This window comes from Silene latifolia, chromosome 5 (assembly GCF_048544455.1).
Source record: "Silene latifolia isolate original U9 population chromosome 5, ASM4854445v1, whole genome shotgun sequence".
Lineage (NCBI taxonomy): Eukaryota > Viridiplantae > Streptophyta > Magnoliopsida > Caryophyllales > Caryophyllaceae > Silene > Silene latifolia.
In genome coordinates, this window is record NC_133530.1 from 42,384,242 (window position 1) to 42,456,330 (window position 72,089).

Genomic DNA, 72,089 nt, shown 5'->3' on the forward strand with positions numbered 1-72,089 from the left:
CTAGGAAGACCGAGTTATGAAAACCGACAATTGTCTTGTACAAACTATTCCCTAACCTTGTTCAAGTTTCACCCTTTTGGCTACACGTAAGTGTATTATCCCCAGCGGAGTCGCCAAACTGTGGACAATGGGCCACGGGGGCGCTTGGTGAACAAGCGTTTGCATTTTTGTATGGAGTCGCCACCAATTTTTATGGGAAATTGGAACCGTTCGAATACCTCGTGTCATGTCAAGACACAAAGTAGAGACATGAACACTAAGCAATCGTTACCCTTAGCATTCTATGTCTAGAATGACTCTCGCGGATGCCAATGAACACGGGTGCTCACGGAGATCTGGAGTAAGGGGTGAGGGTACGTAGGGTGAGGGTACGTATTAGGAAGCTCTTTTGATCGAACACCTAATCCCGCTCGCCTCGATAGCGGCCTCTACTAATGATTAGGGAATTTATTCATACTTGATATATCGTCGGCTATATGCATGCAATGCAAGATCCAACGTTTTAATCCTAACATGTGAGAATTAATACTAAGTCGGTGAAACACGTAATTAGCAAACAATTAGGTCGAAGTTGGAATTAAGGTTGATTACATGTGAAAACATACAAACAATAAAAGAAATACAATAATTATGAATTACAATAAAGAAAATTACAATAATTACATTGGAATAGGCGATTTATGTCGAAAATACCTTTAAAACGGATAATTTGAGAAAAAGGAATAAAGGAACAAAATTAACGAACAGGAATTAGCGTGATACTACTGATAATAGTTAGTTAATATGTAGGCTAATTAAACTACGTCAAGGCAGAAACGGAGTTCAGGGACGAACTCGGCCGAAACAGCGCAGCAGAGTCGCGTCCTTTGAATAGCGCAGCAGACGCTGCGTCTGTTCCTTGGCTCAGTTCTGGCTGTGAAGCCGTAATTGCAAGCCGTTAATGTTAATTGGTGAGTTTAATGATTGATTAATGATATTTACTCGGATGAAAGTGATTAACATGTTATTTAACATATGAATGGGTCATGAAAACAGTAAAACATGAATGAGACGGAATTAAACGGATTAATACATTATGGAATAATGACAGAAGTGAAAAATATTAATGAGTCAAACAAATTAATTGAATTAACTAAGTTAAATACGATGGATTAATGACGAATATGCGATGAACACGACAAAAGACAGATGAAAACTATATCAAAGACGAATTCCAGAAACCCAATATTGATGAATTGAATCTCTACAACCCGGAATTGAATTCAATGGCGAAAACCCGCAAATATTGGATTATTTGGGATTTAAGTCGGATTTAATGACGAATTAAATATGTTAATGATAATGATTAAAATATACATGTGAATTATATGCTATCATGATGAAGAATTAACAATCAAACGAAACAAATAAGAGAATTTGAGACGAATAACAGAGGACGAACGAAGAAGAAAGGAAGCAGGAACTGTGGCAGCCTCGCGAAGAGGCGTAGCAGGAACTGCGCTCCTTCGAAGAGGCGCAGCAGTTGCTGCGTCCTTTCTCGACGGTTATCTACTGGAAATCCGTAAAAAGAGGTTTTAAAGCATAGTTTTAGAAATCGGTTTTAATGGTATTTTCGACATAAACCTTACATTTGATTATACAATAAATAAATACAATAAATAAAAGAGATTATACACCCTCAGATTTACATGTTGACGAAACGAGAAGGACTAAGATATCGATTAGTGATGCTCGACGCGAATGCAAAGAAAGTGCCCTCGTAAGAGGAAAACGATTAGATTAATTAAATTGATTATGGTGTAGTTGGTCAAATTGGTCGGTCATGCAACGGGGAGGCTGGTACTCAGAAGGATCCGAGCTTACGTGGTCGAAAGTTCAAGCACGTAGACGCCAAAAAGTAAGAACGAAGTCTAGAATGCAAAGGGAGAAGAGAAGGGCGGACACTCGCGTGAGAAATATGAGGAGCGAAAGCTCCTATTTATACTAATCACGTGAAGGAATTAGGGTTTCAGAGACTCTTTGGAAGTGAATCTCGGAAAGATATGGAAAAGATACGAGAAACATGCAGAAAAGGGCCTGGGAAGAGGCGCAGCGAGCCCACACGCGTCTCTTGGAAGAGGCGCAGCACCTGCTGCGTCTGTTCCCAAGGGGTTTCCTCCTGCGGAAGAAAGATTTTCGTGTTTGAGTTATGGTAGGACGGAAATAATCCGGTTTTCCTTAATATCTTATGTGAATATTACGGGAAATTGCTTACTAAAAGATAAAATTTATGAAATATGGAATAGAAATATCCGGCGCATTTCAGAACATTCTGACTCGGGATTTAACGGGTATCAGAAAATGGAGACGGTTTTAGGCCCGGACTCCGAATGTACTCTAATTACTGTCAAAACGACCGTATCGGGACGTAGATGACATCTAAGAGGTAGACATTAATATTTGAGCAATCACTTGACGATAATCTTACGAATTGTCACAAATCGTTCCGCGTACCAAACATGCGGCCCAATCATCACCGGGTGTTTGGCGGGAGGTGTAGAAACGAGGTGTCTACTTTGACTGAGGCTTGGACAAGGCGAAAGTCAAAGTATAGCCATCAGGTCAATCGAAGATTACAACCTGACGACTATGGCGACGCAAGGCGGCTCAAGGGGTCTGAGCCAAGGACCTGTCGTCGGGAACATTTTAGAGTCTGTCGACTATCGGGGAGGGTCGTTTAAAGTCCATTAGACTACGTAAGGAAGCTCGCCAGCCATAAGAAGAGACCATACCTGAGACTTCTTCCTCGAGATGTTTCCGGAGTTGCATATGAGCTAAGGGTAAGACCTAAATGATATATAAGGATTTATGCTAGGGTGTGGGGCCCTAAAGGAAAGCATCGACGGGAAGGAGGTCAAATATAAGTTCAACCTAAAGGGTAACCAAAGTTTGGGTGTAAGAACTCTAAGAAAAGGTGATCCTAAAGGATGTGATCCTAAAGGAAAAAGGTGATCCTAAGGAATATGATCCTAGGGGTAGAAGTGTATGAACTCTAGGGAGTTTGGGAACCTAAAAGAAGCTAGGTGTATGAACCTGGGTATATGAACCTAAAAGGACGGCTGATATGAGAACTTAAAGGCTTGTGAACCTAAGAGGAATTGGGATTCTAGGGTTAAGTTTAGGAACTTACTGGGTTACTATTTCTTATTTTAAACGCGTGTGTTTAAGCTTTCTAAGGTATGGGAACTCCAAAAGGATTTATGGGTTTATGAACCTAAGGACGTTGGTGTGAGAGCTTAAAGGTTTATGAACCTAAAGGAAGCCATTTTGGGATCTAAGAATCTAGGGGGTAAGAATCCTAACTTTGGTTTATGAACCTAAGGAAGGAGGCTTGGGAACTTCTGGAGAACGCCACCTTTGGCGAACTCTATGAGGAAACAAAAATGTCAAGGGTAGCAGAACGCAAGTGGGAACTGCTGGGGAAGCTGCTTGGGTCGTCTTCAAACAAACTTCAGAATAATGTAGGGTCGATGGTGATCTCTATGTCTCGAGAGGAAGTGACTGTCGGTCATGAACTCTCATTGGGGAACATAATCGGGATTTTATTTCCATGTCTTGAGAGAGATTGTCTATCCGCTTACTCTCGCTTGGGGAAATATAATGAAGGCGTGTCGAAACACCTGTCGGGAAATACTCGCTCGTTGTGACAAGCGAGATCTTGTTAAAGTACTGCTTCTAATACTTACCTGCATGGTTAGTAGCCGCACAAGAATGCAATCTAATATATGCACGTAAGCAATTATCACATGTACCTCGAATGAGGGAATGCATAGGCTTGCAAAAGTCGTTTTTTTTTTTTAAAGTTGTTTAAAACTTGTTCGAAGAAATTTGTCATTTGTAATGCGTTATGCATATTCAATGAGTTTTAGACATAGGACTTGACATGACACAGACCTTACATGGACGCGACGCGAAATGCAGACTTAGGTTGGACTGACGCGACACAGGGATGACTTAGACAGACTTCGTTTAAGTATGCGCAACCCCTAGCCAAGTGTGGGTGACAATGCGTATCAGTTCCAAAGGTATAAGAATTGCAAGAAATATGAGGACATATAAAAGCAAGGCATGAGCCATGGATCAGCTGTCTACTTGGATGTCTTCTGCCGCCGCTTGCTGTAAAAGAGACCCCTCTTGAGGTATGATGACTTGGAGAATTGATCTAAGATCTTTGTCACTGTCTGGACCGAGTAAAAGCTAGACTTAGAGGAATAAAGGAAGGGTGGCATCTTGGAAGAGAAGCCCCTAGGATGAGGAGATGACTCTGGAATTTGGTAAAAAAGAGACTGGGCGAGAAGAAGGAGCCCCCAGAAAAGAGGTGTTGGTTGTGGAAGGGATGTTAATTGAGGTTGGAAGGTTGAAAATTGGGATGGTTGATAATCGAGCTTGAAAGTTGGAAGTGAGGATGGTTGTGTCCTTGAGGACTGCCTACGTATTCACGTGAAGTGAAATCAAACCAGATCGTAGTTCTGAGGTTTGGTTAATTTTGTTTGGATGTTGTGGTTGTATCCTTCTTGGGTAAGAAAGGACTGCCTACGTATCCACCTGAGTACGTGAAATCAAACCAGATCGTAGTTCAGGTGTGTGCCTAAGCTATGTTGTTAGGAGTTTAAAGTGCAGGGTTCAGGAGAGCATATTCCTTTGGTGACTCGAAGAACTGATTTGAGATAACTCCCTTTGATCATAGACCAAAGAGGTGTAACTAATTTTGTAAAAATTTCCTTGTCATGTGAGCACACTTAGTGGACCCTAAGGATGAATATGGGTATGACCCGTCCTAGGTATCAAAGTATTTGAAGACTCCATGTATGGGTCAAGGTGAAACTGGATTGGATATTTGGAATGTGGAGCTTGGACATAAGAGGCTTTGATGAATAAAACTCTGGAGCTTTGATTTTGTGGAGTTAAGGCTTGATGCGGTTATGGCTTGTAATGTGGCTTGGAAATGGAGTCTCTTGGCTTGATGTAGCCTGAGCACATAAAGGTAGGTTAAAATGACGTGGGATCAAGTTTCCATGTCTTGGCCCTAAAGGATGGGTATACTTGACGAGCTTGAGAGGATTCTCAAAATTCCTAACTATCTCCCCGTAACGGTCTCGAGAAGGACTTAGGGTGTGTGATGTGTGAGAGGCTAAGTGAGGGTGCTAGATGACCATCTTCATTGATGTCTTGATTCTATATAGACTTCAGCGGTATTCTATATAGCATTTGATTTCAGGCTTGTTCTTGATTCAAACTCGGATTCTTGGTCTAGAATATATCTCGGCCTTTGCTCAGATTTTTGATTCCGGTTTTTGAAGATAACTTTGACCTTGGGTATTGACTTGACTTGCTTGATTAAACCTTGTTCTTATTTTGACTCTTTCGTGTCGGATATTGATCCTGGTCATTTCTCTCGATTGAGCCTTTGTCTTTGATCATGACTCGTATCGTCCTGGATTTGCTTGTATAACTTCGACCTTGGATTTAGGTCAGACTAGCACCTTTGGTGTGAAACGGGTTGGTCTTTTTTAGTAACACGGGTTGTTTATTGTGGGGAATGGGCTTGCCTTCCATCATGGATCGTTAACAAGGGAGACGGTCTGGATTCGTCCTAGAATCTCTTGAGATAGGCTCGTCCTAAACTAGGGTTATATTGTGGTTTCTATTGCCAGACATGGAATAGGTAAAGAAAGAACACGGAGTTTCAGGTCCTCTACTACTTGGAATGGAACATCATTTAAGTGTACTCACATTGACTTGGCATGTGTTGTTGTTGTCATTTTAAAAAATGTCTCAAACTAATTCTTGTTGTCACAGGAAAAGGGTAGAGGAAGAGATATGATAGAATATGCGGATTGAAAAGTGTGCTTTTATTGAAATGGATAATAAATGTATTTAACATAGATATGAGAAGACACGTGACTCATGGGACAGCCCCCAGGTTGTCACTAGGAATGAAAATGGAGAAAGATACTAGAACAAATATGAGATAGAAAGCCTAAGACTCGGACTCGGACTCGGACCCAGACTTTGACGCGATCTTAGACCTAGACTCGTAATCATCGGCCCATGCTTGAGCATTTTCTCTTCTAGCAACTGGCTTCGGCATCTGACTTTGAGTATTCACCCATTTGAGCACCTCATCTTCGTCATTGGGAACATTGAAAGGGTAATAGTCAAGAAAAGTTTCTTGATAAGTGGTATATCCATGAGGATTGCCTAACCTGCCATGTGAGTTAAGGGTCGAGAGGGACAATTCCCCGCTTTCGATCATATCCTGAATATCGTTTTTTAATTTGTAACATTTCTCTGTATCATGCCCTTTGCCTCTATGGTATTTGCAGTAGGCATTCTCATCCCAGAATTTGGATTTCCTTTCTGGTTCGGGTGTAGGTCCTATAGGCTTCAACATTCGTTGTTTCATGAGTCTGTGAAAGGCATCGGCGTATCTAATACCAATGTTGGTAAATTTCCTAGGAGGTGTGCCCTTATTTTCGGAAGCCTTTGTAAATGACCTTGGAGGGTTGTTAGGTTTCTTTGACGAAGGATCCATGAGGATGCCTTTATTGATTTTGGTTCCTCGATGATAAGAACTAGGAATAGATTGTCCATTTGTTGCTTTCTCCTTAGGACTGTCAAGTTGAGGGTTTGTCTGAACACTTTTCATCTTAAGAAGTTGGGCATCAAGCTTCTTACGCATTTCAGCGAACTGATTTTCTATGTTGGAAAGTCGAGAGTTTAAGCTATCAATAGCTTCCTCTATTTTGGAGAATTTGTTGTCGAAGGCCATGGAAAGCATGAGCATTCCATTTTGGATATCTTCGTCTTCGAGGACATTGATTTCTTTGTTGTCGTAAGGATTAAGGAGATGAGAACAATCTAGAGATGATTCTTCGTCATGTTTAATGATATCAGACCCAAGAGGGTCGGTCTTCTTGGATTTCTTGGCGGAAGGTGGCACAGGAAGCTTGCGATCCTCGATCATATCCTGAATAATATGCTTTAGACAAAAGCATTCCTCCGTATCGTGTCCCCTACCTTGATGGTACTGACAATATGAATCGCCCTTCCATCTAGGGAATATCTTTTTAGGGTCTGGGGTTGGTCCAATTGGATGAAGTTTTCCCTGGGAAACCAGTCTTCGTAGAGCTACTTCATATGTGGTTCCGAGGTCAACGAATTCCCTATAAGCTCGTCCCAGCCTTCTGGGTGGAGTTTCCAAGAGGTTAACTCCCTTGTCTTCATTGGCCTTCTTAGATGGGTTAGTTGTGTTGAAGCTATGCCCTGGCCTTGGGGTATGAGAAGATGGTAAAGGTTTCATCATGCCTATTTTGTTTTCCATATTGATGACACGAGCGCTCAAGTCTTCGATGGTGGCTTGAAGCTTAATGATTGCAGCACCTAGTCCCTCGACGTCGACAGATAAACGCTCTTGAACACTTTCATTGGAAATTGCAGAATTCCTACCGAGAAGAAAATGATGCGCATTACAACTTGATTTGACACGGGATCGCGCATACTAAGGCAACAAACAAAGGACATGCAATGAGACGAGATGGCTAGACTCTTGACTTGTGAATCTAGGGAATGTCGTGAGTGACTTCTCGTGTTTGGATTCACGGTGTTTGACCTTGACCTTTAGACTCGAGTGTTGACTTGGACGGAGTGACCCTAATATGATTGACCTTATTGACGGGACTGATGACACGTGTTGATTCTGGACTCGAGGTTTGCTTATAGGTGTTAAGAAGACTTGTTGTAGTTTAGACTCAAATATGAGGCCCATTGAGACTCGTGTGTTGAGCCTCGAAACGTGTGACTCGATGTGTCGAAAATACTTAGATCCTAACTGAATTGGGGTAGGGGGTCCAAAATGACGGCGTGACGCCTTAGGACTTGACTTAAATTTTGAAAAGACCCAAAATGTAAAGGAAGATGGGTTTACGACTCGACATAGTTCCGACTAGGACATAATCAGTTTGAACTTTGACTCTAACTTAGCCCAATTGAATTTACACGTTTACATGTTTGAAAATCTTTTGATTAAAACATTTTTGTTTTTTTTTTGGACTCTTTTTTACGTTTTTTTTTTTTTTTTTTTTTTTTTCGGACCTTTTTTCTTTTTCGGACTTTTTTTTGACTTTTTTTGTTTTTACACGGATTTTGAAACGGGTTTGAGGCCCGAAGTTTGACTCGATATTTAGACAGAGTTTCGGCTTTGTTTTGCGCTATTTTGAAAATATTTATATTTTTGAAAAGGATTTTATTTTACAAAATGGTTTTGTTTACAAAATGGAGATCACATATGATACAAACATATATACAGGCATTATAACGGTATGCTGAGTGCATTTAGAAAAGGTTTTGGTTTAAAGGGTGGGTTGCCATACCGAACCATCAAACCCGAAGTCTGTGGAAAGGCTCGTGCCAAACAAGAGTAAGGCCGATTCCTAGTCCATTTCCTCAAGTAGTGAAGGCCCTTGATACAAACAAGAGTAAGCATCATGGTATGGATGACGTCAATCGCTATCCATCCTTAGGCCCAAATAAGAATTAGGACCGTTTAGACGGGACGATTGGTCGAAGGGGTTGGGTTGGGCCTAGGAAGGCCGAATAAAACGGTCTAGGAAGACCGAGTTATGAAAAACGACAATTGTCTTGTACAAACTATTCCCTAACCTTGTTCAAGTTTCACCCTTTTGGCTACACGTAAGTGTATTATCCCCAGCGGAGTCGCCAAACTGTGGACAATGGGCCACGGGGGCGCTTGGTGAACAAGCGTTTGCATTTTTGTATGGAGTCGCCACCAATTTTTATGGGAAATTGGAACCGTTCGAATACCTCGTGTCATGTCAAGACACAAAGTAGAGACATGAACACTAAGCAATCGTTACCCTTAGCATTCTATGTCTAGAATGACTCTCGCGGATGCCAATGAACACGGGTGCTCACGGAGATCTGGAGTAAGGGGTGAGGGTACGTATTAGGAAGCTCTTTTGATCGAACACCTAATCCCGCCCGCCTCGATAGCGGCCTCTACTAATGATTAGGGAAGTTATTCATACTTAATATATCGTCGGCTATATGTATGCAATGCAACATCCAACGTTTTAATCCTAACATGTGAGAATTAATACTAAGTCGGTGAAACACGTAATTAGCAAACAATTGGGTCGAAGTTGGAATTAAGGTTGATTACATGTGAAAACATACAAACAATAAAAGAAATACAATAATTATGAATTACAATAAAGAAAATTACAATAATTACATTGGAATAGGCGATTTATGTCGAAAATACCTTTAAAACGGATAATTTGAGAAAAAGGAATAAAGGAACAAAATTAACGAACAAGAATTAGCGTGATACTACTGATAATAGTTAGTTAATATGTAGGCTAATTAAACTACGTCAAGGCAGAAACGGAGTTCGTGGACGAACTCGGCCAGAACAAAGCGCAGCAGAGAGCGCTCGTCCTTTGGAATAGGCGCGCAGACAGACGCCGCCGTTCCTTGGCTCGCCTGGCTGTGAAGCCGTAATTGCAAGCCGTTAATGTTAATTGGTGAGTTTAATGATTGATTAATGATATTTACTCGGATGAAAGTGATTAACATGTTATTTAACATATGAATGGGTCATGAAAACAAGAAACATGAATGAGACTGAATTAAACGGATTAATACATGATGGAATAATGACAGAAGTGAAAAATATTAATGAGTCAAACAAATTAATTGAATTAACTAAGTTAAATACGATGGATTAATGACGAATATGCGATGAACACGACAAAAGACAGATGAAAACTATATCAAAGACGAATTCCAGAAACCCAATATTGATGAATTGAATCTCTACAACCCGGAATTGAATTCAATGGCGAAAACCCGCAAATATTGGATTATTTGGGATTTAAGTCGGATTTAATGACGAATTAAATATGTTAATGATAATGATTAAAATATACATGTGAATTATATGCTATCATGATGAAGAATTAACAATCAAACGAAACAAATAAGAGAATTTGAGACGAATAACGAGAGGATTTAACGAAGAAGAAAGGAAGCGAGAATCTATGCGGCGGCCTCAAAGAGGCGCAGCAGAATCTGCGCTCCTTCAAGAGGCGCAGCAGATTGCTGCGTCCTTTCTCGACTTTATCTCCGGAAATCCGTAAAAAGAGGTTTTAAAGCATAGTTTTAGAAATCGGTTTTAATGGTATTTTCGACATAAACCTTACATTTGATTATACAATAAATAAATACAATAAATAAAAGAGATTATACACCCTCAGACTTACATGTTGACGAAACGAGAAGGACTAAGATATCGATTAGTGATGCTCGACGCGAATGCAAAGAAAGTGCCCTCGTAAGAGGAAAACGATTAGATTAATTAAATTGATTATGATGTAGTTGGTCAAATTGGTCGGTCATGCAACGGGGAGGCTGGTACTCAAAAGGATCCGAGCTTACGTGGTCGAAAGTTCAAGCACGTAGATCCCAAAAAGTAAGAACAAAGTCTAGAATGCAAAGGGAGAAGAGAAGGGCGGACACTCGCGTGAGAAATATGAAGAGCGAAAGCTCCTATTTATACTAATTAATCACGTGAAGGAATTAGGGTTTCGGAGACTCTTTGGAAGTGAATCTCGGAAAGATATGAAAAAGATACGAGAAACATGCAGAAAAGGGCCTGGGAAGAGGCGCAGCAGCCACTGCGTCTCTTGAAAGAGGCGCAGCACCTGCTGCGTCTGTTTCCAAGGGGTTTCCTCCTGCGGAAGAAAGATTTCCGTGTTTGAGTTATGGTAGGACGGAAATAATCCGGTTTTCCTTAATATCTTATGTGAATATTACGGGAAATTGCTTACTAAAAGATAAAATTTATGAAATATGGAATAGAAATATCCGGAGCATTCCAGAACATTCTGACTCGGGATTTAACGGGTATCAGAAAATGGAGACGGTTTTAGGCCCGGACTCCGAATGTACTCTAATTACTGTCAAAACGACCGTATCGGGACGTAGATGACATCTAAGAGGTAGACATTAATATTTGAGCAATCACTTGACGATAATCTTACGAATTGTCACAAATCGTTCCGCGTACCAAACATGCGGCCCAATCATCACCGGGTGTTTGGCGAGAGGTGTAGAAACGAGGTGTCTACACGACCCTATAGCCTTTGGGTGTCACGAAATCTCTGTAGGATAAGACGATTCCTTTGTCTTAAGGCAAAGAGCAAAGAACAAAGAACAATAAGAGAGTTTGTTTTTCTTTATTTTGTCAAATACGAAAATATAAGCAGAATGTTATATTCTATTTCTACCCATTCAATCATTATATATGAGTGCATGATATACGTGCGTACACACATATTTGGATAGAGGATAATGACGTTTCATGTAAACCAATGAAACCAAAGTTTAACTGCCAATTTAATGCTTGTCACGTGTGAAAACAAAGAAGCACACAACCCGTCTCGGGTCCATGACACCCCGATCGGGGACGTACCAGATTCCTTAATTGTCAAATTCCGCTTCTTAATTTTCACTAAACATGTGATATACTTTGATCCCGAGTATATAACCCCGATAGAGGACATAATATACTAGGACAACACTTTTATAGTGTCCTTTATCCATTATACACATGAACTCGATATACGATTATATGAGTATACACTTCGTATTCCCGACTCACATTATATCCATTACGAGCTCAAACCGATTTGACATAAGAAACCCGAATACACTTAAATGTAATGTGATCAAAATCACCAACATGTCGTTCTACTAACGCATGTTTAGTCTAATTCATTTTTGTGCCTCTCGACTTATAAAAGTGAATTAACAAATTAATCAAAGATAATGATCAATTATCAAAGACTAACAATACAATGCAAACATGTGAAAGAAACAATGAAACGATATTATAACATCCTAGTTCAACAATTGCAAGAACTACTTATGCATGATTTCCCTTATTCCCTAGACAAATTAAACTACTCTTGCATAATGTAAACTAAACTAATGACAAATGATAAAGTGATCATAATAACTACGAGTAATTGATAATGGAAATGACAAGGGAGATAATTGAACAATACAAGAAATAAAATTACCTTAATAATTGGAAATGAAACTTGGAATTGAAGAACAAATGTTTGAATGGAAATTGTAATACAATATTGAAATGCTAAAGGAAATGTAAATAACATAAATGAAATCTAACCTACATTTTATTATAATCTAAGGACTGAAATAAGAGTAAGAAAATGATGTAGAAAGTGTGTAAGAAGTGTATATGAAGTATATTTTAGGTCCCGGATCAACACCCTTTATATGGGACCAAGGGAGTAACGGAAATAAGGTGAAACAAGGGACCCTCGATCGGGGCCGTGGCTTTTTCCATTTTCCTCTTAAATCCGTCTTAACTTTGCATTTAATGTTGATGTGGAATCCGATGCTTATGTCTCAATGTGTCCGTCTAAGGTATCTTAGGCATCCTTTGGCATCCAATGCAAGCTTTTATCACGGACTTTCATTTGGTCTTCATTTCTTTACATATCCACCAACTAAGATTGGTTTCCTTTTGCTCGGGTTTTCCAATGTCTTCCCAAAATGCCCCTATGCTTCCCGAAACACCTTTCCATGATCAAGAACTGCTTTCATTAGCCTCGTGAACTTGAGTAATCGCTAATTTGACGAGAAAAAGCTATCAACGGCTTAATTTCCTACAAATTACAATGAATACGAGCAAAAACACCTAGAACACGGAATTAGCTCATTAAATCACTAACATAGTGCAAATGACATGTAAAATAGAGCTAAAATATGGGGTTAAAATGTATATAAAATTGACTTATCATGAATACGCTCATATTTATATTTTAGGTGTTTTTCATTGATTCTTTAATTATTAGTGGTATTATAATTTTTTATATTGAAATTAAAAAGAATAAGGTACGATCAAATGAATCAAAATTGTGACTGGAAATTGAACACGCCACCTGACCCGTACGATCATACCTAACTCAGAATAGCATAAATTGGTTAATGTGGCTAATCACAATGAATCCGTTTGAAATTAAACTGAAACCAAAACTAGTGTTAACCGAAATTAAATCGAACTATATAACCCAATTTAAAACTGACCAAATGCCTCATTTGTCATGTCTAACTTGAAGTCATCAGCCCATAATCTCTATTCCGAACCCGGGAAAAACAATAGTAACATCCGCCCTTTTTCCAACGTGGCGTATGACTACGTGCGAGACACCCTGACAGAGAAATATGGGCAAAAAATATACGAACAAATTGAGAGAATAATTGGACATTTTCAAGATTACACAAAAGGCAACAATTTGGTGTGATCACAATTCACAAGTAAACAAAAAGGAAACCAAAAGTCCACAATTTTTTTGGATAAAAAGGAGTTGGGTTTCTATTAAATTTTGGGATTTAGAATTTGCTGTCTAAAGTCTCAGAAAGAGGGAAATTTCCCAATTTTGTATTCATCTAAACTCATCACACTGTGAATTTCAAAGGAATTACTGTAATTTGTTAGTGGGTGATTTGACTTTTTGTGGGAGGATGAAAAAATGTTGTAGATATATTGAAAGATAAAAACTCTGGGTGATTTTGTATCTGGGTTTTTTCTGGGTTGATCTGATCTTTCTGTCATTTGATGGCAGAAAGCCAGACTAACAAGCTTTATCAAGTTTGGAAGGGCAATAATGTAATTTCCTCTCTTTTTTACTCTTTCGGTCTTAGGTATTTATTTACTTTTTATATTTCAAGTTTATTTGAATTAAAAGGTAAACAAATGATCGGGAGAAGATGAGTATAAGATTTAATTTAGTTGTTCTAGTGTATGTGTTTGATCATGATATGAATTGGGTTGTCCTTTGATATTTGTTTGATTTAGTGTATACTGCTGTAGTTGATATCATTATGTGATTATGATTATGGTGTGTGTTTTTTGTGCAACTACTGTATATTGGAATTTCCCAAGAGGACTTAATTCTTCGGCTTTGTGATACCATCGATAAATAAAGCAAAATGTCTGTAAAATTATTTGCAGTTCTTGTATGGTGAAGTAGCGGCTCAGTGTAATTTTCATTAAGGATCGTCTGAAAAGTGAAAACGTCTCTATATTTTTAAGTTTTAGCATAAGACTTCTCCTTTGAGCCACTGGGGAGTCGTAGTATGATGAGTTTCAGTGATTCTGTTGACGAGATGATGTACAATTTGACTATTCGACTTACCAATAAAATGTGTATGTATCAATTTGCATTGGAGTCTAGCTTGATTGTTGCTTTGATCACGCCTGACTTTTTTTACATGTTGACTTGTTAAGTCATTGTTGATTATGGTTGTGTTTCAACTTTCAATGTTTTGTTGGATGATTAGGGCTTAGTAGTTTGTTGGTTTGTTTATGATAGGACAAGATTAAAAAACGGTTTTTGAGAGTATGGGTTTAATTGCTTCTCGTTTTTCTTGTGGAATAGCAAGACAGGAAGAAGGATAGTTTTTCTGTATGATAGTTGACTTATAAACAGGTTGTGTTGTGCAATATGTGGATAGCGTGTATTCATTCTTCTAGATGACTTATCAATCTCTTAAACATGTTTGGCTGCTTGTATAGTGTAACGAGAGTCACAATGCAGTTTCTAATATATAATTGTATTAGTTATCAAGTTTTGATCATACTATCGTAGAAGGTGTAATATTTATGGCACTTTGGTTAATAGAATCATGTTGTTTCACCGGTGGAGGTGGAGGTTTACTAGTCGCCATATGATACATCCAATCATGTATCTATACAATACCCTATAGTATGGGATTCGTTGCATTCTAATTTAAATTACTTTTCCTAAAACATGCTGTAAATTGTTATGACGATACAAGTTCTCATTTGAATTAGTATGGTTTCATGTGCCAGTTGTTTAAGTCTTACATCTTGACACCATTTAAATGTCTCTTTTTTGTGCTGTTTTCTGTGTTGCTCTAAGAGAAATTGAAGCCGACTTAAATGTGTTTTGTCATACTGGCGTATTAGTTCAATATCTACTAACATTTTCTGATGAAGCCTTTTATTTTGAATTGTTAGAAATTCTTTTGTCAAGGGAGATTAATATTTGGACCTGATGTGGGATCACTTTATCTATCATCATTCTTAATTGCTGGGCCTGCGCTGGCATTCTGTGTGAAGATGTTTCTCAAGGGAAAAGACGATAGTAAGTTTTATACTATAGCCGCAGTGGGATTGGTTCTCACCATTTTGGTAAGTCTTGTCTGACACTATGCCAATCAGCTTAATGAAATAGCTAAACAAACGTTTTCAATGTTTAGTTAGTGAAGCACATAGGTTGTCATATGGTGAGTTGGCTGGATGTCGGCTGAGCTTATTGTTCATATATACTTTAGTTCACATACAATCTCTGTTTTTTTTGTTCATATATACTTATTCACATTTTAAGACATTCACTTAAATCTTTAGTTTATCGCAAAATAGTTGAATAAATATTAAGGATCGTATAATCTTATGAAAGCTTTTTTTTTTTTTTTTTTTTCCGATGAATGTAATGAAACAAGTTTTATAATTTTCTTCAGATTACTCATTACTCTCTCTCTATTTCAGTATGTTCTTTATGCTAATGAAGCATCTAATTTCAGTTCACTTTATATCAGGATATGATCTTTCTGTATATGACATCTGGAAGAGACCCCGGAATAGTTCCTAGAAATTCAAAACCACCCGAACCGGAAGAGGCATTTGATGTTACAAACCCTTCAATGGAGTGGGTCCTAGGAAGGCACCCACAGTTAAAGATACCCAGAGTGAAAAATGTGTATGTAAATGGTTATCCTGTTAAGGTGAAGTTTTGTGATACATGTTTGCTTTATCGTCCTCCTCGTGCTTCTCATTGCTCCATCTGCAACAACTGTGTCCAAAAATTTGACCATCATTGCCCGTGGGTTGGTCAGTGCATTGGGCTTGTAAGTTACATTCACTATCACTCAAACTCATTTATATTATACTCCGTTGTTTTATATGTTGTACCCTTAAGTTTTTCAAATTCTTAACATGTAAAATATACCTGAAAACTCGTTGAATAATTTTTGAATTAACCCCAGTACTCTATTCCTCTTTTAAATGTTATGCTTTGGCATATGATAGAATTTGACCAAACGCAGCCACGCAGGGTTGCAAATATAAAGTAATCCTTTTTATATGATACAGTACATTAGAATATCACTAAACAGGGAATAATGTTGACTGTATTTTCTGCGGTTATATATCATGAACTTCAACTTGATAGAGATCTTTCTTTTTTATTTTGTTGCAGAGGAACTACCGGTTCTTCTACTTGTTCATCTCAACGGCAACAATCTTGTGCTTATATGTGCACGTTTTTTCTTGGATTAGCCTCCTTCACGAACGTAAGGGTATTTGGAAGGCAATGTCGCATGATGTGCTTTCTGTTATCCTGATAGTATACTGTTTTGTAGCTGTCTGGTTTGTTGGAGGGCTAACTGCTTTTCATTTCTACCTTATGAGCACCAACCAGGTAATGGCTTCCCCTATATTCTCAATTGAATCTGGTTGTGTACGATTGTGAGTTTTTATTTTGTTTATCCCTGACTAATTGTACATGCAGATTAACAAATATAGCAGGTACTTTTAGGAACGTTATGGCACTTAAATCAAGTGTTTTGTAAAACAGATTTCACTATAGTATACTAATATAATTTTCACTCGTATAGTTTAACAAGTTGATGAAAGAGAGTGTCTAAAATCTGAGAATGGCTTCTTTGATTAAAAAGAGAGTATTACAGTATTATTTTGAGAACTTAAAAATCAAATATGGGAACAATAACAATTTTATGGATAATATTATACTTGCTCATTTACTTTTCTGCAATACACCTTGTTTTATGTATGCAGACAACTTATGAGAATTTCCGCTACCGGTATGATAAAAAGGAGAATCCATATAATAGGGGAATGCTTCAGAATTTTACTGAAGTCTTCTTTTCCAGAATCCCCCCTTCATTGAATAATTTCCGAGCAACTGTGTCAGAACAAGTGGAAGAACCGGTTGAATCTATTCATCATCCATTTGCAGAGCATAAGAGCTCGAAGGAGAAAATTGACATTGAAATGGGCGATAGGAATATTCATGACGAAGACTATCCACTTCCTAAGATTTTACGGGATTTGGATTATGATTATGACGAAGATAATATGAAAACTAAAGGTGAGGAAGAATCAATTGCAGATCCATTTTTAATCGAGGAAGAGCACAGACAATTCTTGCACAACTCATTAGCTGGAGACGAGTTCAATGATGAGAAGGGTTATCAAAGAAGCAGCTCTTACGGAGGAGCGTTGGAACCCATTGAGCAAAGCACTTCAGATCCAAGGTACGTACTATCTAACATACACTTTTTTCCCTATTTTAATTCTCCGGAATTCTCTTTATTCCTTTCACATTTGCGGTTATATGGAATATTCATGTTATCTGACCCTTCATGGATCATTCTGAAATTAAGACTTTGTGCTTGTTACACCACAAATCTCATTCTTCCTAGAGCACCATCACTTCTAGTGTAAAAACTCACTCTGAAGGTGTTGTTTGCTACGTAACAAGTGTTGTTCTTGCACTGAAAACACGTCTTTTTGTTTGCCCCATCCAGTCTAATTTGGATTTGAGTCGGATAGGACTCATAGGACCACAAAGGCAAAAAGTTGGTCCCTACTGAGTTTTATTAACTGGCGCATTACAAGAAAATTGCACACAAGACATCTAGATAAGCTAGGTCAACTATTAAACTCTTTACCAGTTGTGAGGCAGCACGGTTTATAGTGAAATACTACTCGATTTGGTTCACATAAAGGCTTGCATGCTATCTGATCAATGATTGTGTTATTGCAGGCTTGATCATTCAGCATCTGTGTAATTGAGACTGGGCTGCTGAGGATTCATCTTGTTTTTTACTTGGAAATTCTTGAATATCTTGTTGCTGAAACTTCAACAATGCACATAAACCAAACATGAAAACGAAGCTATGCAACATAAACATTTGCACGAAGACTCTATGAGCATTCATTTATTGTCATCGAAATTGCTGACATTTTCTGTACATCAAATCTGATATTATAAGTCTTTGATCACTTCTTTTTGGTATAGATTTTAGGGTTTAACAGCTGAAAATCCACTCTTGATAATTTGATAGGACTGTTTTGAAAATTTATTTTGTCTGTTTTGCCCGAGTGACAATCTTTCATGCAACTGTAAATTATTTCCTCTTAATTTTTTACTGATTTTACATTTTATTTTAAAAAAGCTTGTACACTGGTTGTCCATTTTGCTGAATTGATTCATCAGCTTATTTACATTATGAATTGATTCATCGGGTTATGTAAATTAGTTCCGTACATTTATGTTGGATTGTTTACGTTTAACTTGGGTTTCCTAAGTAGAGTAAAACAACTACAAGTCTACAATCAATACCTCTCGCAAGTCCATCACATATTCTGTAATCGTTTATCAATCTTTGGTCAAGATGTGGTCGGATAAGGTTGTTGATGGGCGATCTCCAAATGTTATCAAGATGTGGTGGGAGGAAACGTTCTGATGCGAAAGTCGAATTTAGGTCAAGAGGATATTAAGGGGTGTGAGAAGTTTTTGCAAGGTAACTTGGACCATTCATTGACAGGGTTGGTGAGGACCAAAGATTGGAAAGAGTAAGGAGAAGACGGAAGATGTCAAATGGAAAGCGGAAAAACAATTTGATTGAATTGAACACACGGAGTGGTCTAAAAAGAATTGAACACGGTGAAATACGAATGAACCTCGTATAAGAACTGAGAATCAACTGATATATGTAAAACTTGAACTTCTTTGAGAAGTCGAGCCAAGTTCCCCAATGAAGGCCACCTCCTCAAAGATTAGTGAGATCATGTAAATGGTTGCCTTCCGTACCTTATGCTCCCCGATTCTAACTTTGTACTGCAAATTATATCTTCTTCGTGCATTTCGAATAAAAAAAATGACTAAAAAGGGCCCAACCGGGTTCGAACCGGTGACCTCTTGATCTGCAGTCAAATGCTCTACCACTGAGCTATGGACCCTTGGATGATAAATTAGTTTTAATTAGATTTTTAACTGATGGCGTATAAGGAACCGGTTTTCTTACCTTCCAACTTGAACACTTTTGGTCGAACACTCGAATGCTGATTGTGTTGCTTAACTAGTCCATCTCTGTATCCAGAACGTGTTAAAATTGAAGAGACATCCCAAATACAACCCAACCCGACCTATATAACCTAGGTAACACCAAAACGGACACAAATACAAAACGGATATGTGATTCAGCATCTCAAAAAATTTAGAACACGGGACACATTTTTTAAATTTAATAAAAAAAATATCTTCATTTAAACTGCTTTAACTCATTTAGCCATGGAGTCATCGAGATGTGAAAAAGTACATCTCATGTGAAATCTCACAATCGGACACCATGACCAGGGGCGGACCCACGTGGTAGCAACGGGTGGTGGCCGCTACTCCAAACATAAAAAAAATTGGTTTAGAAGACGGACTTTTGTTATCCTAAGTATTGATGAACAATAGATAAGTAAATAATAGCCTATTAAATGAATAGATATCTTGTGGTTCAATGGTAATGACTTTGGTTTTCCACCTATTAGCCCGGGTTCGAATCCCATCAACTGCTGAACTCCAGACACTTGCTATGACAATAGCCATACCGATTGCTCGTATGGAACACTTTACATCAGAAATTGGGACCCCGAGGCATGAGAATGCACAGAGAAGTGAGGCATGGGAATGCAGAGAGAAGAAGTGACAGAAACACTACTCAACCCACCAATATCTTGCCCAAATCTAAGAAAATCAACCTTATGCGTGCAAGAACCACCAAGACAACCTCAAAAATCCAAGAAAATCAACCTTATGCGTGCAAGAACCACTAAGACAACCTCAAAATTGTTTACTCCTTAACTCCTTAGGTCATCATAGATTGGGAATACATCTTTGCAAAAAAGGGTCATATATTTGTTTTCTGATATTGTATATAAAATTAATGTGTTCATTTTATATATACTTTTACCCCTCATTTTAGCTCGGTTTTGATTGATATCATACTCTTATTAGTATATTTGTGAGCTAATCTTGTATTCTAGGTGTATTGTTTGTATTTGTTACATTTTGCAGGAATCTAAGCATTTAGAGGTTTTTTCCGATCACATTTGCAAGCACTAGAATATATGGCTAAGTATCAAAGCTAAATGGACCATGGAAGAAATTACAAGGCCAAGTATGAAGAAATGTGAAATGTAGAGTACTAATTCAATCACAAAATGAAGCCCACATTACAAGTCCACAAAATTCTACATAAGATGCTCAACTTAGGATGCTCTTTGAAAGGTCTTAAGATGCTAAATATCACATTTAACCGGGTGATTAAGGAGGCTTAATTACGTTGCATGAGATTCCTTGGAGCATTAAAGCAAGAGTTGAAGAAGAATACCCGGAAACCCACGCCCCCGATCGGGGTTGGCAACCCCGATCGGGGTTGACCCCTTGTTGGACTTTTACGTTTTGCCCCTATTTTACTATAAATATGAGCCTTAATCCGTCATTAGAGATATCTTCTACACATTTTTACACACCATTATTTAGTATTTTCTACACTACTTTCATGTTCTTAGTTTAGTTCTTAGTTTAGTTTAGATTAGAGTTACTATAAACAATTTCCTTTAAACATTTCAATTCATATTACAATTTCAATTTCAAGTTATATTCAAGTTATTTATATTTGCATTATTCTTCTATTCCATTTCCATTTTCATTTCAAGGTAATTCTATTCCTATTTTCATTATGTTTATCATTTCAATTGTCATTAGTTTAGTTTACATTTACATTATGCTAGAGTAGTCTACCTTGTCTAGAGAATGAAGGGAGTCATGCAGAAAAAGTATTTGTAACATGATAAACTAGGATGTTATAATATCGTTTCATTGTTTCTATCACATGTTTGCACCACCACGTTTAATCTTTATTTAAAGGCCTTATTTATTGATTAAGTTTGTTAATTCGTTCTATAAGTCGAGAGGCATGGTGAAGAGTTAAGAACGATAAAAACCTAAGAGAGGGAGGGGGTGAATTAGGTGTACCTTTTATAATTTTTCTCTTTTACTTGGTTAGAGGCTAACACAAGTAAGATCTATTAAGTACGAGTTTGAGAAACTTAATGGATTGTAAGTTCACAAACGGTACAACAGGTCTATGCAATAGTATGAGTGACTGTTGCACAGCACTGGCAACAAGATTGATGAATAAAAGTGAAATGATAAGAGAACGTAAAGTAAATAAACAAACAAGACGATGTTTAAAAAATGTTTCAGCTCCTACTCCGGAGCCTACGTCCAACCGTTATTTTATTGCTTGTTTAGAAATTTACTCAAACTTAACTAAACCATTACAATGAAAATAACTCGCCAACCTACTCCGGTTGCAATTGCTTAAAGCTACTCCGCTTCAAGACTTTCTCTTGCTTAAAGTTACTCCGCTTCAAGACTTTAAGTTCTATCTCATAGGTTCACAAAGTCAGAATCTCAGTTGTTCACTTAAAAACATGGAGATTACAATTAAGATCTAAACACGAGAATCATTGAACATATTCTTTATGCAACAGTGAAGCGAACTGATACTTGGAGATTTTATAGCTTTGAAAAACAATTGAAAACTTTTGAAAACAGAAAACAGTTTTGCAAATGATTGAAGAACAAAGCTTAAATGCTGAAAAGATTTGTAAAGTGTTTAACAATGAATGCTCTTTAGAAATCTTGCAATAAATGATAAAATGGGATGGATATTTATAGAAGGAAGAAGTGTGTAAGAGAAGGATCTTTAACACTTTTTCACTCTAATGTCCACGTGTTTGTAAGATGTTTATCATTTAAAAATAAAGAAGAACAATCAGGTTGTAAAGCTCAAGGCAGCTGCATTTTTCCAAAGCAAAGAGTCTTTCCCATAAAATTTATGGGAACTCACAATTTCGTCCAAAATAGAAAAAGCAAAAAACCCATTTTAGCCTGAAAATCCACTTGCATTAATAGGATTGACATCTTTAATTTAGCTTGCAAGAATATTGTAACGCCCCGTAATTTCGGACCGTTAGTATATTTCGGAAATAATTTGTTAATCAAATAAAATTTGATATTTAAGTATTTAAAGTAAAAATAATTCAAAGAAATATAATTTTATTATATTTTGGAGAAAGGTATTTATTTTGATAGTTTCGAAATGTTTAAAAATAGTTTAAACCGTGTAAAAATCTTTTATTTCGAAATAAGGGCTTATCGGGGGGAAATGACAATTCTTTTGAACATTGGGTAAACGAATTTGGAAATGGGTCGTATGAGTATTCAATTTTCTTGTAATCTCGTGTTTAAGAACTTTGGTCTTGTCGGAATTTGCATTTGACCTACGGTTTTAATTATTATCGAAACGAGCCAAAACCGACTCGTAAAATCCCGACTCAAACCCGCTCTCCTCCTTTCCTTTCTCCCTTTGTAACACCCCCATACTCCAAGTGCCTTACCAGGACCACTCAGGTATGGAGACATCACCATCTCGGTTGCCCGAGGTATGATAATCAAATAGACAAAATAGAAACAACATTTATTATAAGTGCTTTAACGAAAAGTTACAATCCTCAAACCAACTGAAAGTACAATACATTATTCCAACTAACTGTTCTCAAGTGAAATGTAAATAAAGACTAAACTACAGCGGAAGACTCTATCGTCATGTCGTGGCCATCCCCAGCTATCCAGTACCATCTCTATACCTGCTCAATATCTGCTCACCATCCCCGAATGGATCACCGCAGGTTTTACAAAACAACACCGGGGTCAGTACTAATCACACAATCAAAACAGATCATAACAATAAGGCAAACAGACAGCTGAACTGTCACACATACACACCACACCAACTCCCATCATCATCTCAACACTGACTGTCCACTGGACCAGCCCTGCCAGTGGGGGACCGCAGCCGTTCCCACCTAAGCCCCGCTCATCGTACGAGCGATAACCCTGTATCATTAATGTGCACATCCCCTTTCGTGGCGGGTTCCACGAAGGGCGAAACTAGGGCGTGAGATCACTCCCGCAAGTGACCCCACTCAGCCGAGAACGCATCTCGAGAACCATCACAACCAATCACAATCACAATCACAATCACAATCACAATCAAACAAATAGCTACAAAGACATCACCAATATCCCATTATGGGACTAATACCGAGTAGAAATCCTACCCGGAAAGCAAACACGCAGACGATCTAAACAGCTGTCTCAAAACGGCTCCTCTACGAATTCTCCTCCTATCACACATAACACATAAAGGCTACCAATTACTTACCACTCATAAAACCCCCAAACCCCAAATTAGGGTTTGACCAAAACTAGCAAAACATTATAAAAATTATGCTAGAAGCTTACCCTCGACGCAAGGAATCCAACAACACGAAAAACAACGAGAATCGACCGTCGAACTCCGGAATCGTTAAGGATGCGATTAGGAAGAAGAACTCGCTGCTTTCCTCTTAAACAGGTTTTAGGTTTTGGTAAAAGTGTTTTAAAACAAAGACGAATTGGTTTAAATACCCTAATCGCATAATTAACAAAACCCGCGAAAACTCCCCCGTAAAACCGGGCGCTCGATCGAGTACCCAAGGTACTCGATCGAGTACCCCCCTACTCGATCGAGTGCCCGAGCTACTCGATCGAGTGCCCAACAGGTCAGAAACTATTTGCTGCGACACTTACCCTTACTCGACAGAGTAAGGGCTACTCTATAGAGTACCCCCAAGACTATAAATACGGAGTATTACAGTCTTCCCTCCTTAAAAGGAACTTCGTCCCCGAAGTTCAAACCACTACTAAACAAACAAAGGTACTCCCATAAGCCTCCCGACTCGAAGGTCAAACAAAACACAACGTAAAGCATGACACTAACCCAACTTATCCCGACAACATGAAAAAGAAGGGTGTAAAAGCTCTTAAAAACTCTCGCGATCCTCTCCTACCCCCCTAAAAGAAACAAGGTTACGTCCTCGTAACCATACATACCTGATCAAAGAGAAAAGGGTAACGCTCTTTCATGATATCTTCGCCTCCCATGTAGCTTCCTCGGTCTCGTGGTTAGACCAAAGGATCTTAAGCAACACTTTGTCTCCCCACTCCCGGTCTTCCTAACCTTCCGGTCTAGGATCTTCTTAGGCACCTCAAGGTATGATAAGGACTCATCCAGCTCTAAGCTCTCTCGCCTCTAACACATGTGACGGGTCGCTCACATACTTCCAAAAATGCGATACATGAAACACATTGTGCACTCTCTCCAATGCAATGTAACGCCAAACGATAAGCAACTTCCCCGACTCGCTCTAAGATCTCATAAGGCCCTATAAACTTCTGACTTAACTTGCCTTTCTTCCCAAATCTCATAACTCCACGCATCGGAGATACCTTCGAAGAACCTTGTCCCCAACTCCGAAACTCTATGTCCCGACGATGTAGATCTCGCATAACTCTTCTCACGATCCTGGGCCGCTCTCATCCTTTCCCTGATCATCTTAATCTGCTCCACCATCTCATGTACCATCTCTGGTCCTAAGACCACGCCTCGCCGCTATCGTCCCAACAGATTGGACTCCTACATCTCCTCCCATACAAAGCCTCAAACGGCGCCATACCAATGTTTGGTGTGATAGCTTTGTTGTTGTAAGAAAACTCTATCAAATCCAACCTCTCGCTCCCCTACCACCAAAATCCATCACACAGGCCCGCAACATATCCTCAAGGGTCTTGATTGTTCTCTCTGTCGCCCATCTGCCAGGGATGAAATGCTCGTACTCATCTTCAAAGTCGTTCCCAACGATTCCTGCAACTCCTTCCAAAACCTCGATATAAACCTCGCATCTCTGTCAGACACTATGTCCTTAGGGACTCCATGTAACTTAAGCACGTTCTTTCGATAGGCCATAGCCAATTGTGCCTTAGTCCATGTATCTTTTATTGGAACAAAGTGAGCTGACTTGGTCAAACGATCCACTATCACCCAAATCATATTGTTACCTTGTTGACTCCTCGGCAAACCCACAATGAAATCCATGGAAATGGATTCCCACTTCCACTCAGGCACCTCCAAAGACTGAATCTTACCTTGTGGTCTTCTCTGTTCCCCTTTAACTCTCTCGGCATGTCAAACAACGGGACACAAACTCAAATTGTCTCTTTCTTCATCCCGTGCCACCAAAACGTGTTCTTCAAGTCCTTATATAACTTGTCTCCACCGGATGAATCAATATGGTGTGCAATGAGCCTCTGTCATGATTGTCTTTTTCAACTCCTCATCATTAGGCACACACCACCTACCATCAAACCTCAAACTACCATCTGTATGAATGGAAAACCGGGACACTGTCCCTTTCTCTACTCCAGCTCTCCACTCAACTATCTTAGGATCCAAAGCCTGCTTATCCCGAATGTCATCATAAAACTCCATATGTACCGTCATATCACCCATGGCATCTCCTTTCTGCATCATATGAATTCCAAAACTCGCTACCTCCTCCCTCAGCCTCATCAAAGATAGAGCTGTACACAAGGAATGCACACTCTTTCTACTCAAAGCATCAGCAACAACATTGGCCTTCCCTTCATGGTAGATGATTTCCATGTCATAATCTCCAATCAACTCCATCCACCTCCTCTGTCTCATGTTCAACTCCTTCTGCGTGAAGATGTACTTGAGACTCTTGTGATCCGAAAATACCTTAAAGATTGCTCCATAAAGGTAATGCCTCCAAATCTTGAGAGCAAACACCACAAAGACCCAACTCCGTGTCATGAGTAGGGTAGTTCTCCTCATAAGGCTTCAACTGCCTAGAAGCATAGGCAATCACTTTACCATTCTGCATCAACACACATCCTAGCCCATTCTTCGAAGCGTCTGTATAAACCTCGAAATTCTCGCTCCCTTCAGGTAATGCTAGGACAGGAGCTGTGGTCAAACGCTCCTTTAAGGTTTGGAACGCCTTTTCACAACTCTCATCCCAACGAAACCTGTTCTCTTTCCTCATCAACGCCGTCATCGGTCTAGCTATCTTGGAGAAATCTTTCACGAACCGTCTGTAATATCCAGCTAAACCCAAGAAACTCCTCACCTCGACGACATTCTTCGGTGCTTCCCACTTTGTCACAACTTCAATCTTTGCCGGATCCACACTACTCCATCTTTAGAGATTACATGCCCCGGAAAAGCAACTTCCTCTAACCCGAACTCACACTTGGACAGCTTTAGCATACAACTCATGATCTCTCAAGGTCTGCAACACGATCCTCAGATGCTCCTCATGCTCCTCCTTAGTCTTAGAATAGACTAAGATATCATCGATAAACACCACTACGAACTGGTCCAAGAACTGTCTGAAGATTCGGTTCATCAAATCCATAAATACTGCCGGTGCATTAGATAACCCAAACGGCATCACCACATACTCATAGTGGCCATACCTCGACGTGAAAGCCGTCTTCGGTATATCCACATCTCTAATCTTCACCTGATGGTACCCCGACCTCAAATCAATCTTAGAAAAGACTGTTGCACCACTCAACTGATCAAACAGGTCATCTATTCTTGGCAAAGGATACTTGTTCTTTATCGTCACACGGTTCAGCTCCCTGTAATCTATGCACAGCCTCAAGCTCCCATCTTTCTTCTTCACGAACGTAATCGGTGCTCCCCAAGGCGATACACTTGGTCTAATGTATCCCTTCTCTATCAAATCATCCAACTGTTTCCTAAGTTCCTCCATCTCCTTAGGACCCATACGGTACGGTGCCTTAGAGATTGGCCCCGTCCCTGGCTTCAACTCTACGGTGAAATCTATCTCCCTCTTCGGTGGCAACCCCGAAATCTCCTCCGGAAAAACATCCGCAAACTCTCCCACCACAGTATCTCATCAATCGCCGGACTCACTATCCGATCATCTCTCACATGGCACAGATCAAAGGACATCCCTTCCTCGTATAAGACTTCAAGGTAACAAATTAATCAACTTAACCTTGGGTTTGACTAAAAACCCACGGTAAGACACACTAACACCCTTAGGACCTCTTAGGACACTTTCTTTGATGACAGTCTATCTTAGCCTTATACTTTCCTAACCAATCCATCCCAACTATCATTTCAAAGCCATTAAAAGGAAACTCTAACAAGTCTACAGGGAAATCGACTTGCCCAACTATCAAAGACACATCTCTAAATAACTTCCCACATGGTACGGACTCACCCGAAGGTATGAAAACTCGCTCACTAACGACTCATATACTCTCAAACCCAACTGTTTTACATGACTCGAAGACACGAACGACTGAGAAGCCCCCGAATCAAATAAAACAAACGTAGGAATACCATTAACAAGGAATGTACCGGTGATAACATGCGCATCCTCCTCACCGCCGTCTTGTCCATCATGAACAACTTGCCATCGGTCTTCCGCCCACCTCCCTGGACAAGATTAGGCCGATGCGGTCGGCTTAGCACGACCCTTGATTGTTGTTGTTCGTCGGTGTCTTCTCGATAAGAATTACCGCCGTTGCGGTTGCCTCCACTCTCTGTAGCTCGCCTCCTCGGTTTGGCCATGATCCACCGGTCATTGCTCGCGAAGCTCGTGCGGTCTCTCGAAAGATCCGGTGCACCCGTGCACTCATGCCTCTTGTGGCCTACGCCACCACATCCAAAGCAGGTCACTCCCCAACTATTACTCACACTCCCTCGGCCACGCCCAAAGGAAGTTCCAAAGACTAAATCCGGATCCGGAAGAAAATCCCTTAGATTGATTATGGTTGCCTTTCTTGAAATTAGATTGGCCACCACCCTCACTCTCGGACTTCCTCTTCTCTCCTCCCGACCTCTCCCGAGCCATCTCCACTAGCCTCTCGGCTCTCCCGGCCCTCTCATATGCTTCCTTTACATCGGTAAGGACTCCCACGGGTAACTTATCCATAATTTTCGCGCTTAGCCCTCGCTCAAACCTCAAAGCCGATTCTCTTCACTCAAACCCATATCCTCGGATATCTAGATTTCTCATTGAACTCGCCCGTAGTACTCGGCCACGTACATCTCAAATGACATCTTAAACTTATCAAACTCTTCCTCAACTTACTCCTCACATGCTCCTAAGACGAACTCCTTCCTCACAAATTTACGAAACTCTCCCCAAGGTATTGCAGGTAAGCCTTGGTTGATGTATATATCCTTAGCGCTCACCTTCACCGAATCCCACCACTTGCCTCGCCGCCTCTCTCGGGTAAAATGCAGCCTGCTCCACTCTCATCTCATCAGACAACGCACCAAATCCAAAGATGTTTTCCATCTCCCTCAACCAACTATCAAGAAAGTTAGGTTCCTCAATCCCCTTGTATTCTTTCGGGTTAAACCTCGCAATGTAGAGACTGATCTTAGAAGGATCAACCTCCCTCTCCTTACTCTTATCTTTTTCCTCATTCACTCTCTTCAAGGTCTCAGTAAGAGCATCCTGGTGCTCTAGCATCTTAACGATATCATCTGGGGTCATAACCTCAGCTCGTGCATACAAGGCATTTCTCTTGGGCGGCATCTTGAAACTATACATATATAAGAAAGGGGTAGATATGAACATACGTACTAAACTTCAAAACACGAAAACACGATGCCCAGAACCCACTCGATCGAGTACCCAAACCCACTCGATCGAGTGACGGGCTACTCGATCGAGTGCCCCTATGTACTCGATCGAGTACCCAAACTCCAGAACCAAACAGACCTTCTGATCTCTAACCCACTCGATCGAGTATCTTGGCTACTCGATCGAGTGGCCCCCTACTCGATCGAGTACCCCTAGCTACTCGATCGAGTGCCCCAAAACGCGATTCTGGTCCAAAATCGTCAAAAACCTATCCGATCGAGTTAGTCTCACTCGATCAAGTATCACTAATACGTAAAAGCTACCCGCATATTACGTCACATACTAACATTGCTAACTTTATAAAAATCGCATGATATCATAATCAATATGCTACGCATCTATTCTACTTATCAGTAAAATCAAATCATCATGCTATAAAAGCCACATTATAAAACATTCCATCATGCTATCAACGATGTTTATATATATATCATCACCTTCCTTTCATCTCATCAACTTTCAATTTAAACATCCATCCATCATCACATTCCATCACATTGTTACACAAGTTACTAAGCACACACATGACTCAACACATATTTACCCCACGTGACCGGTTCAAAGCTGTAGGGCGACCCCTCGCGACTTTAGGACGTCTCCCAAGCCTTTGCACTAGCTCCTACAACTTTTACCCCGGGTTCATTTTAATTGACTCCCTATGTTCATTAAGTTCATTGGTTACAGGTTTCAGGATCGTCGCTCTGATACCATTTGTAACACCCCCATACTCCAAGTGCCTTACCAGGACCACTCAGGTATGGAGACATCACCATCTCGGTTGCCCGAGGTATGATAATCAAATAGACAAAATAGAAACAACATTTATTATAAGTGCTTTAACGAAAAGTTACAATCCTCAAACCAACCGAAAGTACAATACATTATTCCAACTAATCGTTTCTCAAGTGAAATGTAAATAAAGACTAAACTACAATGCGGAAGACTCTATCGTCATGTCGTGGCCATCCCCACTATCCAAGTACCATCTCTATACTCGCTCAATATCTCGCTCACCATCCCCGAATGGATCACCGCAGTTTTACAAAACAACACCGGGTCGGATTAATCACACAATCAAAACAGATCATAACAATAAGGCAAACAGATAAAATTAATCACACACATACACACCACACCAACTCCCATCATCATCTCAACACCGATCGTCCACTGACCACCGCCAGGGGGACCGCAGCCGTTCCCACCTAAGCCCCGCTCATCGTACGAGCGATAACCCTGTATCATTAATGTGCACATCCCCTTTCGTGGCGGGTTCCACGAAGGGCGAAACTAGGGCGTGAGATCACTCCCGCAAGTGACCCCACTCAGCCGAGAACGCATCTCGAGAACCATCACAACCAATCACAATCACAATCACAATCACAATCACAATCAAACAAATAGCTACAAAGACATCACCAATATCCCATTATGGGACTAATACCGAGTAGAAATCCTACCCGGAAAGCAAACACGCAGACGATCTAAACAGCTGTCTCAAAACGGCTCCTCTACGAATTCTCCTCCTATCACACATAACACATAAAGGCTACCAATTACTTACCACTCATAAAACCCCCAAACCCCAAATTAGGGTTTGACCAAAACTAGCAAAACATTATAAAAATTATGCTAGAAGCTTACCCTCGACGCAAGGAATCCAACAACACGAAAAACAACGAGAATCGACCGTCTGAACTCCGGGAATCGTTAAGGATGCGATTAGGAAGAAGAACTCACGCTTTCTCTCTTAAACCGGTTTTAGGTTTTGGTAAAAGTGTTTTAAAACAAAGACGAATTGGTTTAAATACCCTAATCGCATAATTAACAAAACCCGCGAAAACTCCCCCGTAAAACCGGGCGCTCGATCGAGTACCCAAGGTACTCGATCGAGTACCCCCCTACTCGATCGAGTGCCCGAGCTACTCGATCGAGTGCCCAACAGGTCAGAAACTATTTGCTGCGACACTTACCCTTACTCGACAGAGTAAGGGCTACTCTATAGAGTACCCCCAAGACTATAAATACGGAGTATTACACCCTTTCCCGCGGACAAACCCCCTTCCCCTTTCTTTTTTTTCTGATTTTTCTATTCTTCATCTTCTTCAACATTCTAATCTTCCCAAAACACCATTTTTATACATTTCAAGCTAAAAATCATCACATCTTTCTCGTTTCTTATCGGATTTTCACGAAATTTACATTTCCGGAATCCTCTCGTCGAGATCTACAACCTGGTATAATTTAATTTCAGTTTTCTTGAAGTTGTTTTAAGACGGAATTCGGTAATTTCGGTATTTTTATGCTTATTTTTGTGTTTTATTTGTTTATTTAGGTGAAGAATTGGAAGACGAGTTTGGGGACTCGTATATTGTGGAGGATAGCGGCTAGTGCTGGTTCGGGTTTGGGTTTTAAGGTGCTAATTGCTCATTTTCTAGCTTAAGGTAACATATTTCGAGTTACTCGACGAATAATCATCACAATCTTTGTTGTTTTTGTATGTTTTGTGATTTTTGTTTGAGTAGTAATTTTCACATGATAAAATTTGATGCATGCATGCTTAATTTATGTCTTTTGTTAGTTTAAGTTAACATAGTTGTATTGGGGACGATTAATTATGTTTCAGACGGTCTTATACTGAACAAAAACGGAAAAAAATGGAGGTGTGGGGGTGGGGCGAGGCCGGGCAGTTCGTGGCAGCCCGTGGCAAAGCCCACGGGCCCGGGTCGGCCCGTTACTTGTTTCGCGGTTTTCCATGCTTGTTCGTCATTTTAGGTTCATTAATGATGTAATTAGACTAAGTAACATATGGTTAAACTTAGGAAATGAATCATAATAGTAGTTAAAAATTATGTTAATGGTAAAAAAATTATTTTATATTGATAGTTATCACATGTTAGGATAGTTTACAAAGTGAAATTGTAATTAATAGGCTCAAAATGAATTATATAGCTATAATTGTAATGTTTTGATGATTGTGCCGAAAACCGAGCCTTAGTCCCTTTGACGATTCGATGTCGATTAATTGAGTGATTGGTCACCGCAATTTAACCCGTACTGTCGCAGGTCAAGCGTTGCGGGTAAAAATTCGGTTGGATGAAGTTTTATATGAATTGGATAATCGGCCTTTTTCTTGTTTTAGGCCATTTATTATATTTATGTTTCACATGTGTAGTTAGTTGATTTGAGTAGCTACTTATATTGTAAAAATGGCCCTAGTTTCCCCTAAAGCCTTTAATATTGTTAAAATTTGCTAGAATTGAAATGGGTATTGAATATCTCTTGCAGGTTGTTGTGTTTGTCATAGATAGGTCTTTATAGTCTCTGACGAGTATATGTTCACTGCTTAATAGCCTTTGTGTTCCTGACTAGTGGATTTATATCCAAGTTGGGGCATGACCTCGTTACTTATTTTGATAGTAAGTGGTCAGCTTAAGTACTAGCCAACCCTTTGGTGGACTCCTTAGGGTACTCACTTTGTTTTAGAAAAATTGTGGGTCTTGGGTGCGGTGGTGTGTATCCGCATGTCTAGGTCTCAAGCAGATTTTAGGCTAGGGTTGTGTTGTGTCTTGGCCATGTTTTATTAATATTAACCGCTGAGCCAAGATACCGGTTCGATTACCTTCCCTACCTCGTGGTATAGACTCGAGTTACAGAGTGACTATTGACGGTACTAAGAACTTATGCCTGTCTTTGATATATTGCCCTTTCTTGTATGGTGATTTTATGAATTGTAATAGGTGAGATGTAAGCCGGTTACAATTGATAAAGTTTGGATTACAATTTGTTATATGTTTCACATGATAGTTTAAATTGGTCAAATTAGTATTCATATGTTATAATACTTGGAAATTAGATTAATTGTCATATTGTTTACATGTTTTACTACATGTTACATTAATTATGACGATTCGTATCGGAGGACTCGAAGTTACTCCCCACTGAATTGTGGCTTTCGTGTTTGTATAAAATGCGATTGACAGGTTGATGATGCTTTGTTGGGGTCACAGACGAGCTAGTGAGCATAAGGAACCTTGGACCTAGTTTAGCTATTCTTATAGTAAACCTTTTTAACTTTTGGTTTTGTATATAATTTGAAGGGACATATGTCTCCCTTTTCTATTTTGGGTTTGTATCATTACATTTTCTTATCGTTAGCTATAGCATGTAAGTTAGTTCGTTAGCATTGCAGGTTTGGCACCCGCCTCTTGGGAATGTTGGAAATGTTGTGATTGGTTTAGAAAAATTTTTGAAATTACAGGTTTTTATATAGTTGGACCAATTACAAACATATCCTACCAGTTTTTCCGTAGATTTTAGGTGTTAATTATCGCGTTATTTAAGGGTGTCACAAATATCCTTTTTGTTCTCAATTGTTCTTCTGATTTGGAAAATGGTATCTTTTTGAAAACAATAAAGCGTTTTGAAAGATTTTGAACACTTGTGAATTTTTCCGAAAATTCTCCATACGTTAGTACCAGAAACCCTGGTGCAACAGTCACAGGAACTGTTGCACGGTTTTGCAATCACTTATGCTTAAAGAGGATATGTATAACAACCTCGTTTACAACTCATTCTAGGCAATGGGCATGCTTGACTTGTCTTTCATCTTGATCATCTTTGGGCTTCTTTGAACAATCATTGGATGCTTCAATTTGCTAAACAATTTAACTAAGAAGCAAACAATTAAATTAAACGACAATGAAACTTGGAATAATCAACCAAGTGTGTTCTAACAAATTCCGCCTTTGATGATGGCAAGTTTTATATATGTGTTTAGTCCCCCCTAAGCCCATGGTGAGTCGGTCTTTGAACCAAATAATAAGGGGCATCAAATAAACATGATCAAGGTGAATGAGGGTCAACATGCTTGGCCTAAGTAAAACATCTAATCATGGGGGTCAACTTGGTTACGTAACCTTTTGCTCGAACTTCATATGCCACTACGTAATGCTACTATCGTCTACTGTGACAATATCTTTGCCGTCTATCTTTCGGGTAATCCAGTACAGCACCAGCGCACGAAACATATTGAAATAGACATACATTTCGTTGGTGAACAGGTGCAGCTTAGACGCGTTCGAGTTCATGTTCCTTCGCCATTTCAATACGCGGACATATTTACGAAGGGACTCCCTCGCCAGCTTTTTACTCATTTTCGCTCCAGTCTCAGCGTCCATCCTCCTCCCGCTTCGACTGCGGGAGTGTATTAGTAAATAATATATTTGTATATATTCAGTTACATACCTAGTTTAGCTATGCGTTCCCATTGTAAATGCTAGTATATATTGTAACTTCTCATATTGAATGAATCACGGAATATAATTCTTTCACCCAGAAATACTAAGAAAAGCGCAGAATGACAGAAGAAAAGAAGTGGCTTAATCGAGTCATTGATTAATCGGAATAAGATTTTCGAGTCAGTGATTAATCGGAATAAGACTTTTCTCAGGCAAATCCAATTATCAAGATCCAAAGACATAAATCGTGGCGTTTAATACAGTAAACAGTAAACACTAGATCGACCAGAAAGGCATAGCATAGAGCAGAAGACTAAAGAATGTCTGGTTTCTACAGCATACGAAAGAAAATACCATATTAAATCGACTAAACCAATAAACAAAGTAGACTGCTTTTTAATTGTTTCTCTTTTCGACGAGAAATTTGAACCTCACTTGGCCATCATCACTTTAACAAACTCCTCATAGTTGATCTGACCATCACCATCCACGTCAGCTTCCCTGATCATCTCATCAACTTCCTCGTCTGTGAGCTTCTCGCCTAAGTTGGTCATGACGTGACGCAGCTCAGCTGCAGAGATGAAACCATTTTGGTCTTTGTCAAAGACACGGAAAGCCTCCTTAAGTTCCTCCTCAGAGTCAGTATCTTTCATTTTTCGAGCCATCAGGTTAAGGAACTCTGGGAAGTCGATGGTGCCGTTTCCATCAGCATCAACCTCGTTTATCATGTCCTGAAGCTCCGCTTCTGTCGGGTTCTGACCTAAAGACCTCATTACTGTTCCAAGCTCCTTGGTTGTGATGCAGCCTGACATAGAAACACAAACGGCCCGCACATGGGATTCAGCTGATAGAATACTTAATAGAAAATAAACGTAGTCGACATTCGGACACCATGTCGTGTCCGACACTTGCAGCCCAACATAGCTCACATAGTCACACATGACAATTTCCCGCCAATAACAATACCTAAACGGATAATTATTTGTGAAGCGTATTTTAATAAAACTTAAACAAATAATTGGGACGGAAAGAGTAATTCATAACAACAATAACAGCTTCATTTAACAACCACAGAAACTCAGAAAAAAAAACTGACCATCGCCATCCTTGTCGAACAAGCTGAAGGCCTCCTTGAACTCAGAGATCTGATCATCAGTCAATTGTTCCGCCATTTTTTAATTTTTCCTTTTTAATTTTTAAAATTTTAAGATTCAAATTCTGTATTTAAATAAAAACAAATAAATGAATATTGTGTACGATCTCCTCTGTTTGTTATTGAAGGAGAGGCGTAAAAAAATGAATTAGTATGTCTAGTTTTTTTTTTTCAGGATTAAGGAAAAGAGTGAGTTTTGTTAAGTTTGGTTTAACACTTCACACACACTCTGTTTTTATAGTGGATATGTGTTCCGTGTCAAGTGGAGTAAGAATGTGTCTAATTTGCTATTATTGTAATTACCTAAATATTGGTTTTTTACTTAATTAAATTAAATGTGTTTTTTTAGTGGTGATGATGCGTTCCTTAAACTACTAAACAGGAATTTATTTATAGAGTTAAAAAGTTGAATTGATCTTGTTTAATCTAGTAAGTTTAAACTAGTAAGAATCGTATTTATAAATAGGTATGATAATTACTCGTGAATATTCATTTCCTATGAAAAATGCAAATACGCATAATTTCTATACTGCTTTGCTACTTTGCCAAATAAATTGGCATTCAAATAAAACTGATTTCTTATATAGTTATTAGAAAACAGAAATAAGTCAATGAATTTCGTTATTGCATAGCTTGTTTAAGGCCCTATTTTTTTGGACTAAAATTGTTTGATTTGGTTTGAACTAAATGAAGTTGGACTGAATTGAAATGAGCTGAAATTAAGCTAAAAAAACAGAACCTAAATTATGTCACAAACTACTACTCCCTCCGTCCCGGTCAATTGCTGTCTTTTGGTTTTAGCACCAAGACCAAGGAAAAAGAAATGAGCCAATTATTAAATGACAAGTGGAACAAATTGAGTGTGAATGATCAAATTGTTCATCAAATTCATTCTTAAAATAGAAATGACAACAAATGACTAAGACATCCTAAAATGGAAAAGGACAACAAATGACCGGGACAGAGGGAGTAGATTATATACAAATTATTTATGATATAAATAATTTATAAGATTGTTATCAAATTGATAATATAGGACAAAGGAGCTCTAACTCCAAAAGCTAACACAAAAAATGGTAAAGCCATTATCGGATTATCCTATATAAACCCCACATCAACACTCCCAATTAATTGGTGTGGGATTCATACCTATGCCATGCAATGGGCTCATTATGTAACACAAATTCATTGTAAAACTAAACTTATTTGAACTCATGTGAATTCATCAAGACAGTTGAGAAAGAAATTCTCATCCTCAAAACTTTTAGGATTGATTAGACTCAAACTTTTAGGCACACTTTCGTTTGCAGAATGTATTTTTATTTTTATTTTGCCAGGGTTTGCAGAATGTATTTGCTAGTGCCTAGTCATATTGATAAGTTTTAGGTTAGTCACTAAGACCATGTTCTTTTGAGCGGAAATGGATTTGATCTGAACTGAATTGAATTTATAGGATCTGAACTGAACTGAACTAAATTTATAAGATCTGAACATAAAGTTATAGGATCTGAACTTATAGGATCTCGAATCGAATCAACTTATAGGATCCGAATCGAATCAATTTATAGGATCTCGAATCAACTTATATCCAACTAAACTTACAAGATCCGAATTTAAATTAACTTAAATTATTATTATTATTATTATTATTATTATTATTATTATTATTATTTTTTTTTTTTTTATTATTATTATTATTATTTTTAATTTAAAAAACGCAACTTATATTGAGATCAAAACAATGTTTACAAGAAATTGGTAGCCAACCTAGACACAATTTGGGCTCCCACCCCCTTAGCAATAGCAAAGCTAAGTCGAGTAAAAATAAAAGTAGCAGCGCGAGGCGAGCTCCGGCATCTTGAGACAGAGAAAACATGTTATTATTATTATTATTATTATTATTATTATTATTATTATTATTATTATTATTATTATTATTATTATTATTATTATTATTATTATTATTGTTGTTGTTTTTTTTTTTTAATGTGGATCAGGAGTATTCCCTATTGACAGCTTGGACAATCTCCTTTTAAGTTATTGAAGGCAATTTAACGGGTTGAGCATTTCCAAGTTTGACTTTTTTTATTTAGTGTACTGAAGGCAATTTAATGGGTTGACCTCTACCAAGTTTGGCTTTTTCATTCGCAAGAGTCGGAAATCGAACCCTTATCCACTTGTTTAAGAGATAAGAGTCTTTACCACTCACACCAACAAATTATTCATCAGTTGTAACTGTGTCTCCAATATTCCTTTATATTGCATCGGTCATTTGGCCTTATTTGAACAAACAAAAAACCTAATCTGTATTTGTTATCGATGAAGGCGTCAATGAGTTATACAAATTTTGAAATTGGTTTGGTTCAAACTTGGCTCGAACTCATTGCAACTGTAGCTTGAGTCTTTTCTGATATTAACCTTATCTAAGCTAAACTCGAGCTTAGTAAACCTCATTTTAAAGGTTGTATGTGCCTATTTTCAAATTTTAGTTTAATTTTAATTTTGTTGTTATTATACACTCTTGTTATTTTTTGTTATATATTTTAATGTTTATAATTTATTTGTTCTAATAGTTAAGTTTATTATTTAATTATTTTAATTTATATTTATATTTAAATAAAAGAAAAACATTTATGATTGAATTGAGCTAATTGAAGTCGTGTATTTTATTCTAAGTTGAATTCAAGTTTCAGTTTTAAGGTTTAAAGATTTGAAAATCGTTGGTGAACTTCAATTGAATGATAAATAGGTTTTCGATACATTTATATTCGCAACAATTCTTACATATCCGTTTTACATAAGCATTAATGTAAAACCAAATGATTTTTTTTTTTGAGGAAAAAGGGAGGCCGAAGCCGTATTACATAGCTATAGATCGAGATACTCTAAAGCCTTGTGCATCATAGAGCATTATAAGCGGATGAACCCCATGAGTAGGGATGACAATGGGTGGGATATGGATGTGGTGGAGTCATATTCATATCCATATCCATTTAATTTATGGTCATCCATATCCCACCCTCATCCATCTAATATTTTTTCATCCATCCATATCCATATCCACCGGATGAAGCGGGTACCCGTTAGATATTTTCATAGCTTATAAAATTTAAAGATAATATATCGTAAAAAAATTGTGGCGATAAAATTAAAAGGCATACATAATTCAAGTAACAATATGTGTTAGTCAATAGCAACCCAATATATATCCAACAACAAAGTGTTTTTGCAAAGTAAGTGACCATACAAATACGTCACGCCAACTACAAAGAAATCACCAACGCATTATATTATTGATTAAACTAACAAAGGTAAATTACTTTGATTAGTGAAAATAACAATATCCATATAAACACAAATTTTAGTTTTCCTAAATAACAGTATGATATTAAAATTAAGTAAAATTTCTTTCTGATAATTATTAACTTACTAAAAAATTAATTATAAATATTAATTTCGGATATCCACAGGGTGGTTAAGCGGGTGAGAGACGATAATCCATATCCCACCCTAAATTCACCCATATCCATATCCTACCCTAAATTTGAAAAAAAATCGTCATCCATATCCCACCTATTTAATTTCGGGTGAATGGATATCCACAGAGTAAGGGTGGGACTGTCATCCCTACCCATGGGGAGGTTTTACTATGTGATATTGTAAAACTATTTTTATAGAAAACTTACTTTTTATATTCGTCACTTGATAACTTCACTCGCTAATTTGTGAAATTATGGCTCTGTTTGGTAATCAGCAGATTGATATTAACAAAAAAAGATTGGTCAAGCAGATTATAAATGACAGATTGGATTAACAGGTTTGACTAGTATATTTCAATTAGCAGATTTAGTAGAAGTGTTTGGTAATTAGCGGATTTTGGTTAATAGATTGTTGTATCTATGTGTAGATTGTTGACGGATTCATATTTCACAATCTACTAATATGAATATGCTGGGTAGAGCAGCATATTGGAAAACGATTGAGCTCCAATCTACTCTTTCAATATGTCATTTACCAAACACTCAAAATAGTAGATTCGTGAGTCAAACATGTTAAAAGCCTTGAATATACTGAAAATTTCTCAATTCACCGTTTACCAAACACCCCCTATATATACCCTCCTCGAAGGACTTTTGTTAGTTATTTATCTTATGTTAAAACATAACCATATATATTTCTTTGCGCAAATTGCCAAAGTTTCCAAACAAAAATGTGAAGAGATCGGATTTTTTGTTGACAAAAACAAAACACAAAAAGGACAAGTGCGTGTACAGTGTAGTAGCAAATCATACGAGTATACTATTGAAAAAATCAATAGAATAGATAAATTGGTGGAAAGGAAAAACACGGTCGTTACGCGGTAGTCGGTACTACTATGCTACTCCTATCTACGATACGCGGTTCATAATTGGTCCCACTTCTCTCTATCAGACGTTGACCAATCTCATCATCTATATTCTTGTCCAACCAATCGTTGGTTGGTGCAGTGGTAGCATGGGGCTGCGCTTAGTAGAGAGGTCTGCGGATCGATCCCCCACAACTGCGATTGAGAGGGGTTTAAATACCGTAATCCTTTGACACGCCCCGAAATCCGGATTAGTCGGCCCAATGTGGTTCGAATTACCGGATGGTTTAGACAAAAAAAAAATCTATATTCTTGTCCAATGTCCATGCTATCACCGTCCCTCTCGATGACTATTAACAATAAACAAACGGAAAATAATCTTATTTCGTGTAGTGCTATTAGATCAAAATTTTAGTATGAAACATTATCTTTAAATGAACGATTTTTTAAAATAATATTTAAAAATAGAATAGTTGTTGTTTTGGATCGTTTTTGAAAATATTTGTCAAAATGGTGTTCACGTAGGCTCGGGTTTTCAAAACCTGAAACACAAAACAAACATAGTAAGTAGGAAAAAAAACTTCTATAAAATGGACTAAAGGAAACACGCCATTGGGAATGACGGGTTTTGGGAAGAAACACGCCATTCCCATTGACGTGTCTATGCATAATTTTTTTTTTTTTTTTTTTTTTAATTTCATGGGAGTCTGTCAGTTGGGAAAAAAACTATTGTAAAGATACGCCAATGCTAATGACATGTTTCCTTCATAAAACAAATCATTGGTAATGACGTGTTTGTTACGTATTTTAGGTTTTGAAAACCCGAGTCTACGTGGACACCATTTTAATAAATATTTTCAAAGCCGACCCAAAACGACAAAATACTTTAATTTTGAGCATTATTTTAAAAAATCGTTCTCTTTAAATTCTCTCCACAATCTTAAGGAGTCGTTTGGTTCGCTATAGGAAGATAGAATTCCCGGGAAGATTAAATTCATATGAACTTGAAAATCACATGAATTGTGTAAATGTTGTTTGGTTGAACGTAGGAACTTCAATTCATGTGGGAACTCCCACTTACCTAGAGGGGCTAGGTAAGTGACTTCCTAAATGATGTAGGAATTGGAGTTTCATAGGAAGTTCTACTTCCTATAACAAGACTCCATTTAACCACTTCCCATGATTTTCCAATCCCATAATTTTAAAAGGTAACCAAACAACCATTAAGTCTCTCGGGAAAACTATACCTTAGGAAACTATATCTCTTGTATATGATATGATATTGTATTATTCTATCTCCTGTATGCATATAAATAGAGACCTTAGTCTCGTACTAATGGATACAACTAATTATCTCTCCACCTTATCTCTTTGTAATTCTCTTTATTTTATAACACGTTATCACCATGAGTCTCTAACCCTAATTTTATTCTCAATACCCATATGAATTTTCAATGATTTTTCACCTCGCGGATAGTGCAACTATGCACAATTCTTAAAATAAGAAATATTTTACTTGTCTTAAAGAGGAAACGACAAATGTTTATACAATTACTGGTAGTACAAATTTAATTGAGGGTTCCGAAAGAGCTAATATTTTGTTGCCTAATGGAACAAATTATTGACATTCAAGAGGCTTTATACTCTCCTAAGTCAATTTTTTTTTTTGCTGAGTTTTAATGATATCCGCAGGAATATATTTCATGTTGAATACCTATATATCACACGTTCAAATTTGAACAAGAAAAGTGTGTTGGAAAAATTATCAGCATTGTCTTTTAGCTTGCAATTGAATCTCATGCAGTAGTAAACTAGAAGTTTACTGATAAAAATAAGTTTATTGTTTGGCAATCTCGGATCATTAATGATGCGAAAAATCATTGAAAATTCATATGGGTATTTATCGGAGAACCCGAAGATTTTTCAAACTAGAAATTTTTCATGTGTTACTTGTTCACAAGGCAAGTTAATTATTAGACCATCACTTACAAAAAGATCACAAATTCTCATTTGTGACGAACAAAGTCCGTCACAAGCTTGTGACGTGAGACAAAGGATACAAGGTGATATTTGTGGACCTATTCATCCACTAAGTGGACAATTTCGATATTTTATGATATTAATTGATGCATCAACTAGATGGTCACGTGTGTCCTTGTTGTTAACTCGCAACCTGGCGTTTTCGAGATTACTAGCTCAATTGATAAGATTAAGAACCACTTTCCAGATTATCCCATTAAGACTATCTGTTTTGACAACGCTGGTGAATTTAGTTCACAAACTTTTGATGATTATTGTATGTCTATTGCGATAAATGTTGAACATCCTATAGCACATGTTCACACTCAAAATGGTCTTGCTGAATTGTTAATAAAATGCATTCAATTATTAGCGAGACCAAAAGGCTTATGAGGTCTAAATTGCCTATTTCAACATGGGGAATGTTGTTTTACAAGAGATAATGATAATTCATTCCAACTTATCTCTTTTACCAGTTGTTTATTTTCTCCTCCTAATGTTGGGAAAAGTGATTCATCAACATGATAATCCGCAAAATAGGCCGTAAATAAATCTCTGTATTTAGATGGCTCTAAATATTTAATAATTGATGAAGATTCGAACCCAACATATATTCCCAACCTTCTTTGGGGTTCTATCTTGGTACGTTGTGGTGGACTAATAGGAACATATACACCACAACCAAAAATTCTTAGATGAAAAACATTTGGTTCGTGACCAAAAACCAAAGGATAATTCATTTACAACAGTTAGCAAATCAACTGCCAGATGTATTCACTTAATTCAAAAGGCGTGATAAGATCTCATCATATACCAGTTGTAAATGCTTCAGCTAAAATTAACGTCCCTGAAGAACTTTTACTTGCAAATAAGTCTACATTTTTATATTTGTATTTTTATATGTTATTTTAGTGGATATATTTAAGATGTGAAATATGTTATAGAATACCACCTTATTCTTATTTATGTCATTTACAATCTCTTAACTTGCAAATATTCAAATCTAAAATATTAAGAATAACTTGATACATAACTTAATCACGTTCTTTATACTCCGACCTTTTATTTATAATACCAACATTTAAAACATCATATAGGTCGGGTACTCGGGTTGGCACGTCATATAAGTCGTTTCAGAATATAATTTATTTTTTAATTTAAAATACTAAAATTAACAATTTATAATTAAATGTTTTACATTCACATATAACAACATAAACTTATCTTTGACTTATCAAATCAAGCGGGTCGAGTCGAGTTGCAAGGACTTCCAACCCTAATTAACGGATCTTTTCGAGCTTAGGTCAAACGAGTCACGAGTCAAGATTTTTGAGTCTTGACCGTGAAACAAATGGGTCAATTCTGTCGCCTTTTCGTTCGGGTCATTTTTTTGTAGGCTAGCTAAGATTTATTTCGCTTAACTAGACCATTATCTAAATGTTTATAATGTATAAGTGTTACCTATAATCCCGTATAACATTATTATTTAAAAGTTTTCACTATTTTTTATGAATGAAATATTTACATATAATACTATGTATAAATTAGATTGAAGTGGTTTACTTTTTTTTTTTTTTTAATTACGTAGATAATAGTCATTTAGAATAAGTATTTGAGGAAACAACTTATCGATTCACGTGTAATATCATTTATTTTTTTCATTCGAAGATAATAATGTTTAAATTGCATGCATGTGTAATTTGCACGAATTTAAGACTAATTAAACATTTATGATTTTACACTACCTCTTTCGTCATCCGCGCCTTGTTCACTCATTAATCAACGAAGAATTACTTTCAACCTTAACTCATAAACCAATTTATAACATTATTTCAACAATGGACCCTTAGACAACAAATTCTAATTGCATTTTGCTCAACATAAACCTAATAAAAAGGTAGAGACCGGAGGTTCCACCGTTATTTTTTCAGTAAAATCGCCCAATAAACTAAATTAATTAGCCTGTCTAGAAGATAATTTGCGTTTCATAGATCCTCATAAAAATGTTTCTTGAAAGCATCCATATGGGCCACCTGCAAACATAGAGCAACTTTAACAGACCCATCACTTGTTGATCCAGGAAGCATTAGACAATCTCCATCAGAATCATGAGTACCTGGGCCCATATAAATTTCTTTACCCCAACCAAAGTCAAGCCCATATATGGGCAAGGTCAACCAGCTAATGACCCCTAAATTCGGGTTACCATAAAATGGTCCATTGTCACCTTTACGTGCCTGAAGATCTTGAAAAGGGGTCAGGTCGGGTTGGGTCTTATAAAATTCGATGTTAGCCCTTACATAATCGTCGTTCACGTTACTTAGCGCCCGCCTTATCTTGTCACAGGCGTAGCCTAAGGATTGTGTCATAACATCCCCGGCTTTTGCCTCAACTACAGCATCTAAAATTGCATTTCCAAAGAATTTTGGTGGTAATGGTGGGTGTAACCGGCCACGTACATCTATTGAAAATCCTAAGCCTGTGTGTTGCTCGTCAAGGTGCTTTCGCGCCTTGCATGCACTTCTCCACACGTGAGCTGCCACGACTTCATACCGGGTGTAAGGCCTCTCGTTATGGCTCTTAGGTTCCTGGTTGGCTTCCAATTTAAGACTCGCAACTTGGTTTTTATCTAGAGGTAGAATTGATACGGTGGTTGGCTTAGCTCGTTCCTCTAGATTGTTTTCTTTACCTATTAGTAAAGGTGGAAGTCCAAACTCTGAGTGTTGATCACAATGGCTTTGGTTTTGGACCATTGATGAGTCTTGGGCTCGTAATATACCATGGTCGATGTATGGAGTCGCTTCTAATGGCTCACCGCGAGCAAGCCTAGCCCACTCTGCCATGAAATGGAGTGCGCTTTGACCATCGGCTACCAAATGTGATATGGTCACCCCAAGGCAAATTCCACCACATCGAAACACAGTCAATTGCCCTAACACTAAGGGCAACTCCTCTAGCTTCTCATAATCCACATGAGGTATAAGGTCATGAAATCGATGAGTCTGAGACGCGAAATCACCATAATCGCTCAATTGACCAGTAGACTCAGCTTCAGTGAGCTCGACTCCCATGCCATTGCATACAAGCTCGAGCCTTCCTCGGCCTATCCATTTAACACGGCCGGCTAGTGGGTAGAAATGGACTAGGACTTGACTTAATGATTCCTTGAGGGTGTCTATGATAGAATTGGGGGATGTGACCCAATCTTTTGAAGGCTTGTAAAAGTAGACGGTTGGGACGTGGGTGGTCACACCAGTTTGATCCCATTCCGATAAAGGGAACACTCCCTCACATGTTGGCTTAGACGGTTTTATTGTATAAGACCGCTTTATATTCACGGCCATTATATCTTTGACAAATAGTACGTGCGATTAAATTTTATATTGAAATTTTTGCGGAATTTGTTGATTTGTTGTAGAGAAGGAAACATTGTTATTCCATGCTTATCTTAGCTGATTGAAAAGAAAACAGTCCACATTGCTATTTGATGCTATTGAAGTTTATTTATGGGGTTAACTCAACTCTCAATTCCTAAAAAAAACGTTGAGTAATTAAGAAACTTTGACTCGATTCAATGTGAAATGAACTTAGATTTATTGCACTACGTAGTACTTTTTCTTGACTTAAATGCACTATCTATTCCTTCTTTCTAATTCACGACATTTTTTAAAATACTTACTCCGTCTCAACAAATTCTTTACACATTTATTCATTTATAAGGATATTTTAATAAAACGTAATAAATCTGTTAAGTTTGATGTAGTATGTGAGATAAGTTTTTGAAATTTAGTGAAATGTCTTAAATAGGAGGAGTAATATCTTCAATAATGTATTGTATGTTACATGTCAAACAACAGGAAAACGTCATAGCATAATCCTCATAAGAGTTATAATAACTTCTTGTTTACCTAAGTACACTACCATCTAATTGAAGATGATAAATTTCTTGTAGAACGATGTCACGCTATATTATTTTACAATAGTATAGATTTCGCACAATACATACCTTGTATATAGAATTTTTATTTATTATTAGTGTATTATTTATACTTTACAGTTTACACCTCATTAATATTTAATATTTCATCTGTATTTTGATATAAATGTGAACAAAGGAAATTTGTAACACGAGGGTTTCAAAAACATAAGCCGCCACCAAGTTTTAAGGAAAACTCGTAAAACCGTTTTGAAAAATGAGTTCGTCTATGGGTACGTGTTGGGTACATGTTAAGGTTGTTTGGACCAAAATTACAATATTTGGCATAGGCTAAGTGACACGAGACAAGTGGATAATTAAGTAAACTGTAAGTAGACCTGGCAAAATGGGTCAAACCCGAATGACCTGGCTCGAAAAGGCTGACTCGAGACCCGAAAATGACCCGAATACGACCCGAAATCCGAATTGACCCGACCCGACCCAGACCCGACCCGAACATTGTCTGACCCAATGTTGACCCGACCCGACGTGATCAAATCCGAAAAGACCCGATTCATAATTGACCCGATCCCAAATGACTTGAAGTGACCCAAAATGTCTCGAAACGACTAATACTAAGTCATGTTAATATTATATATATCAAAATAAAGTTTCACTGGTTACAACAATCTCTAATAAATAGTTAAATTTGTAAAATAGTAATTTCTAATCAAAATAGTACTAACTTGAGTGCTTAGCCTTTAACTCAAAAGCAATCAGAACCAAAATGACCCATACCCGAAAATGTCCCGACCCAAAATGACCCGACAATAGGTCACCCGAAATTGACCCGAAACTCGAAAGTGACCCGACCCGAAATGTGTGACAGACCCGAAATGACCCAACCCAAACTGACCTGACTCGACTCGACCCGAATGACCCGTTTTGCCAGGTCTAGCTGTAAGCATATGGACTGATGACATTGGGGATTCGGGCCCTTGGATCGAAGGAGGAGAAAATACAAGTAATTATATAATTCAAGTAGTCCAACGACGGACGGGCTCCGGAGTAACTAAACCCTACCTTGCAAAGGAAGGCAATCGTTGATGTTAAACAGATATGAAAGATCTTATCATCATAAGACTCTCAATTGTATGCCAATATTCTCTCAAATTCAGCACATAGATTTAGAAATCTATAATGCATCGCACTCTTTCCTAGTCTCCCAATCACTCTTTCACAGAGGAGAGTATTAGTACATTATTCTCAATAAGTAATATGTTATCAACATATAAGACATGGGAAAATAATTCTGGCTCCCACTTAACTTCATGTGTAAATATGATTCTTCAACAACGTGAATGAAACCATTCTCAATTATCACATGAACGAAAAGTATAATCCTTTAATGCTTGCTTAAGACCATTCCAGGATCACTTAAGAAGGCTTTGCATAATATGTTAGGATTCTTAAATCTTTATCTAAGGTTTTGTGTTCCATACACATCCTTTTCTAAATTCCCATTTTAGAAAAAAAACGAATTTCAATATCTGTAATACCCGCCCTTTTAGAGACCCGTTGACCAGCTTTGACCGACTTTGGGAGCAGTAATAGTCCTTAGAAGTGCGTACCAAAGTTATCTTGAGTTTTGTGTTGTGGGTGGTACTCGATAGAGCAGAGGCTACTCGATCGAGTAGCTTGGATACTCGATCGAGTAGGGGCCACTCGATCGAGTAGCGTCTTTTCAGCGAGGGTTTATAATCGTGTTTTGTTAAAACCGCAAATCATTTTCGCCTCATTTCTTCAGATCCTTAGGTCGCCTCCTTCCCTTCCCTTCACCATATACCTTCCATGGGAGCCTTTGAAGGTCCTTGTGCCTTAGGAGTGCATAGCATGAGTCGGGTAGCGGTCCTTTGCCAGGTTTCCTCTTGTAGGTATGTCGTCATCATCATCCCTATCTTTGTCTTTTCAGTTAGGGTTACTTTGGTAGTGATAGATGATTGTGTTGTGTATATAGGTGTTGCTTGATTGCCGGGTATTGCGTGTATGGGCATGGAATCGTTGCAGTCGCTTAAAGGTAGGTTCGCCTACTCAGTTTCTGTGGATGGTCTAGCGTGTCGGTTGTTATGTCGTGGTTGTTATGTTGTTGTTGTGTCTGTGTGGCAAAGTATATGCGGTAGTCGGTTGGTGTATACAGTTTGTTGGTTGTTGTTATATTGCAGCTGTCTGTGATTGATTGTGTCTGGTTCTCGAGGTGCGTCCTCGGCTGAGTGGAGTCACTTGCGGGAGTGGCTTCACGCCCTAGTTTCGCCCTCCGTGGAACCCGCCACGGGAGGGTATGTGCACATTAATGGGACAGGGTTATCGCTCGGTATGATGAGCGGGGCTTAGGTTGGAACGACTGCGATCCCCCACTGCCAGGGCTGGTCCAGTGGACAGTCGGTGACGGAGATTGATTGGAGTGGGTATGATTGTGTGTGACTGGTTGTGTTTTGTTTTGTGTTGACGGTTGATGTTGGTTAATGTTGTGTTTTGTATCAGTACTGACCTTATGTGGTTGTCTTGTTTATTTATGTGTCTGCCGTGATCTCTTATGGTGAGCAGTCAGTCTTAGCAGGTGTTGATGTGGTTGATAGCTGGAGTCCTGGCAGGGCTGAGTCGTCACGAGTTCCGATAGAGACAGTGTATAGCTGACGAGTTGTATCTTTGTTTTGTTAATTGGTTGTAACACTTGTATATTTAACTATAACCGTTCTTTTATCGACTTTTGATGATTACTTACCTCGGGCAACCGAGATGGTAACGCCCTTATATGCTAAGGAAGGTCTAGTTAAGGCTCCTCGGTATATGGGGGTGTTACAAGTGGAATCAGAGCGACGATTTTGGAACCTGTAACAAATGAACCTAATGAATGTGTGAGTCTAATAAAATGAACCTGGTGTATGTGTAATGAGAGCCCCAGCTGATGCTAAATTTTGGGTGAGTAGGCGCCCTCATTTCAAAATCTTAACCCCATTGTGCTTAAGCCAGTCACTGGGTATGGGTATATGGAGTTAGAAAGTATGTACTTAACATGTATGTTGATTATGTTGGAAATTGTTTGTGGTTGAGTCTTTGTTGAAATTGATATTGGTACAGTAGTTACGTTAGAATCGTGTATGGTGAATTGGTGATGGAGTGGAGGAGCGCATGTGATGATAATGAGGAATGTGAAAGGTTTTATATGATAGAAGTGCGTGAAAAGTGTAGAAGTGTATGCTGTAGTAGGAAATGTGGTAATGTTGATGTTTGTTTCAGGTTGTTAGTGACAGTGGTCCTATACGAGTTTATAAGTCTTACCGTAGCCATAATAATGATAGCTAAAGAAGTTTTGAGATATAGTATGCGAAACATCAAGATAGTAGTGGGTATATGCAATGTTTAATGATTGAAAGTTTCCGCTATGTGGTGATTAATTTGTGTAGAATAATTTGTTTATGTTGAAGCTTTAACATGATAGTAATGCACTTGGATGACGTATGAAAAAAATTATCGTTCAGTATGTGTTTTGATTAACGTAAGTATAAGTTGCTAGCAATGTGGTAAGACGAGTTTAGACACGATACAATGACATAATTGCGTATACGGATGACTCGGTAGCAGGTAAACCATGTTGTGTGAAGTTTGTTGTAGCGTAATGTGATATGAATCCTATCTGATGAGACGGTATGACATTTGAGTAGTAATGATAATATATAAGTGAGTACGATAACCAGTAACGACCTCCGAAATTGGTTTGGAATCGACACGTAATATTATTTTGCAGAAATCTTCAGTTAATTTTGTAACTCTGACTGTGTACTCAACCTTACTTGACCGAGTGCAAGTGCTTACTAGACCGAGTAGACCTCACTCGATCTAGTTAGGAAGCTATGACGTCGAGATGTAGGAATTTTCTGCGGATACTCGACGAAATAGCACCTACTCGATCGAGTAGAGGGCACTCGATCGAGTACCCTAGGCACTCGATCGAGTAGGCTACAGTACAGTGGCTTTTACGGGTTTCTTAAAACCCTTAATCCTTCTCATTCTTCTTATTCTTTCTTCCTATTTCGAAACCCTAACCTCTCAAACCTCTCAAAAACTCTTATATCTTTGTGGTTGTGGTGATTAATTTGGGTACTTTTCTTTGTTTGATCTTGTTCTTTCACCTCCTATTTGATAAAGGTATGAATTTATTTCCTAATTTCATGTTTTTATCACTTAGAATCTATTGGAATGATAGAATAATCTGAAATTTCGATTCATATGGACGAAAAGTTACTTGTAATTGTTGTAATATGATCCACATGCTTCCCTTCCATGATTATTGATGTTATGGAGCTAAAAATAGAATAGAAATTGCAAATTTGGGGGACGAATTTTCTAGGGTTCGTGAAACCAAATTGATTTTTGGGTGTTCTCTACATGATGGATGAAGAAATTGAGTAGTATATGTTGCCTATATCATGTTGAAAGTTGAATTTTGTGATTTTCACCTTAAAATTTGCCTTAAAACTCCGTCTTAAAAGTGCCCCAAATTGAAATTCGTTTTCTATAATTGAGATTTTGTGTTGAATATGAATGAATGTGTAAGAGCTAAACCTTCGATATGGTAGTGTTGATGATTAATTCTTGTCAAATATGTCACAATTGTTATAGCTGTAGAGACCGTCTGATTATTTGAATTGAGAAGTTGCTCATAATGTTGAATGTCAGTGATGACATGTACTAAGTTGTCTTTCTATGAACATATATGAATGTTTCACATGTTATCAAGTATATATGGAGTAGCGTTTTAGACATGTCATGACAGTTGAAGTAGTCGAGTAAATCATATTTATCCATGCTAAAATTTTCACAGCTAAAGAGATCGTCTGAAATGCTATAAACTGAATTTATATATCAAAATTTGGGATTGGTTAGTGAAATTGTGTACATAGATGATTATTCAATGTTCAATGTGTGTAAATTACATGTTTTAAGTACCTATGCAAGTATGTGTAAATTGTATGCTGAAACAGATGCCGAGACTGAACCTGGGGACCCGTCAAAGTTAGAGGGGGAGGGCTTCTCAGCCCTAAATTGGGGAGGGTAGCGGACCGATCGTACCGTCTGTACCCGAGTATCCTTCGGTAGTCTTTGTGGACTTCAAACAGAGAGAGATTTGTAGCGTTACAGAAACGCAAGATGAGACCCACCCGTTGTGTGGACACCACACTTCTTGATGACCTGGGGATCGAGACGGATGTTCGTCATATCTTTGAGACCTTGGGATTCACGGGGTTGTATCGTTTGAGGAAGCATACCTATCCTTTTCTGACTTTGGAATTCATGAGCTCGTTTAAATACGAGCCAACTCAACAGTCTGTTGAGTTCCGTCTTATGAACACGAGTTTTGTGTTGACCATGGACCTCTTTGCTTCTCACCTTGGTTTGGCTAAACCTCCCAAGGATTCCATCAGCGAGATTCCATCTGAGTGCGGGGTTCGCCGCCTTATGCCTTGTTTGTCTGGAAAGTCAGCTCCCACCTCCAGTAACATGTTGATTAACGATGTTCAACATGTCACTTTGAGGATCTTCCTTCGTTCTATATCGAATCTTCTTTATGAGAGGCCGGATATGAGTAAGCTGAATAATCACAAGTTGTTACTTTTGATGTCTTATCTTAACCCGGAGCAGACCGAGAGGGTGGTCTTCAATGCTCCTGCCATGGTCTGTGCTAGCCTTGCTTGATGGCTACTTCTACCACTCGGTACTTGAGTTGTGGTGCTCTTGCCACCCGGTTAACTGAAAAGCTAGCCTCCTTTGAGGCTTCTTCTGAGTACGTTCCCCTATCCACACCGGTGCCTACCATGGACAGAGACTACTACCTCGACCTGAAATGGTTGAGAACCTTGGAGGATGGTAGCCTAGCATGGAGGGTGTGGGGTATGAGCTGGATGAGGATACCGGCTCCTGAGCACCTTCCAGCGGCTGAGCCTTTGGATGCGGTTGATTCTGATAAGGAGGACGAGGATGCACCTCGACAGTTACAGACATACCTCATTGACGACACGATCCTTTGGGTGATACCTGAGCCGAAGAAGGGGGAGAACGTGAGAGCGGCGGAGGATATGCCCAGGTTGGGGAGAGGACCTCGTCGTGTGAGGGAGAGGACAACCGAGACCAGACCACAGCCAGCAGCACCACAACAACACCCTTTTCCTTGTTACCCCTACCTCGATACCCTAGAGACACGTTCAAGCTACTTGGCAGAGAGAGTGTCATCTACTTTTACACTCCGGAACATGCATGAGATGGCGTATGCTCAGGGTATTGGGACCGAGGGACCACATCTAGTGTGGTGGAGCGGAGTTGGGGACTATAGTGGGGTTTTCCACTCCTACGGAGTGGACATGGCGGCATAGGGGACACCTCAGTCCTTTGCCTTTGGTGGTTTGACCCCATGGTATGAGAGTCCAGGCGCTGGAGCAGGGGCCGATGAGGGTCTTGGGTCATCAGGAGCAGACACCTCGGGAGGGGATGGTGGTGGAGATGAGATGATGGACGAGCAGCAGCAGCAGGAGTGATACTCCTTTCTTCCTCTTTATTTATGGTTGACTGTGTTGGATGGTAGTAGGTGTTTTAGTTAGTACTTTTTACATTTGGTTTGTATGGATGGCCATAAGGCCGTATTTGCTTGCTTTAAACTTGTTGCAGGATTTTGAGGAGTCGGGTTGTCATCCCGACTCGCGTTTATCTGACATCTTATATATATATATATTGTTATGACGGGAAGACTTCGAGGGCTTTGACCTGTGGTTACTCGACAGAGTGTCCCTCACTCGGTCGAGTAGCTGCAGATGTGTCGATGAGGGAGTATTATGATTTCGGGCTACTCGATCGAGTAGCCAAGACACTCGATCGAGTAACGGGCACTCGATCGAGTACCCTATATACTCGATCGAGTAGCAGTGTTACAGGAACATTTCATTATTTAAAATCGTTTTAATGTTAATATCGTTACATGTTTTGAGGTTTAATAGGGTTGTTTATGATTAGTAACATGTTTGAACCGTTAATTTCATATGTTGGGAGTCGTGTTTGTGTTTTGGATGCGTATTCGTAACGAACAGTGCAAGTAATAGTTGGTTCTTATTGCATTCATTTTACGTCCGTAATGTCTACTAATTATATTTCACCGGAGTTGTGTCCTTCCATATACATATACAAATGATATATACATGCACTCGTAACTGTGGCTAGTTATTCGAATAAAGTTGCATATGCTTTTATGAATTAATGGTTGTATGAGTAATGGGTAATGTTAATAACGAATCATATGAGTTGGGTACATGTCAAGAGGTAAGTTTTAAGTAATATGCGTAGTAATTCGGTGGTGAACTTCGGGGACGAAGTTCCTTTTTAGAGGGGAAGAGTAATGTCGCAAAATAAAAGGCCGATATTACAATTATTTTGCTGTTTGTTTATAATGTTTTCTATTATTCCGGTTACATTTCTTGTATGAAACTATAATTGTTTTCACTTGTTCGTGAGTAATTGTATGTTGAAGTAAAAGTTGATAGGGTGCTTTAAAAGACGGTCATAAAGAGATAGTTATGATGTCATGTGTTGGAATAGAATCGTATCGTTGAGTAACGTAGTGGTGTTAATGTGACATGTTTCGTGTTAATGGTTGTCATTAGTGAAAGTGTTATCTCATAGTGCGTGGCTAAGAGTTATGAGCAGCAGTGTAGTCGTTGGTTGTGTTGGTTCATGTTGTGAGGTTGGTATTTCAAGTGGTAGCTTGTAGAAGTCGATCTATATGGAGCGTTAGACAGTTGATGATGATGACATGGAGGATAGTATTTCCGGGGAATAGTGACCTATGTAGGAAGAGTAGTGGTGTCGTTTTGTTTTCGTGTCTTGTGCTTTGGGATAGGTGAGTTGAACTTCGGGGACGAAGTTCTTTTTAAGGAGGGAAGACTGTAATACCCGTCCTTTTAGAGACCCGTTGACCAGCTTTGACCGACTTTGGGAGCAGTAATAGTCCTTAGAAGTGCGTACCAAAGTTATCTTGAGTTTTGTGTTGTGGGTGGTACTCGATAGAGCAGAGGCTACTCGATCGAGTAGCTTGGATACTCGATCGAGTAGGGGCCACTCGATCGGGTAGGTGGCCCACTCGATCGAGTAGCGTCTTTTCAGCGAGGGTTTATAATCGTGTTTTGTTAAAACCGTAAATCATTTCTGCCTCATTTCTTCAGATCCTTAGGTTGCCTCCTTCCCTTCTCTTCACCATATACCTTCTATGAAAGCCTTTGAAGGTCCTTGTGCCTTAGGAGTGCATAGCTTGAGTCGGGTAGCGGTCCTTTGCCAGGTTTCCTCTTGTAGGTATATCGTCATCATCATCCGTATCTTTGTCTTTTCAGTTAGGGTTAGTTTGGTAGTGAGAGTTGATTGTGTTGTGTATATAGGTGTTGCTTGATTGCTGGGTATTGCGTGTATGGGCATCGAATCGTTGCAGTCGCTTAAAGGTAGGTTCGCCTACTCAGTTTCTGTGGATGGTCTAGCGTGTCGGTTGTTGTGTTGTTGTTGTGTCTGTGTGGCAGAGTATATGCGGTAGTCGGTTGGTGTATACAGTTTGTTGGTTGTTGTTGTATTGCAGCTGTCTGTGATTGATTGTCTCTGGTTCTCGAGATGCATCTTCGGCTGAGTGGAGTCACTTGCGGGAGTGGCTTCACGCCCTAGTTTCGCCCTCCGTGGAACCCGCCACGGGAGGGGATGTGCACATTAATGAGACAGGGTTATCGCCCGGTATGATGAGCGGGGCTTAGGTGGGAACGGCTGCGGTCCCCCACTGGCAGGGCTGGTCCAGTGGACAGTCGGTGACGAAGATTGATTGGAGTGGGTATGATTGTGTGTGACTGGTTGTGTTTTGTTTTGTGTTGACGGTTGATGTTGGTTAATGTTGTGTTTTGTCTCAGTACTGACCTTGTGTGGTTTTCTTGTTTGTTTATGTGTCTGCCGTGATCCCTTATGGTGAGCAGTCAGTCTTAGCAGGCGTTGATGTGGTTTATAGCTGGAGTCCTGGTAGGGCTGAGTCGTCACGAGTTCTGATAGAGACAGTGTATAGCTGACGAGTTGTATCTTTGTTTTGTTAGTTGGTTGTAACACTTGTATATTTAACTATAACCGTTCTTTTATCGACTTTTGATGATTACTTACCTCGGGCAACCGAGATGGTAATGCCCTTATATGCTAAGGAAGGTCTAGTTAAGGCTCCTCAGTATATGGGGGTGTTACAATATCATTCGCTATTCTTCATTAAAATGAAATGTGGCAATTCCCAACATGATTTATCTTAATTAACATCTTCATGTCAATTTATGCACTTAGGTACTCTAAAGCTTTATTTACTTTAAAGAGACCATCGCTTTAAAGTAAATCTACTCTTGAGTAACAATTTTTGGATTGTAATGCTATGGCTCGTATGCAACAAGGTCAATTTGGGACAAGGTCATAATACCATTACTTTTGAAAAGTAACATATTAACAATAAGACATGTGTGCTTTACTACCACTCTATTTCAATAGATTATAATTCCATTACTTTCAAAAAGTAACACATTAACTATAAGACATGTTTGTGACGATCTACTCCCACTCTATCTCTTAGAAATAAATTTATCTTCTTAAGAGATAGCTTTGTGAGTTACAAACATATATGGTGAGGTAATAGAAGTTTGTCTAGACTGACGTGTTAGCACATAAAAGACCAGCTCTTTTATGGCAGCTTGATTCATGTCATATGCGAGTCTGATCCATGTAATTTGTTAAATAGACTCTCTATTTTAGGTATCTCCAGGTTGACCCTTCGTTTTTAATAACGTGTCCGTTTTGGTTGCAAATTCCCAAAATTGAGTTCGATAACTCAAACCGACTCATATTAGTTTGATCTTATGGGTAATGACATAAGGTCATAATCCATATTTAATAAATCAAATTCATTACTAAGATCTTTACCACTACGATCGAATCGTAATGCTTTAGTACTTTGTTCAATTGGTTCTCTACGTCATTTAGAAATTCTTTAAATTTCTCAAATGCTTCACTTTATATTTGATTAAGTAACCATACCCATATCTACTTGAATCATCGGTAAAAGTGACGAAGTAGTCATAATTTCCCCTTGCGGTGATGCTCATAGGAACACATACATCGGCATGTATTTGTCCTAACAAATCACTTGCTTGTGTCCCTTTACCACTAAAGGGAGTATGAATCAATTTGCAAAGGAGACAAGATTCACATATTTCATATGATTGAAAATCAAATGGTCCAATAAATCTAGTCGACACTAGCCTTTTAATGCGTTTCTCATTTATGTGACCTAATCGAAAAAGCCAAATGTCCAAATCATTTGGATCATTTGTTATGAGTCTTTTGGATTGTATGTTATAGATATCTTTAGTTGAGTTGGAGGTGTCTAAAACATAAATACCATTAAGGGAAGTGACTTGGCTCCCGGCCAAGTCAATTTTTAAACAAAATACAACAATTGTTTTTGATAGCGAAAGAAAAAATTCTTTCATGTCTAACATAGAAGTGGAAATAATGTTTTAGACAAAATGGGTACATAATAAACAATTATGTAGATTACAACTCAAAGCTATTAGTTAAAGCAAGTACATAAGTCCCTCACGAAATGGCGGCTACCCTAACTCCATTTTCTAGTCGGAGGTCTACATCACTCTTGTTTAACTTTTCCACATTTCCAAGCCCCTGTAATTGATTACAAAGGTGAAAATCACAACCGGTATCCAATACCCACGTTGAGGTGGAGGTATAATTTATATCAATAACAAAGATTTCGGAAGAAATATTACCAAGTGGAGTGATAAGTCCAACATTGATATCTTCCAAATACTTAGGGCAATTACGCTTCCAATGGCCCATGACAGTACAATAATGACATTCTTCGTAGGATTGGGCACCCTTCTTGGTTTTGGTTGTGGTAGTCACACTATCTACTTCCAATTCATTATCGGGTTTGAGTTTCTTACCCTTCTTTGTCTTTCTTTTATGAATACCATTACTCCTTTCAGTTGCAAGGAAACTCTTGCTAGAACTCCCACTCAATTTGATATTTGTCCTTGCTTCTACAAACAACGATGCCTCGGAATTAGTGAGATTTTCTTTACAAGATTCTCTTACAAAAAAGTTGGGCATTAATATGGGAGTGAGAGGTGTGGAAGTGGTAAAGTAGCAAATATTTCCATCCTGACCAATGCCAAAGCGTAATTCTCTAATCGTATCATTGTCATACTCAGAGCACTTTTCATCGAATGATTGGAGCCACGAATTAATGGTGATTGGTGTAAGAGTTTTAGATGAGTCCATTGCGGATAAATAACTACAAAAACGGAAATGAAGAAAATAATTAACATTTATCGTTTTGAAACTTGTAACTATTTTAAATAAGTTTAACATTTATATAGTGACCTCTACCCAACTATTATAAATGATCCTGAGATCCAAATTCATATTAACTCGGCACGGTGAGCCGATTTATCCCTAATCAATATAATTCGGTGGATTAACTCTTTAATCGATTCTACTTCTAGAACTCTCGGTCAATAAAATTACTTTAATATTTATCTTTAGCCCGGAACACATGCGACTACGGTCACGAATACTTCCGTTGATCTCAATCTAAATTTCGATGTAATAACAATTTACTACCCACTTACCCAACGTAACAAGTTTAGCAGCCCGGTGAGCCGAGCCTACTTCCTTATGAAATTGGGATTCATGGTTCTACTATTTGGTAAGGCTAATTTTCAATTATTATTTAGTGAGAGGTCATGTCAATTTATTATCTATCACGTTTTAAGTGAACTAAAACGGTGAACTACGATAATTATAATTGACACGGTCGATGACTCGATATGAAATGCATGTGTTGTTGTGGCGATTTGGCAGTGAATGCAACATATTAAAATAAATGCAAAGTAATAATAATAAATTCCTATCATGGCCTTCCTAAAATAGAAAATAAAATAATCTATTACATATTCGGAAACCAACTCCATTGGTCCCTTGAATCTTCAAGTGGCATGCCTCCCAAGAACATCGTCTTTGTCGGAACACCTTTCCGAATGGCACCATCTTGAAGGAACTCCGGAATTACAAATAATAATAAAAATACATAGCTATTTCTATTATACATTTGTAAAATGATAAACTAGGAAAAATAAAAGTGATACGAGATCACATTAAATTACAACCGAATCAATATTCCCTTTTATTATGGGTAATATCGATTAAAACTAAGGCCATACTAAGATAAAATTACATGATTCAAAATTATATAAATAATAAAACATTCAACAATTGAGATATGCAGAAATATAATATGTATCTATTATGCCAAATTATTTGCCAAATCGCCCTATTTAACTTATATCGATTATATAAACCGGTTTTATGGAAATGCGTGATAATAACTTATAAAAATCACAAATAAATACTTAAATCAAATTTAAGCTCAATTTAATTATCCTAACACTCTTAAGTCTCAAAAATTAGTCATCACTCAATTTTTGACAATAATTCAATAATTTTATGCTCATTTTGACCTTAAAATCATAACTATTATGAAATAAATCGAAATTAAATTACAATAATTTCAAAATTTGAATTTTAATTTTTTTGAACATTATGGAATATTTTCATGACACTCATAATGTCAAAAATCATGGTTAAAATTTTCGAATTTTATTTCGAGAAAATATAGTTGCAATTTATCGGTTTTATCAAATAAAACATCTAAAGTATTCAAAAATTAATATAATCAATTTTAAAACTTTATATCTAATGATTAGGATATACATGCAACCTAAAATAATTTTATCATGTCATGTAATTCGTTTTAGCTATTTATACTAAAATAGTCACTATTTATGTCATTTTTACACTAAAAATTCATAAATCATGCTAAATGAATCAAGTTCATCTCAAATTTTACACACATTGAGTAAAACATGCATGTAATAACATATTAAAATTTCATGTCCTATTTCAAAGTTTAACTATATTTAACCATTTTACCTCCATTTAATTAATTTTTATCTCATAAAAATCATAAATCATGCAATATTAATCACATTAATACAAAATTTTACATACAATAAGTAAAACATGCATGTGAGGTCATATAAAATTTCAAGGTCAAAAACTTAGTTTAACTATTTTTCGCATTTTAATTTCCATTTTAGTCATGAAAATATAATAAAATCACTAAAAATCATTAAAATGAGCAATAAAATACCATAAATCATAAAAATGACCTAAAAACATTTTAGGACCAGAGTATATAACATGCATCTTGATTTCGTGACTTACTCTAATATATCACAAATTTTTAGTTTTAATTAAGTTACTAATAACTCGAAAAAACTATAAATCGATTAGGCATGAAACATCCTATGCTCTGATACCAATTGTTAGGTTCATATACCTATTATTATACTCTTCTAATAGTGAACTAATTAACATTTTAATGTAAATTCTTTAGATCTAGTGCATGCATAACTAAATAAAGAATGAAGTGAGAAAACAATGATTCTTACATTGTTATTTTCGGATTTTTAGGCACAAGTACGGTCTCCTACTTTCACTTGTTCTTGAGCTATGAAGAGTATTAGGATGATCCTCCAAAACTCTATATTGGGAGCCCTCCTTTTGATTGCACCCAAGATTAACCCTTATCACTACTAAATGACAAAGCCAAAAAATCAAGCATCCACACCTATTTTGGACGGCACACATGAGCTATTTTGGTCCATTTTTGTCTTATAATATTTGTCCCACAAATGCTTATAAGTCTTATGTTTAATTATCTTACATAATTAAATATTAATTTGATCATACAACAATTATGTGACAAATTAATAAACATATATTCACTCAACTTATTGAGTAATATTTTATCATTATATCAACATATAATGGGTCCCATAATAGCTAGTTAGTTAAATTTACAACCTCTTGTAAATGTAAATAACTAATTACCTCTACCTCGAAATATTTATAAAACCTCAACATCATTTAGTGAATTAATATATTAATCCACTAAATCGAATCTTATTTAATCACATTACAATAAGATACATATTTGCTCTCATAAATATAAATTGTTCTTCTTCAAGGAATTAATTAACTTGTATCAGCATACAACTAATTAACTTTACTGATAAGGGCATCATCCTTTAGGTGTGACCTTAAGGGATCAACTGACCACTACCGTCCTACGACAGTAACGTTAAACTCTAGCAAACCAATCGTTAACGATTAATGTTGATCAGTTGACTATTTAAATGAATCATCCCTTTCGTATTCTTAACTTGAGATTTAAACATGTGATCGCACTATGGTTGAGGACACATACTCCGCTATCTAAGGTCGTATTGTTGATGTAGAAACTAGACTTCTTCCTGTAGAGGGTCCCATTCCCGACGCGCTCATGCATGATAATCCTCCACCCTTCGAACAACCAGAAGTCAATCTTCCACCAGGTCCTACTGAAGTTGAAAAGCGACTCCAGTATATGGAGGAACAACTAATGTATCTCAAGGGAGATGACATCTATAGGCAAAACAGTCGCAAATATTGTAGAAACCTCATTTATGCACCTCCCGCAAACCACCCGGTGATGATTGGGCCGCATGTTTGGTACGCGGAACGATTTGTGACAGTTCGTAAGTTTATCGTCAAGTGATCGCTCAAACACTTGTGTCTACCTCTTAATTGTCATCTACGCGCCGATACGGTCGTTTTGGCAGTAATTAGAGTACATTTGGAGTCCGGGTCAAAAAAACCGTCTTCATTTTCTAAAATCGAGTTAGGATGTTCTGGAATGTTCCGGATATTTCTATCCCATATTTTGCAATCTTTTGATCTTTGGTAAAGAATTTCCCGTAATATTCACACAAAATATTAAGGAAAACAAGATTAATCCGTTATTCCATAACCAAAACACGGAAATCTTTCTTCCGCAGGAGGAAACCACTTGGGAAAGGATGCAGCAAGTGCTGCGCCTCTTCCAAGAGACGCATGCTGCTTTTTGCGCCTCTTCCCAAGTCCTTTTTTTGCGTATTTTTCGTATCTTTTCATATCTTTTCGAGATTCACTTCTAAAGTTTCTCCGAAAAACCCTACTTCCTCCGTGTGATTAGTATAAATAGAGACCTTCGGTCTCACATATTTCTCACGCGAGTGTCCACCCTTCTCTTCCCCCTTTGCATTCTAGACCACGTTCTTACTTTTTGGCGTATACGTGCTTGAACTTTCGACCACGTAAGCTCGGATCCTTCTGAGTACCAGCCTCGTTTTGCATGACCGACCAATTTGACCAACTCCACATAATCAACTTTAATCAATCTTATTCGTTTTCCTCTTACGAGGGCACTTTCGTCTACATTCGAGTCGAGCATCACTAAACGTATACTTAGTTTATCTCGTTTCGTCAAACATGTAAGTCTGAGGGTGTAAATCCTATTTTATTTATTGTTCTTTATTATTGTAATCATAATGTAAGATTTATGTCGAAAGTATTCTTAAAACCGATTTGTAAAACATTGTTTTAAAACCCTTTTTACGGATTATCAGAAGACAACCGTCGAGAAAGGACGCAGGAACTGCTGCGCCTCTTCGAAGGGACGCAGTACCTGCTACGCCTCTTCGTGAGGCTGCCGCAGTTCCTGCTTCCTTTCTTCTTCCTTCGTCTTTTGTTCGTCCTTTTGTTTTTCGTTTTGTTATCAATTGTTCATTGTTTCATTAACATAACAATATGAATATGGTAATTTTGACCTGTAATTCATTAAACATCATTAATTAATTCATCTTTCAAAATCCCGACTTAAATCCCTTATAATCCATATTTGCGGGTTTTCGTCATTAAGTCAATTCGGGTTTTAGAGATTCGATTTACCCATATTGAATCTCTGGAATTCATCTTTGATATACTTGTATCTGTTGTTTACCGTCACCATCATTAATTCATCATTAATAACTTGTTTAACATAAATAATTTAATTAATTTGATTAATATTTGTAAATATTCTTATTAATCTTGTAATAATTCGTCCTAATTAGTTTCATTTATGCTTTATCGTTTTTATGACCTCAATCACATGTAAATAAACTGTTAATCACTTTCATCCGAGTCAATTATTCATAATTAAGCATTAAAATCACCAGCGAATATTAACAATTTGCAATTCCGGCTTCACAGCCAGAACTGATCCAAGGAATGGACGCAGCAACTGTTGCGCCTCTTCCAAGGTACGCAGCTCTGCTGCGCCTGTTCCTGGTTGATTTCTGTCTCTGAACTCCCGTTTTGCCTTGACCTAGTTTATTAGTTTACGTATTAATTAACTATTAATTGTATCATCACCCTAATTCCTATTTGTTTATTTATTTATTCTTTCTCAAATTATCCGTTTTAAAAGTATTTTCGACATAAATCAATTAAATCCGATGTAATTATTGTAATTTTCCTTTATTGTATTTTCATTATTATATTTCTTTTATTGTATTGCTTGTATGTTCACATGTAATCAATCTAAATCCAATTCGACATTAATTGTATGATAAACTACATGTTTACCGACTTAGTATTAATTCTGACATGCTAGGATTAATTTATTGGATGTTGTATAGCATGCATATAATCGACAATATATCGAGTATAGACAATTTCCCTAATCATTAGTAGAGGCCGCTATCGAGGCTGGCGGGATTAGGTGTTCGATCAAAAGAACTTCCTAATACGTACCCTCACCCCTTACTCCAGATCTCTGTGAACATCCGTGTTCATTGGCATCCACGAGAGTCATTCTAGAAATAGAATGCTAAGGGTAACGAGTTCTTGGTGTTCATGTCACTACTTTGTGTCTTGACATGGCACGAGGTATTCGAACGGTTTCCAATTTTCCACAATAAATTGGTGGCGACCCCACAAATGCAAACGCTTGTTCCCAAGCGCTCCCGTGGGCCCGCGTCCACAGTTTGGCGACTCCGCTCGGGATAATACACTTACGTGTAGCCAAAAGGGTGAAACTTGAACAAGGTAAGGGAATAGTTTGTACGAGACAATTTTCGGTTTTCATAACTCGGTCTTCTTAGATCGTTTCACTCGGCCTTCCTAGGCCCAAAACCCAACCCATTCGACCAATCGTCCCGTCTAAACGGTCCAAATTCTTATTTGGGCCTAAGGATAGATAGCGATTGACGTCATCCATACCATGGTACTTACTCTTGTTTTGTATCAAGGACTTTCACTACTTGAGGAAATGGACTAGGAATCGGCCTTACTCTTGTTTGGTACGAACCTCTCCACAGACTTCGGGTTTGATTGTTCGGTATGGCAACCCACCCTTTAAACCAAAACCCTTTTAAATGCACTCAGCATCCCGTTATAATGATTGTATAATGTTTGTACCATATGTGATCACCATTTCTAAAACAAACCATGATGATTTTTGTAAAGTCAAAATCCTTCTCTAAAAAGTAAAAATTTCGAAACTTGGGCCTAATATTAGCGCAAAACCAGTCGAAACTCTGTCCAATTGTCGAGTCAAAATCCGGGCCTTAAAACCCATTTCAAAACCTCACTTCGAGTCCACTCCTACAACTACACTAAAGTTGACTAGGACCAACATTTTCCAAACTTTGTCATTTCCTCAAAACTCACTTGACACAAGTGGCACACCCCCACTTCACGAGTCAAAACATTTGTTTTCGAGTAAGTGTGCTAGAATGGTCGATCATATTTTGATTCGTCGTCGATCTCTTATCCAGTTTCCAAGATGCCTGAAACAAGCGACGGGAACTTCAACCAACTCCAGAATGGTAATGATCAAATCCTAGCCACGCTAGCTCGTCTCCAAGTTACTCAAGACCAAGTGTATGATCGCCTTGACACCATTGAGGGCCGAATATATGCCGTGGAAACGAGGATGCCTCCTCGAGAAAGTGAAGTGTCTGATGAATTTTTGAACAACTTCGGGGACGAAAACCCTCCCATAGGTATGACTTCAGCTGAGAAACGACTCCAATACTTGGAGGAGCAATTGATGTATCTCAAAGGGGATGACATTTATAGGTAAAACAATCGCAAATATGAAGCCGTGAGTTCCAAGTTGCCAACCAATTTCAACATGATGGATATCTCTAAATTCAAGGGGCACGAAAACCCTTTGAACCATATGCGTGCTTTCAAGGATTACATGTCTATCAAAGGCATTAAACACGAGATGTTCTTAAGGATTCTTCCTTCATCTCTTGACACCATCCCAAAACAATGGTTCTATTCGCTAGAGCACAGGAAAATCGCTACCTGGGATGATGCCGCAATCGAGTTTGCTAAACAATATGCGGATAATGCTGAAATCCAAGTTAACATGCGCACTTTAGAGGTTCTTACCCAAAATGACAAAGAAGGTTTCACCGACTTCCTAAGTCGGTGGAGGAAGACTAGTACTCAACTTGTTGAACGTCCGGATGAAGCTACCCTTGTGGAGAAATTCGTGGACAACCTAAAGCCCATCTATGCAAATCATTTGAGGTATCAAAACATTAAGACCTTCAAATATTTAACCGTACTAGGGACAAGGATTGAAGATGACATCTGTAAAGGGCTCTTGTCCAAAATGATAGGTCGTGGATATCAAGGCTCAACAAGTCGTTTTTACGGCTCTACTAGCAAAACTGATGAAGTTAACCTTCTCGAGCCATCTAAGAAGAGTACCCCTCCAAGGAAATTCACAAATCTAGGGGACACATATTCCAACGCTCTGAAAAGGTTGATGAAGCTGGGTAAACTTCAACTCATAGGCCCTACACCCGAACCAGAAAAGAAATCCAAGTTCTGGGATGAGAATTCGTACTGCGAATACCATAGGGGTAAGGGATATGATATAGAAAGATGCTACAAACTAAAAAATGTACTTCAAGATATGATTGAAGACGGTCGCCTACCAATACCACCTGGAGGTAAGCCTAACAACACTCAGAATCCTCTTGGAATTCTAGTGATCACAAGTGAAGAATCTACCATAGATTGTTCACACCTCATTTCTCCAATTGAAGATGAAATTCATGCAATAGAAAATGAAGGGAACTACTCTACCATTTCTCCAACCATCACTGATTTCATTGCATGGGCAAAGAGTGTGGATTGGCAAATCATGGAACTAGAGAGTGCAGTGACAACCCTACGTGGTCCCAACGCCACACCTAAAGAACATGCACCACTAGTCTTCTCTCAAAACACTACAATGCAAGAAGTTGTAGTCGTGGTTGATGAGCTAGTCGACCAAATTATCCAATTAGAGGCTGAAATCATGAGAATGAGAGAACTTGCTGCCATCAATGGGATATGGGCCGATGATGATGCAGATGAGTATCTCACTGAACACTACCTAGTCAAAATCAGTGAAGAGATAGTCCAAAATGGTGAAGACCAAGATGTAGACCACCTTACTCGTTCAGGACGCCCATACCAAAACACTTCTCAAAATAACCCCATAGCAGATGGTCAAACCAATGTGGTCATACCAAATGATAATGAAGAAGGCTCTACTGACCATTTACTAAAGCAATTACAGAAGACAAAGGCTGATATTTCAGTCTGGCAACTAGTGGCAAGCTCATTCCCACATCGCCAAGCTTTACTACAAGCCTTGGCCAAACTAAATGTGGCACATAACTCCACACCCGACGACGTGGTCAACTTGGTCTTCCAAGAATCACCGAAGCTAAGTAATCCTATTACTTTCTCGGATGAAGATTTGCCACCCTTTGGTCATAACTTGGATCTTTACATCACTGTCATTTGCCTAAAGAAAAATGTGCCAATGACTTTGGTAGATGATGGTTCCGCAGTCAATGTCATACCCCTGAAAACGGCATACCAATTGGGCATAAAAGAGTCGGATTGGACCCCTACCAATTAGGGTGTTCGCGCATATGATGGTACACGGCGAAAGGTAGTAGGACTTGTTAACCTAACCATAGCCACATGGCCGATTGAGCGAAAGGTCAACTTCTAAATAGTGGACATTGAGGCATCCTTTAACATACTTCTGGGAAGACCCTGGATTTACGCTTGCAAAGCGGTAACATCCACACTCCACTAGAAAATCAAAATCCCACTAAATGGTAAGGTAGTGACGATCACTTCGTCACCCATCAAGGTAATAATCGAAAAGAAGTCAAGTAATCAAGTCCTTGCGGATCCAGTACATGAACTTGGGGGCTTCCATATCATAAATGTCATAGAAAGTGAGTTGGCACCCTTATACTTCAATCCCTACTCTAACTTAGTGGTCAACCACATACTCAAAACCCAGGGATACTTCCCGGGAATGCCTTTGAATCCTATCCGAAAAAACACCTTTGCACCCTACAAAGAGGGTAACTCACAAAGAATACCCCTTGGACTAGGATACAAACCCACTAAAGAGGAAGTTCTCGAGATACTCACTCAAGTTCAAAACCGTAAGAACGTGGGAATCCAAATGCGACCCTACCTCCCTAACCTAAATAGATACTTTGTTAGGGAAGGAAGTCAAGATATCTTTCACGGATTTCCTGAGCCTTGGCACTATCTCGAAAGAAAGCTAGCCGGAATCGAGATCTTTCATGACTGCTACTTCATTCCTCCAGAAACGGTTCCTACCGTCAAGACTCGTCAAGCACCTTGCCTAGATGAACAACCCGTGAGTCTACTATTTGGAGAAGATCGATTTGTTAGAGCCGCGTAGGATGAGATCATTACCATGATACTTCAAGACGATCACTTTAACCCTACCGCGTTAATCACAGAAACTAACACCAATCAGTAGAAAGGATGGAGAAAATCGATCAAGTGGACAAACAATCAAGGAAGACTCTTCAAGCTCACCACTGGAGAAGGAGAGATATTCAAAGGAGAACCAAAAGACGATGAATTTGAGTCAGAGTCAGAGTCGGAGTTTAGAGAAGTTCCTAGAGAGTCTCCTCCTGTCGTCCTAGCTTAGTGTCAAATAGCAACAATAGTTTGAGAAATGTCCCAACGGCTATCCATTTATCGCCACTGACTACAGATCAAATGGCTTCTTTGTTTCAACTTTTGTCAAATCTTAATATGAATAAATCAGGTTTTGCTTACTCTTCGTGTTATCTTGAATGCAATTCTGTTTACGATGATGATGAGGATGACCCAGACCCAGACTCAATCGAAATACCTCCCTACATAGCCAAAGAAATACTACAAGAGGGGGAAGGGGGACCAGTGATAGAAAATACTGAACCCATCAACGTAGGAACTGAACTAGAACCCCAAGAACTTAGGATAGGGACAACCTTGAGCCCCACCAAAAGGGCCAATTTCATAGACCTCCTGCACGAGTTCAAAGACGTTTTTGCTTGGTCCTACAAAGATATGCCAGGGATCGACAGAGATATCACAGAGCATAGAATCCCAATCAAACCAGGTTTCAAACCCGTGAAACAGAAGCTTCGTCGAATGAGGACAGAATGGGCTCTCAAGATCAAAGAAGAAGTCGATAAACAATTCAAAGCCGGTTTCATCAAAGTTTCCGAGTACTCAGACTGGGTAGCTAACATAGTACCCGTACCCAAAAGGATGGGAGAATCCGTGTTTGTGTTGACTTTAGAGACTTGAACAAAGCAAGTCCTAAGGGTGGCTTTTCTCTACCACATATCAACATATTAGTGGATAATACGGCGGATCACGCGTTATCATCCTTCATGGATGGATACGCAGGATATAATCAGATCAAGATGGCCATAGAAGACATGCATAAGACCGCCTTCGTCACTCAATGGGGAACCTATTGCTACACGGTTATGCCATTTGGGTTAATCAACGCCGGAGCTACATACCAACGCACCGCAACTACGCTCTTACATGACATGATGCATGAAGAAGTTGAGGTATACGTAGATGACATGATTGTCAAGTCCAAGGAAAGAGAGGGACACATTGGGAACCCTCGCAAATTCTTCTCAAGGCTACGAAAGTACAACATGAGGCTCAATCCTCAGAAATGCGCATTCGGAGAAACATCTGGCAAACTCCTGGGATACGTTGTTAGCCAAGGAGGTATAGAAATAGACCCTTCTAAGATCAAAGCTCTAATCGAAATGCCACAACCTCAAACGGAGAAAGAAGTTAGAGGATTCCTAGGCAAGGTTCAATACATAAGTCGATTCATATCAAAACTCACCATGATCTGCGAACCTATCTTCAAGAAGTTAAAGAAAACAGATCACACCATGTGGGATGATGACTGTTAGAAGGCTTTCGACCGAATCAAGGAAATACTAGCCAAACCACCAGTGCTCATGCCACCTCAATGAGATCAACCTCTTGGTTTATATCTTTTGGTAACTGAAACGGCCATGGGCGCCATGCTAGCTCAAACTGTAGGAAAAGAAGAAAGAGCCATCTACTACCTTAGTAAGAAGTTCTTGGAGTACGAGTGCAAATACACACCACTCGAGAAGACATGCCTCGCTCTTGCATGGGCAACGAAGAAGCTACGCCATGACATGCTTAGCTACTCCGTCAAAATATACTCCAAAATGGATCCTGTGAAATACCTCTTTGAGAAATCCGTTCTCAATGGACGTTTAGCAAGATGGACTTTGATTCTCTCAGAGTTCTACCTCAAGTATGTACCTTTGAAAGTTATAAAGGGGAGCGCCGTTGCCGAATTCTTCGCAGAAAATCCCATCAATGATACACAAACAATAGACACCTGGTCGTTTCCAGATGAGGATATACTCCAAATGGATGTAGACTCCTGGGACCTCTATTTTGATGGGGCATCGAACTTAAGAGGATTTGGAATAGGAGTGTTGCTCATTTCTCCTGAAGGCGAGCATACACCAATCTCTGTCAAACTCGACTTAGAGGTGACAAATAATGCTACAGAATACGAAGCCGGTCTCATTGGATTGCAAGCAGCAGTAAGTTTAGGCATCAAGAATCTTCGAGTGTATGGGGATTCATCTTTGATCATCAACCAAATTACAGGATCTTGGAAAATCCGAAGCGAAAGCTTAGCACCTTATCAAGCCAGAATAGACCAAGTTGCCCAATTCTTCGATCAAGTAACCTACCTACATCTACCTCGAGAAGAAAATCAATTTGCAGTTGCTCTTGTAAAACTTGCATCTTTGATTAATATGCCGGATAGCATGGTAGAAATGCCTTTATGCATCGAACGACGATCAGAGCCAGCTTATGTGCACCAAATCACCAATGAAGAAGAAATCACAGAGGAACCTTGGTTCCAAGCGATCCTAAACTTCAAGCTCAATGGCACCTATCCACCAGAAATGGACAAAAGGGGACAACGCGCTATCCACTTGCTAGCTTCCCAATACGTTCTCATGCAAGGAGAACTATATAAAAGAACACCTCTTGGTCTAATCCTACGTTGTCTTGATCATTCACAGGCACGAAAAGTGATGGAAGAAGTCCATGATGGAGAATGTGGCCCTCACATAAGTGGACCCATGATGGCAAAGAAAATCACACGTTTAGGGTATTATTGGACCACGATGGAATCTGATTGCATCAAATATGTAAGACATTGCCATAATTGCCAAATTTTCGGGAATGTGCAATATGTCCCTCCTTCATTGCTTTACACCATGACATCTCCCTGGCCATTTTCTGCTTGGGGAATTGACATCATCGGCAAGATCATTCCAGCCGGAACAGGAGGTCACTGTTTCATCCTAGTAGCAATCGATTATTTTACCAAGTGGGTAGAAGCGGCTTCCTACACCAGTCTTATAGCCAAGAACGTGGCAAAGTTCATACAAACCAACATTATCTGTTGATATGGTTGCCCACATGAGATCATCAGTGACAATGGATCACATTTCCAAGCTGAGACTGAACAATTGCTAGCCAAGTACAAAATTAAGCATCACCACTGCTCTCCATATAGACCACAAACCAATGGCGCGATAGAGGCAGCAAAGAAAAATGTTGTCACGATTCTCAAGAAAATGATTGATAACTATAGAGATTGGCCAAGCAAGATACCCTTTACTTTACGGGGATACCGTACATCTGTTAGGATGCCCACTGGGGCCACCCCTTTCTATTTGACCTACGGCATGGAGGTTGTACAACCAGTCGAGCTAGAAGTACCATCCTTGCGTATTTTACTTGAAACTCAAATCCCAGAAGCCGAGTGGAAAAGGGATAGATATGAAGAACTCATCCTCCTGGGTGAACAAAGGTTACGTGCATTACACAATGTGCAAACATACCAAGCACGTATCAAACGAGCCTTCAACGAAAGGGTTAAGCCAAGGAACATTAAAGAAGGATACTTGGTCCTCAAATCAATTAAGGCTCTTTTACCTGTCGATCCACGAGGAAAATTCAAACCCAATTGGGCCGGGCCATTTCTAGTCAAGTCCATACTTCCAGGGGGTGCGGTTAGAATCACAGACCTAGATGGGAACAAATTTGCCAACCCAACAAAACTCGACCAACTGAAACGTTACTATGCCTAGAATAGGAGCAAAAACGCGCCTCGCGTAACCTCACGTGTTGCTCCTGTGGAACGAAATAAACGGCCCCTGGCCAAGCTGGATTAAGCTAATGTCATCTTGCTCTTGCATTTTGACAATTTGTCATTCTCATATCATCAAATAAACTAAATTGCATTTTAGGAGTAAGTAAAGCTCATGCTTATTTTCTAAGTTCATTACAAGCTTTTGCTTGGAACAATTATTCTTTTACATTTACTCGAACTACGCGCAAGGGTTTGATTTCATTTTCTAAATGAATACGTAGGCAATCCTTCACGGGATACAACCCATTGAATTATCTTAAATGTAAATAGAAGGACACTTGCAATTGCATTTGAAATTCGACAATAATAATCATAGAAAATCATAACGGTTTCATGACCACTTAACCTCTTTTATTTTTCATTTCTTTAATAATAATAGTACGTTACATAATAAAAATAAATAGGCTAGGATTCTAAAAACCCCAACTTCTTCTTACAATAATAATAATAATAAATAATAATAATAAAGACTTAGGCTACTTCTCCATTTTCCCTTTGCCTTTGTCATTTTTGTCAAATTTCTTGTCCCGACCTCGAGCCGGACGCTCTTGCGCCACTTCAGACCTAATAACCAACGGTCTCTCTCGTGGTCTTGCTTTGCCATTCTTTTCAACCACCATCTCGACGGCAGGAGAAGTCTTCGGTTTCTTCGAAGGATGAATCACTCGAAATCCGGCTTCTTCCTCTCCCTCAGTCATATGCTTTTCCTTCTCCTTTTCCACCTCGCGAACCTTGTAGTCAACAGGCTCGCGCTTCCTTAATCTCTCACGCTCCTCCGGAGTAGTAGCTTTCCTCCACCGCAGATAAGAATCCGACACCCACAGAGAACTAACAGAAAAATTCAAGAAACAAATGTTCCTCTACGCCCATTTGATGGCACATTCTCTTCGACTCTCAGTAGTAAGCGCCACGGCAGTCTGCGGGATAGTGTCAAGCTTCGAAATCATCTTCTTCAATCTGACTTGCCTCATCAACCTCTCCGGGAAGATGCATATCATAAACTCCAAGCCGGGAATGCGAACGGATCGGGTTGGATCGAAAGAAGATACTCCAGTGACAGATTTGAGATGCCACCATGGTACGATCCATCTAATTAAGGGGCCATCTTCACTCTTCAATTTGTTTTCCCAGTAATTGCAAACTCGAGTGAAGTCCACCATGTAAAGCCTGGTCCTCCTTGCAATTGAGCGAGCATGATAAGCAGGAACATTAACTGGGGGCTCGATCAATCGAAGACGCTCCATAAGCCAGACCTACCAGAAGCAGGAATTAGAAAAGCAAAAAAATAAAAAATAAAACGAAAAAAAAGAAAAAAAAAGAAAAATAAACAAAAGAAAACAAAAAAATTCTTTTACCTGCAATATAATGGGACTTCCCAAATAAGGAAGGCCGCGATTGGCTTTCCTGTTATCTAAACCCAATAGGATCTCTCCTAAACACAGGCAAGCTGGGCTCCTGCGCAGCTCCATTTGCTCAATCACGCTCAAGTAACGGGGGTCGGCCCTCAAATCCTCATCAACATGCCCTTGAAGGACATATACATGTAATAGGCAAAACCCGAATGCCCATCGCCTCGCAACATAAGAGATAGTGGGATCTGCCCTATTGATGAATCGATCGATGAAATCCAACATTCGCACTTCTTTAGAAGTCACAAGACGGTCCACATCAGCTCTTGCCAACCCAAGCAGGTCTCTAAACTTGTTCTTATACCCTTGAGAAGTGGAGGGAATAGCAGGCGAGTGTTCCGGGTCCCAACCACCAATCGCAGCAATTTCTTCGGGAAATGGGCAAATGTCGCCTCCAGGGAAGGCAAATACGTGATAATTCGGGTCCCAATAATCAAGACAAGCATCTAGGAATGGTTTGACTACCTTGATCAGCTTCA

General features: G+C 38.6%; 3 protein-coding genes and 1 non-coding gene across 4 annotated transcripts; 1 reads left to right on the top strand and 3 right to left on the bottom strand.

Moving 5' to 3' along the window:
• Positions 1 to 13,314: 13,314 nt before the first annotated feature.
• Positions 13,315 to 18,280, top strand: LOC141657338 (putative protein S-acyltransferase 4). Its single transcript, XM_074464531.1, has 6 exons — positions 13,315 to 13,759; positions 15,134 to 15,307; positions 15,715 to 16,023; positions 16,374 to 16,595; positions 16,973 to 17,451; positions 17,964 to 18,280. The coding sequence occupies exons 1-6, from the start codon at positions 13,709 to 13,711 to the stop codon at positions 17,986 to 17,988; spliced, it is 1,260 nt and encodes a 419-aa protein (XP_074320632.1). The 5' UTR covers positions 13,315 to 13,708; the 3' UTR covers positions 17,989 to 18,280.
• An 810-nt stretch (positions 18,281 to 19,090) lies between these two features.
• TRNAC-GCA (transfer RNA cysteine (anticodon GCA)) lies at positions 19,091 to 19,162 on the bottom strand. The gene has a single exon. It is a non-coding gene; the product is annotated as a tRNA-Cys (tRNA).
• Positions 19,163 to 34,285: 15,123 nt separating this feature from the next.
• LOC141657339 (calmodulin-7) lies at positions 34,286 to 35,459 on the bottom strand. The gene is made up of 2 exons (XM_074464532.1): positions 35,195 to 35,459; positions 34,286 to 34,903 (listed from the first exon to the last, which is right to left on the bottom strand). Exons 1-2 carry the CDS (start codon positions 35,268 to 35,270, stop codon positions 34,530 to 34,532), a joined length of 450 nt encoding a protein of 149 aa, XP_074320633.1. The 5' UTR covers positions 35,271 to 35,459; the 3' UTR covers positions 34,286 to 34,529.
• Positions 35,460 to 43,464: 8,005 nt separating this feature from the next.
• LOC141656086 (spermidine hydroxycinnamoyl transferase) lies at positions 43,465 to 45,037 on the bottom strand. The gene has a single exon (XM_074463014.1). It carries the CDS (start codon positions 44,957 to 44,959, stop codon positions 43,601 to 43,603), a length of 1,359 nt encoding a protein of 452 aa, XP_074319115.1. The 5' UTR covers positions 44,960 to 45,037; the 3' UTR covers positions 43,465 to 43,600.
• Positions 45,038 to 72,089: the final 27,052 nt, after the last annotated feature.

What these genes read in the sequence shown, in the direction of transcription:
- LOC141657338 (XM_074464531.1), top strand. Translation starts at nt 13,709, where the DNA reads ATGGCAGAAAGCCAGACTAACAAGCTTTATCAAGTTTGGAAGGGCAAT. An exon ending in AAGTTTGGAAGGGCAATAAT is followed by an intron (nt 13,760 to 15,133) that starts GTAATTTCCTCT and finishes TTGAATTGTTAG; the next exon opens with AAATTCTTTTGTCAAGGGAG. An exon ending in TTGGTCAGTGCATTGGGCTT is followed by an intron (nt 16,024 to 16,373) that starts GTAAGTTACATT and finishes ATTTTGTTGCAG; the next exon opens with AGGAACTACCGGTTCTTCTA.
- LOC141657339 (XM_074464532.1), bottom strand. Translation starts at nt 35,270, where the DNA reads ATGGCGGAACAATTGACTGATGATCAGATCTCTGAGTTCAAGGAGGCC. An exon ending in GTTCGACAAGGATGGCGATG is followed by an intron (nt 34,904 to 35,194) that starts GTCAGTTTTTTT and finishes TTTCTATGTCAG; the next exon opens with GCTGCATCACAACCAAGGAG.
- LOC141656086 (XM_074463014.1), bottom strand. Translation starts at nt 44,959, where the DNA reads ATGGCCGTGAATATAAAGCGGTCTTATACAATAAAACCGTCTAAGCCA.